General features: G+C 36.7%; 3 protein-coding genes and 1 non-coding gene across 9 annotated transcripts; 3 read left to right on the top strand and 1 right to left on the bottom strand.

Annotated features, from left to right (window-relative positions):
• Positions 1-18,105: 18,105 nt before the first annotated feature.
• LOC147525261 (Ribonuclease P protein subunit P38-like protein) lies at positions 18,106-23,970 on the top strand. Of its 6 annotated transcripts, none has more exons than XR_015221163.1 (5): positions 18,112-18,903; positions 21,266-21,324; positions 21,419-21,611; positions 22,810-23,296; positions 23,405-23,970. XR_015221163.1 is itself a non-coding variant. In XM_086605829.1 (4 exons), exons 1-4 carry the CDS (start codon positions 18,217-18,219, stop codon positions 23,161-23,163), a joined length of 1,290 nt encoding a protein of 429 aa, XP_086461955.1. In that variant the 5' UTR covers positions 18,106-18,216; the 3' UTR covers positions 23,164-23,970. The 6 variants fall into 6 exon arrangements, 4 of the variants coding, with proteins under 4 accessions (XP_086461955.1, XP_086461961.1, XP_086461943.1 ...); XR_015221168.1 differs by having other exon boundaries at positions 21,269-21,324; XM_086605829.1 differs by having other exon boundaries at positions 18,106-18,903; positions 21,422-21,611; positions 22,810-23,970.
• A 413-nt stretch (positions 23,971-24,383) lies between these two features.
• LOC147525262 (uncharacterized) lies at positions 24,384-29,788 on the top strand. The gene is made up of 5 exons (XM_086605843.1): positions 24,384-24,486; positions 24,615-24,645; positions 28,482-28,851; positions 28,928-29,063; positions 29,150-29,788. Exons 3-5 carry the CDS (start codon positions 28,483-28,485, stop codon positions 29,578-29,580), a joined length of 936 nt encoding a protein of 311 aa, XP_086461969.1. The 5' UTR covers positions 24,384-24,486; positions 24,615-24,645; position 28,482; the 3' UTR covers positions 29,581-29,788.
• Positions 29,789-34,073: 4,285 nt separating this feature from the next.
• Positions 34,074-38,674, bottom strand: ACBP6 (acyl-CoA-binding protein 6). Its single transcript, XM_086605848.1, has 4 exons — positions 38,461-38,674; positions 34,694-34,811; positions 34,452-34,514; positions 34,074-34,362 (listed from the first exon to the last, which is right to left on the bottom strand). The coding sequence occupies exons 1-4, from the start codon at positions 38,470-38,472 to the stop codon at positions 34,283-34,285; spliced, it is 273 nt and encodes a 90-aa protein (XP_086461974.1). The 5' UTR covers positions 38,473-38,674; the 3' UTR covers positions 34,074-34,282.
• Positions 38,675-64,610: 25,936 nt separating this feature from the next.
• LOC147525264 (small nucleolar RNA R71) lies at positions 64,611-64,717 on the top strand. Its single transcript, XR_015206181.1, has one exon. It is a non-coding gene; the product is annotated as a small nucleolar RNA R71 (small nucleolar RNA).
• The last annotated feature ends 7,372 nt before the right edge of the window (positions 64,718-72,089 follow it).

A 72,089-nucleotide genomic window follows, 5' to 3' on the forward strand; every position in this document is an offset into this window, starting at 1 on the left:
CGCTTCTCCCAAGTCCTTCATATCAAATTGCTTTGATAACCATACCCTTATGTCTGACAACACTTTCACATTATTTCCAATGAGTAAGATGTCATCTACATAAAGCACAAGAAATACCACTACGTTTCCATTCAATTTCTTGTACACACAAGATTCGTCTGGGCTTTGATCGAATCCATAAGATTGGATTACCTCATCAAAACGAATGTTCCATGATCTAGAAGCTTGTTTAAGTCCATAAATGGATCTTTTAAGCTTACAAGCAAGATGCTCTTGACCTTTTTCAATGAATCCTTGTGGTTGCTTCATATGGATGGTTTCCTCAAGACTTCCATTAAGGAAAGCTGTCTTGATATCCATTTGCCAAATTTCATAATCGAAATGAGCTACGATAGATAAAAGAATCCGGGTAGACTTAAGCATGGCTACTGGTGAAAAGGTCTCCTCATAATCGATACCTTCTCTCTGAGTAAAGCCCTTTGCCACCAGCCTTGCTTTAAAGGTTTCAACCTTACCGTCTGCCCCTCTTTTTCTTTTATAGACCCACTTGCATACAATGGTTTTAACACCATTGGGTGGCTCTACAAGCTCCCATACCTGATTAGAATCCATAGATTCTATCTCAGAAATCATTGCCTTTTGCCAAGATTCTACATCTTTATCTTGGAGTGCTTCATTATAGGTCCAGGGATCAGGATCTTGGTTATCAGTGGTTATGTCTGAAGACATTCCCAAACCAATCCACCTGTCAGGTTGTCTAACAACCCTCCCACTACGACGAAGCACATCTTGTTCTTGTACATCATAATTGACATGTTGTGGTTCCAGTTCTTGTACAATTGGTACTGAAGTAGTTGGTGTCTCTCCTCTTAATTCTTCTAGAATAATACTACTTGGGGTTTTGTGGTTCATCACATAGTCTTCTTCTAAGAATCGAGCATTGGTGCTAACAATGATCTTCTGATCCTTAGGACTATAAAATAAACCACCCTTCGTTCCTCTAGGATAGCCTACAAACAAACGTACTTCTATACGAGATCCAAACTTATCAGCATCTCCCAACACATGTGCTGGGGTACCCTAAATCCGAATGTGTTTCATACTAGGCTCACACCCGGTCCACAATTCTGTTGGGGTCTTAGGTACTGATTTAGAAGGTACCAAGTTCAGAATGTAAGCTGCCGTTTCCAAGGCATATCCCCAAAACGAAATTGGTAAATCTGAATAACTCATCATCGATCTAACCATTTCCATAAGAGTCATGTTTCTCCTCTCTACTACACCATTCTGTTGGGGAGTCCTAGGTGCGGACATTTGGGATGTAATCCCAACCTCTGATAAATAATCCCTAAACTCTCCTAAGAGGTATTCACCACCACGATCTAATTGTAGTGACTTGATACATTTTCCATAACGTTTCTCCGTCTCAGCCTTGTACATTTTGAATTTTTCAAAATACTCAGACTTACGGTGCATCAAATAAATGTACCTATATCTTGAATAATCGTCAATGAAAGTGACAAAGTATTCAAAACCACCTCTAGCTTAGACTGTCATGGGTCCACATAAATCAGAATGAACCAGTTCCAACACATCTTTGGCTCTATACCCCTTGGCCGTGAAAGGCCTTTTCGTCATCTTACCTTCCAAGCAGGATTCACAGATAGGAAAAGTTTCCACTTTCAATGAACCCAAAGGTCCATCGGCTACCAATCTCTGAATCCTCCTCAAGTTGATATGACCTAACCGTAGATGCTAGAGATGTGTTTGGTTCATTTGAGAAGGTTCCTTTCTCTTATTTGAATTAGAAGATGTGTTATTAATTTCCATTTGATGACCGTGGGTGGAATATGATTAATGATGTATAAATTGCCTTCTAATGTGCGAGAAGGATAAAATGTTTACTTTTCTTAATGGCGCCTTGTCATTAAAAGAAAGAATATCCATCCTTAATTGCCATAGAAACCTGAAATTAAATTCTTTCTAATATTAGGCACATAAAGGCAATTCTTTAACACCATAGTCTTATTTCTACCAAAAGATAAACAAATATCTCCCACTGTAACAGCCACTACTTTCGTAGCATCCCCCAAAGATATGGTAATCTCTCCAAAGACTTAGTTTTTACGGTTTCCTAGAACCCTTGCATCGAAATGCATACATGGTCAGTGGCTCCTGTATCTACACACCAGGTATTGGTAGATAACACCGCTAAACATGTTTCAATAACTAGTGCATGAGACATACCTTCATTATTCTCTGGTTTGAGAAGAGGACCATCTTCCTTCCAGTCTATGTTATAAGGGACAATAAGTTTGTTTTCCTTAAGAATAGTTGCTAGTGGGTTGAAAGTAACCATTTTGAAAACCTGAGAATCACATAAAATTACTATTATATAAGGCAAAAACTTCTTGAGTTAATAACAAAAATTAATTAATTAATCAACCCATCACTTGCACCCTCCACACCGAGAAGTAGTAAGCCACGATAGTGTGGACATTTACCATTCTACATTCGTGGAAATACTTTTGGAGTTAACTTAAAAATCAATTAATTAACCCATCAGCACCCTACATACCGAGATGTAGTAAGCCACGATAGTGTGGACGTTTACCATATCTTCATTCGTGTAGAGAGGTTTTTCCTATTAGTTATACTTCTCGTCTACTTAACAGCACACCACTCGTTAGAGTGGACACATGCCATCTAGACAAGTAAAACTAAAATGCTGACCTTCTTTGGTCCTACAAATAATAGCAGTGACTCCGATGGGGAGGATACCATTACTTGCATCTAAGTGTATACTATTGCTCAACTTCTTAGTCCATTATTTGTAATGAATCCCTTCAGATGGAGAAGTGAATCCATACATTAATAACTTCATATAGTTGTCCTTTAGAAGTTTGTTCTGGTGATCCGTAATTAGACTCATCTGATATGGAGGAAGGCATTAAAACCGACGCGCAAGTATAATTACATCACCAACAAACCAGTAATGGAGACCGTGGGATTTATACGAAACTAAATTCTCACTCCCACTTAGTTATTTAGAACTGAGGATCTTTCTGTTTACTGGTCAGGTCTATGTCCATGTTATCTATTATTCATGTGGGCTTAGTTTTTAACAATCATCCACAAATAAAAACATGCATGTAAAATAAGCAAATATGAACAATAAAATGGAAAATAAATTCGCAACTGTTATGGCCCATATTCATTGCTCCATCCTGTTCGCCGAACTCTTTTAGTTGCCTTCACAAAAATGGAAATTTGCAAGAAATCGTGGCCTGTTTCCTTCATTGGAAACCTCACGAAATCAACCGCATAGACCCCCAAATAGTAAGCAAATTTCCCTCATTCTGGCGTTAAAGGCGCGACCCGCGCCCCATTTATGCCTGTATAGGGCGCGTGGCGCGTTCATACCTTCAATGACTTCCAAGCGCATCAATGTGACCCGCGCTCCATTTTTGTTCTGTCAAATATGGCGTTGCGCTCACTTCAGAGGCTTCAACGCGACCAGCTCCGAGAAAAACTTCGGATCGGATCTTTAACACTACAAGAAAAAAGGTTTTATATCACTGTTAAAAATAGTGACAAAAAGTCTTTTGTCACTGTTTTTTATTTCCAAAATTGTGACGGAGTGGGGGTCATTTATTTTTTTCCAAAAACCGTCACAAATATTTGTTCCAAACTAGCCTCTCTTTACCATAAAAAACGGTAACAACTGCTCAAAAACCATCACAACAAATTATATCATTTGTGACGGTTTTTAAATAAACAGTTATGCATTCATCCTTTTTAACCGTCATAAAACCATAAAAAAATGGTAACAACTGCTCAAAAACCGTCACAACAAATCATATCATTTGTGACGGTTTTAAATAAATTGTTATGCATTCATTCTTTTGAACAGTCATAAAAAGTATCATTAGTCATGATGGTTTGGGTAAAACCGTGATATGTATTTTTTTTTTATTATAAAAAAACGTGAATATATATATATATGAAAACTCACAAAATTGGGGACCTGCAATAAACTACACACCTGAATAAACTACATACCTAAATATGATCCATTAAATTTCAAATAACACTCATATATATTGTTAATTTCATTGAAACATTCCAATCCCCTTGGATAACTAATATATATTTGTACTTAATCGTAAAATGTAATGAAGTAAATAACACATTTTCCATCTAATTCATATAAATATAATCAGCCTAATCCAAATCCAAATGAAAAAATAATATAATCTCGTCAAAGTCGATCACCCACATATGAACAAATTAGACAAATCCACAGCGCTTTCCCAACTAGTATATTCATTCCTCCAAGGGAACCCCAAAATCCTATCTCACATCTTTTAACACACTAGCCCACTTGAATCCTGCAATTGAAAAGAGGTGGTGACACTCAATATAACTTGATATAAAATAGCCAGTAAATGCACCGATATACAAGGTAACCAAGTAATCTAGGCATGCACAAATTATATATAAGATATTTCTTAAGGATTTAAAGTAAATCATTAGTAGGTATGATAGTTGAATGCAAAATAGTTAACTCAAGATCATAAATACCTATGTGAATAAGCAAAATTTCAACTGTTAATATATCTAAGGGGTAAGGTCGACCGAAACTATTTGAAACAAGCTACAAGTCATTATAAGCATCTTATAAGAAACCCTGATATCACAAACAAACAATATGTCCATTGTTAACTTAAACCAAGATAGACTTAGGTCTAATACCCATTAATTATTCTTAGGGAACACATGTACAACTCAAACCCTTTGTGAATAACTCAAACACTTACAACCAAGTACAAAGCACCTATATATAAATAAATAAACATATTACCAATGCTTTAGCCTACCCCCAAGGAGTTGAAAAAGAATGTATATGTACACTTTAATTATTCTTAGGGAACACATGTACAACTCAAACCCTTTGTGAATAACTCAAACACTTACAACCAAGTACAATGCACCTAAAACTACAAGCAACATAAGTAGATTCCTTCTTTACAAAGTGATGATCCTTCTTTACAAAATTTCATAAATAACTACCGATTACTGCATGTAGAGTGATGATCCTTCACAAACCTCGAGATCCATAACACTGATTGCCAACAACCTTACCATAGACTAAAGACTTCAAGTGGTAGTTGTGTGGCCAACAGAAAATGGAAAAAACAAAACAAAGTCGAGTACGACTATGGAGCACAAAGTAAAGAGGTGGATAGCAAAGCGAGAAAGAAGCCATTAAAAACATCTCCCCTCTTCTGAATATTGCCAAGAAAGCATGCACCATGTTGGATCAGCAAAGTTTCTCTTGTAACCATGTGAATATTCTGTTAAAGGAATTCCTTAGTTATGTGAAAGACAAATTAAGTCGTAACTAGTAAGTTTTGAGACGAGATCTTGCCAATTGTGTCTTATGATTGGTCCCTGTCCTCCTAAACTTATGTTAATTTTTCTGATTTGACCAAAATAAATTTCTTCGCAAAAAGGAAGAACATTTAAGACATAGTAAAGCATAGAAGTAAGGGAGATACCATGACTGGTATGATTCATTCAAACTAGATATAAGATATTCACTCATTGAAATAAGGGTTGGACCCAATCTCGGTCCTACCACTTCAACAGCATCTGCTAGTGCCTTCTCCGAATCTGGAAATTCATATGATCACGGCTCAGCTCTCTGGATCCAGCCTCCCTCTACATAATGTGAAACCTGCATGATGAAAGCTTTCAGTTGGAAATTGCATGTCATGAAGTAGAGAAGAACAATAGTACATGGCACGATTCAGAATAAATATGAAACTATGGAAGAATGATGTAAAAAAAAAAAAAACACGTACTGCTGCTGAAATTGGCCATGATAAATTGAAAGGAACCAGACCACCACCACCTCCACCTTGTAAAAGAGGATTAAACTCTGATGTTGTTAAGGTCACAGACAACTGATCAGGATGGGGCTTAAGCTTGAGGAAAAGAAGACCAAAGAACAAGAACACAACTGGGATCACAAGCTGGAAAGCATTCGGTCCCTACGAGCAGATATTGCCCTCTTTATAAGAAGAGCTTTAAAATGTTCCCAGAATGTAGACCTTGGGATGATACAACTACAACAGGGCCCCTGTACAAAACCTAATAAACTGAAAACCATGGTGAAAATCAAATAGAAAGATCTTTTCACTATGGTGAACACTGCCCTAAGAACTTTCCTATAATATCCACAGAGTATTTTGGTATACGAAGCCTTTATCTGAGAATAATGCTGAACATCAGAATCAAGAGAATTAGTTAAACAAGATCCTTATCCGGTTCCATATGTTCAATTTCTTCTACTTCGCATCTTGCAACTCTTAGAAAAACCTCCTCCAATGTTGTGACTGAGATTCCATAACTTTCAATACCAAAACATACACCGTTGTTACGACTTGAGGTGATTTAATAATTGGTGGTGGAGGCGAGAAGAAAGGGCAGTTCAGTGGGGGAGAGAGTGCGATAGTGAGTAGTAGTAGCCTAGGGTTTTTTTTTTCTTTTTTTCTTTTTCTTTTCTTTTAATGGGCGAGAGATAACCTGAAATTTTGAGCGGGTTGGAAAGCTTTTGGAAACAAAAATTGTTACAGTGAAATTACAAATTCACACCATTTTATGAGTGAGAGTGAACGTGGCTGTGTCGTGTTTTGAATTAGGAATTGTGGGCACTGGACCAAAAACTAGTTGGGTCAAATATTGGGTCAAACGATCACTTATGGTCGGATAATACGTAACTATTTTAGTAAAATAGTCACAAATAGTTCTCCACACATATACACCTTATTTAGAAAAAAAAACCATTTGTGACCGTTCCGAAAATGCATGTCACTAAAAACTTTTTAAAACAGTCACAAAAACCCACCCTTTTCTACTATTTGTGACCATTTTGAATAAAACAGTCACAAATAATATTTTAAAACAGTCACAAAAAGCCTTTTTTCTACTAGTGTAACCAATCCAATTCTTGATCTTTTGATCTTTTGATCTTTACATATGATTATATCATGCATAAAAAACAATAACACGATACATACCGTGATTTAAATTACATCCACCAACAATCAAAAACTATAAAACCGATCAAATTTTCATAAAATCAAAAATCAATCCATTTCTTTTCAGAAATCATTCTGACCATAACAGTTGCTATAGATGCCTGCAAAACCATGTTAGAACAGTTCTACATCTACCAACAAATCTACATGCTCTGATACAAATTGCAGGAACCGTTATTTTTAGAATGAATATTTTACAAAGCGCGAAAACCCACACACAGCGGAATTAATGGGGTTCACGGTTTTGGATAGAAAATCATAACTTTAGATCAACTTCTTGATATCTCTAAGAATCCAATAGCTATGAATCCGAATCAACAATCAATCCCTTGATCTTCTGTTGTATTCCTTTAGAATAGATTGGACGTTGTGTGGGCAACGATCTACCAACCCCCTTCTTTCTCACAAAGCTAGATCCAATTTTGGATCTATCTTTCCTTGCCTCTCTTTTCAATCTAGTAAATAGTAATTTCGGCCAAGAGAAAAAGAATTTTATTTATAAACCACAAAAGGGACTATGAGGAGAAATTAGGGTTGGGCCTCCTGACAGGCTTGGGCTTCCCATGTTCGCCCAGAACACACGGCTCAAGTCCGTCAACAAATGACTTATTCCACTAAAGGCCATTGTTGCACTACCGCCATAATCCCAAATTACGTGTCAACGTTAATGGCTCCATATTATATGCTCGTTGATCTCCCCATATTTAAGATATCGAATGTTTGTTCATTAAGTTAAGTTATTGACAACAACATCAATCAACTTCTTATGTCTTTGAGTAGTACCACTCAACCTCATTGTTATGTCAGATCAAATCCACCTGTAGGGTTTACATGACAATCCTTATAAGCTCTTCAAGGGGACATCATTAGCCCGACTTCTTGTGGGACACGGATTCCTTCTATAATCAACATCACACCTTACATACAATGTCATTACTCAATCCATCAAGTTTGTTGATTCACAAATGAATCTCACTCATTGATGATTTAAAGCAATGTATAATGCACGTAATCCGTTATTATATCCGGATTAAGAGGACAAGCATCCATAATAACAAAGGCGTTTGTTCTCTTATATAGTCAGTATAAAGAGAAACAACCTCACTTGGTCCTGTTCAATACACACAAAGTATACTAGTGTAATTCTATAGTCAAGATAGACTAATACCAGATTATACTACAACCGTATCAATGGTTTGTCCAAATCCATCTAGGTTGTGAACGATTACTTAAACTCTATAAGGTACTAATGATATGATCTTCTGTGTATCCACACCATATCATCTACAACATAAAGTATTAGACACATGCATATAACTAATAACATATATAATATGCATAACATTTGCCCATATGATTCTCATTCAAAATATAAACAATTAGAGTTAATACAAAAGTAATGTTTTTAGTATATAACCCTATCAATCTCCCACTTATACTCAAAGCATTGCTTTTTAGTATACTACTAACAAATTTCCCACTTATACTTAAAGCTATGCTGCCAAGCATCTGATTTCCATCCCCTCAACATGCCTGTCAAAAGACTTAGCTAGTAAACTCTTTGTAAAGGGGTCAGCCAAGTTATCTTCTGATGTTATCTTGGTAACAGTGACATCTCCTCTCTTTACGATTGATCGTATTATCGGTGGTACTTGCGCTCAATGTATTTACTTGCTTTATGGGCTCGTGGTTCCTTCGAGTTAGATACCGCACCAGTGTTATCACAATAAAGTGTGATACTTTTAGGTAAACCAGGTACCACTGTCAAGTCTAATAAGAAGTTCCGGAGCCAAACTGCCTCTTTGGCTGCCTTAGTGGCTGCCACATATTCAGCTTCCATGGTGGAGTCAGACACGCATTTCTGCTTGACACTCATCCATACTATGGCTCCACCTCCCAAGGTAAACACACAAACTGAGGTAGACTTACTCTTGTCCCTATCTGACTGAAAATCATAATATGTATACCCTAAGGGAACCAAACTATCTGCATGGTATACTAACATATAATCCTTAGTCCTTTTCAGGTACTTCAGAATATGTTTTACCGCAGTCCAGTGCCCTTGTCATGGGTTCTTATGATATCTGCTAACCATGCCTACGGCAAAGCAGATGTCTGGCCTCGTGCATAGCATGGCGTACATTAAGCTTCTTACAGCCGAAACATAAGGAACCGCTTTCATCTCCTCTATCTCTTTTGGTGTTTTTGGGACACATATCCTTTGATAGAGGAAATCCATGCCTGAAAGGCAAGAAACCTTTCTTGGAGTTTTGCATGCTAAAACGAGTCAACACAGTATCAATATAGGTAGCCTGAGATAAGCACAACATTCTTTCCTTGCGATCTCTTATAATTTTGATCCCAAGGACGTGACCCGCTTCTCCCAAGTCCTTCATATCAAATTGCTTTGATAACCATACCCTTATGTCTGACAACACTTTCACATTATTTCCAATGAGTAAGATGTCATTTACATAAAGCACAAGAAATACCACTACGTTTCCATTAAATTTCTTGTACACACAAGATTTGTCTGGGCTTTGATCGAATCCATAAGATTGGATTATCTCATCAAAACGAATGTTCCATGATCTAGAAGCTTGTTTAAGTCCATAAATGGATCTTTTAAGCTTACAAGCAAGATGTTCTTGACCTTTTTCAATGAATCCTTCTGGTTGCTTCATATAGATGGTTTCCTCAAGACTTCCATTAAGGAAAGCTGTCTTGATATCCATTTGCCAAATTTCATAATCGAAATGAGCTACGATAGATAAAAGAATCCGGACAGATTTAAGCATGGCCACTGGTGAAAAGGTCTCCTCATAATCGATACCTTCTCCGAAAGTAAAGCCCTTTGCCACCGACTTTTGCTTTAAAGGTTTCAACCTTATCGTCGCCCCTCTTTTTCTTTTATAGACCCACTTGCATACAATGGTTTTAACACCATTGGGTGGCTCTACAAGCTCCCATACCGATTAGAATCCATAGATTCTATCTCGAAATCATTGCCTTTTGCCAAGATTCTACATCTTTATCTTGGAGTGCTTCATTATAGGTCCAGGGATCAGGATCTTGGTTATCAGTGGTTATGTCTGAAGATATTCCCAAACCAATCCACCTGTCAGGTTGTCTAACAACCCTCCCACTACGACGAAGCACATCTTGTTCTTGTACATCATAATTGACACGTTGTGGTTCTAGTTCTTGTACAATTGGTACTTAAATAGTTGGTGTCTCTCCTCTTAATTCTTCTAGAATAATACTACTTGGGGTTTTGTGGTTCATCACATAGTCTTCTTCTAAGAATCGAGCATTGGTGCTAACAATGATCTTCTGATCCTTAGGACTATAAAATAAACCACCCTTCGTTCCTCTAGGATAGCCTACAAACAAACGTACTTCTATACGAGATCCGAACTTATCAGCATCTCCCAACACATGTGCTGGGGTACCCTAAATCCGAATGTGTTTCATATTAGGCTCACGCCCGGTCCACAATTCTGTTGGGGTCTTAGGTACTGATTTAGAAGGTACCAAGTTCAGAATGTAATTTCTTTGTTTCCAAGGCATATTCCCAAAACGAAATTGGTAAATCTGTATAACTCATCATCTATCTAACCATTTCCATAAGAGTCCTGTTTCTCCTCTCTACTACACCATTCTGTTGGGGAGTCCTAGGTGCAGACATTTAGGATGTAATTCCAACCTCTGATAAATAATCCCTAAACTCTCCTAAGAGGTATTCACCACCACGATCTGATCGTAGTGACTTGATACATTTTCCATGACGTTTCTCCGTCTCAGCCTTGTACATTTTGAATTTTTCAAAATACTCAGACTTACGGTGCATCAAATAAATGTACCTATATCTTGAATAATCGTCAATGAAAGTGACAAAGTATTCAAAACCACCTCTAGCCTAGACTGTCATGGGTCCACATAAATCAGAATGAACCAGTTCCAACACATCTTTGGCTCTATACCCCTTGGCCATGAAAGGCCTTTTCATCATCTTACCTTCCAAGCAGGATTCACAGATAGGAAAAGTTTCCACTTTCAATGAACCCAAAGGTCTATCGGCTACCAATCTCTGAATCCTCCTCAAGTTGATATGACCTAATCGTAGATGCTAGAGATGTGTTTGGTTCATTTGAGAAGGTTCCTTTCTCTTATTTGAATTAGAAGATGTGTTATTAATTTCCATTTGATGCACTGTGGGTGGAATATAATTAATGATGTATAAATTGCCTTCTAATGTACCAGAACAAATAAAATGTTTACTTTTCTTAATGACTACCTTGTCATTAAAAGAAACAGAATATCCATCTTTAATTGCCATAGAAACTGAAATTAAATTCTTTCTAAAATTAGGCACATAAAGGCAATTCTTTAACACCATAGTCTTATTTCTACCAAAAGATAAACAAACATCTCCCACTATAACAGCCACTACTTTAGTAGCATCCCCCAAAGATATGGTAATCTCTCCAGCACTTAGTTTTCTGGTTTCCTGGAACCCTTGCATCGAAATGCATACATGGTCAGTGGCTCCTGTATCTACACACCAGGTATTGGTAGATAACACCGCTAAACATGTTTCAACAACTAGTGCATGAGACATACCTTCATTATTCTCTTGTTTGAGAAGAGGACCATCTTCTTTCCAGTCTATGTTATAAGGGACAATAAGTTTGTTTTCCTTAAGAATAGTTGCTAGTGGGTTGAAAGTAACCATTTTGAAAACTTGAGAATCACATAAAATTACTATTATGTAGGGCAAAAACTTCTTGAGTTAATAACAAAAATTAATTAATTAATCAACCCATCACTTGCACCCTCCACACCGAAAAGTAGTAAGCCACGATAGTGTGGACGTTTACCATTCTACATTCGTGGAAATACTTTTGGAGTTAACTTAAAAATCAATTAATTAACCCATCAGCGCCCTACACACCGAGATGTAGTAAGCCACGATAGTGTGGACGTTTACCATATCTTCATTCGTGTAGAGAGGTTTTTCCTATTAGTTCTACTTCTCGTCTACTTAACAACACACCACTCGTTAGAGTGGACACATGCCATCTAGACAAGTAAAACTAAAATGCTAACCTTCTTTGGTCCTACAAATAATAGCAGTGACTCCGATGGGGAGGATACCATTAGTTGCATCTAAGTGTATACCAATACTCAACTTCTTAGTCCATTATTTGTAATGAATCCCTTCAGATGGAGAAGTGAATTCATACATTAATAACTTCATATAGTTGTCCTTTAGAAGTTTGTTCTGGTGATCCGTAATTAGACTCAGCCGATATGGAGGAAGGCACTAAAACTGACGCGCAAGTATAATTACATCACTAACAAACCAGTAATAGAAACCGTGGGATTTATACGAAACTAAATTCTCGCTCCCACTTAGTTATTTAGAACTGAGGATCTTTCTGTTTACTGGTCAGGTCTATGTCCATGTTATCTATTATTCATGTGGGCTTAGTTTTTAACAAACATCCACAAATAAAAACATGCATATAGAATAAGCAAATATGAACAATAACATGGAGAATAAATTCACAACTGTTATGGCCTATATTCATTGCTCCATCTTGTTCGCCGAACTCTTTTAGTTGCCTTCGCAAAAATGGAAATTTGCAAGAAATCGTGGCCTGTTTCCTTCACTAGAAACCTCACGAAATCAACCGCATACACCCCGAGCGATAAAGCAGATTTCCCTCATTCGAGTTCACGGCGTGACCCATCTCCCCATTTATACACCAGATAGGGCGCGTGGTAGCTCATACCTTCAGTGACTTCCAGGCGCATTAGTGCGACCCGCGCTCCATTTTTGTTTGTCCAAGGCGTGTGGCGCGCTCACTTCCAGGCGCTTCAGCACGACCCGTGCTCCACCCGCGCTCCACGAGAAAAAACTCAGATCCAAATCTTTAACCAATCCAATTCTTGATCTTTTGATCTTTTGATCTTTACATATGATTACATCATGGATAAAAAAAATGACACGATACATACTATGATTTAAATTACATCCACCAATAATCAAAAACTATAAAAACCGATCAATTTTTCATAAAATCAAAAATCGATCCATTTCTTTTCAGAAATCATTCTGACAATAACAGTTGGTCTAGATGCATACAAAACCATGTTAGAACAGTTCTACATCTACCAACAAATCTACATGCTCTGATACCAATTGTAGGAACTGTTATTTTTAGAATGAATATTTTACAAACCGCGAAAATCCACACGCAGCCGAATTTATGTGGTTCACGGTTCTGGATAGAAAATCATACATTTAGATCAGCTTCTTGATATCTCTGAGATTCCAATAGCTATGAATCCGAATCAACAATCAACCCCTTGATCTTCTGTTGTATTCTTTTAGAATATATTGGACGTTATGTGGGCAACGATCTACCAACCCCCTTCTTTCTCACAAGGCTAGATCCAATTTTGGATCTATCTTTCCTTGACTCTCTTTTCAATCTAGTGAATAGTAATTTTGGCCAAGAGAAAAATGATTCTATTTATAGGCTACAACAGGGACCATGAGGAGAAATTAAGGTTGGGCCTCCTGACGGGCTTGGGCTTCCCATGTTCTCCCAGAACACACGGCCCAAGTCCGTCAACAAATGGCTTATTCCACTAAAGGTCATTGTTGCACTACCGCCCTAATCCCAAATTACGTGTCAGCGTTTATGGGCTCCATATTATATGCTCGTTGATCTCCCCATGTTTAAGATATCAAATGTCCGTTGATTAAGTCAAGTTACTAACAACAACATCAATCAACTTCTTATATCCTTGAGTAGTACCACTCAACCTCATTGTCATGTCGGATCAAATCCACCTGTAGGGTTTACATGACAATCCTTATGACCTCCTCAAGGGGATATCATCAGCCCGACTTCTTGCGGGACACGGATACCTTCTATAATCAACAACACACCTTACATACAATGTCATTACCCAATCCATCGAGTTTGTTGATTCACAAATGAATCTCACTCATTGATGATTTAAAGTAATGTACAATGCACGTAAGTGTCCGTTATTATATCCGGATTAAGAGGATAAGCATCTATAATAACAGAGGCATTTGTTTTCTTATATAGTCAGTATAAAGAGAAACAACCTCACTTGGTCATGTTCAATACACATAAAGTGTACTAGTGTAATCCTATAGTCAAGATAGACTAATACCAGATTATACTACAACCGTACCAATAGTTTGTCCAAATCCATCTAGGTTGTGAACGATTACTTATACTTTATAAGATACTGATGATATGATCTTCTGTGTGTCCACACCATATCATCTATAACATAAAGTATTAGACACATGCATATAACTAATAACATATATAATATGCATGACATTTGCCCATATGATTCTCATTCAAAATATAAAGAATTAGAGTTAATACAAAAGTAATGCTTTTAGTATATAACCCTATCAGTCTGGACCTGTGTCAGCATAACTATGCTGAAGAAAACTCCGCCACTCTTGACTTAGTCAACAGTGTCATCCTTGATTGGTTAAGCCTTTAGGAAAAATGACCACACTATCTATTCAATAAATTGTATGCCATTTGACTTGGAACCAGAGATAATGTTCTTAGGGACCTAAGCTATATGCCAGTTCCTTGCGTTCCCATGACATCACCACCGTGGTTGCTAGGAAGATTTGGGTTGGATCGAAATCCTAGCACACAATCACTGGCCTGGACTTATGTCGGCATGTTTGTGCCGAGGAAGACTCCCCCACTAATGTTCTAGCAATAACATATTTATTTTTTAAATAAACAGGACCTATCGTATTGAACACAATGTCGTGCTCAAGGCACCGAGATGCCATCGAATAAAGATCCCAATTTCTCTCCTACGATCGTGATCTCCACTATGGTTAAACACCACTATGGTTAAACATGATAGCTCTCATGATATCCTTATCAGATTCTAGTTATGTCTCTATTTTACCAGTTCAGCCTTTTAGGGTTACCTATATTGTTCCAAATAAACTTTGGGGGCATCAAAGGTAGAATATATATATTAGTCCATGTTATGTCATATAAATTCCTTTGGTTTAAGACACTGGTTTTGTGATGACACTCAACTCTATGGTTAATATAATTGGTGGTCAAATCAGTTCATGAGATGCACCTACATTACTAAGATAGATTACTTTTGCCTATGGTTACTCTCTTTTGATGATGTACCGGTCTCATGAACTGATCCGGTAGAGGTTTCTACACGACTAGGGTAGAACACATGTGGAGTCGCGAGTGTATCCCAAAATAAGCTGTTTAACAGTTTAGTCTGAGCATGGACACTAAGTTATGGGCAACTTCAGAGAACTTCTCGCTTAAAGAGTTAGAGCTCAATCCATGAGTGGATTGCAGTTCACCTCATCTGAGCACTAGAAGTGTTAGTAACACTTATTCACTCGGAAATCAGACTAGTTATTGTTGGAGATCAAGATAACATGGATCTAAGCCAATCAAAGTAAAGTTCTGAGGTGAAACACAAAATTCACATAAGATCTCCTACCAAGAGTCACACCTCAGTGGTGTCAGCTGACACTTGACAGGAGAGGGGGCATCTGTAGGGGTAATATTCCGTCCCTAAAGACACGTGGCAGAGTGAGATTACACCAAAGGATTGTTATCAGAAGGGGAATGGAGCATAAGATAATGACTCCAGAGCTGATGTGGTCAGTTCTGGACAATTCCTATGAGTTCAGGACAGTTTTTCTAGTTTGACTAGTCAGTTCTGTGAAGTAGTTCGGGAACTAGATAGGTCAATTCCTGAATTGGTCAAGAACTGGATGACGACCTTGTACAACTGTATTTCAGTATTAGAAGGACTCTTGGATGTGTTTAGAATAGGTGTTCCATTTATAGAAGACTTCTAGGTCTAAAGGCTTATTATGGAAACCTAGTCCAACTATGTCTCCTTCTATGTGATACCTTCTATTCTGATGTTGATCATATCTTGACAAGAAAAGAGGAAACCCTAGCGAGAGGATGGTTTCTTGGTAGCCAAGGAAACCTTATTCTAGGGCCTTCCATAAGTTACTATATAGGAAGTAGCAGTATGGGAATGGATGACGGATCCCTAATGGCCAAGATATAGAGGCGGCTCTCTGGAGGCCGATTTCTGGTCATCTCTTCTTGCCCACTTAGTATGTTATTCAGCCCCATAAAGAACTACGACAAACTTGATTCCTAAAAGAGAATACGTAGGCAGCCACTTCGTGGTTCAGTCCATATTATCAAACACTTCTATTGGTTTCGGTAGATACGCTTTGAACTAGAACACGGTGTGAAGACATCAGCAGAAGATTGTGGGATACTCAGAAAATCACCTACAACCATCATCATATAATTCAAAAAGACTTTGATATGCTTTAGTGACAATGGCTGAAACAAAAACCCAAAACACATCTATATAAGTTCACTTTACAAAGCGTACTACAGTTTAACTAAACTAAACATGATCATATTAAGACATCTTATCTTCTATTTACGACACTATATAAGTCCACTTTAGACAGTGAACTACAATTTACCTAAATTGAACAAGATCATATTAGGACATCTTATCTCCCAAGTAAGACACTATATTAACCTATTTTAGACAACGTACTACTGTTTACCTGAACTAAACTTGATCATATCAAGACATCTTATCTCCCAAGTACAACACTATATAAGTCCATTTTAGACAGTGTATTATAGTTTACCTGAACTGAACATGATAATATTAAGACATCTTATCTCCCAAGTACGACACTATATCAATTCACTTTTGAGAGTTTAATACAATTTACCTAAACTAAACATGATCATATTAAGACATCTTATCTCATATGTACTCCACTATGTAAGTTCACTTTAGAGAGCGTACTATAGTTTAACTGAACTAAATATGATCATAGTAAGACATCTTATCTCAAATGTACAACAAAATATGGTGCTATAAAATTTGTATTTAGATAACCTGAAAATACACGCTTAATACGGTTTTCATCCCTATTTTGCTTTACTTTTACAACATGTGGAAAAAATCCAATGATCAAAGTGACTTGGGACATTTAGGATGTTACTATTAAACTAACATTTAACTCGAATGTAACAGAATCATTTATAAGCGTAATCAACTTAAATGTAAACAATTAATTTTAGTCTATTATCAAGCACACGGTTATCTGCAGTGCTTCTCCAAATGAATTTTTTAGATGAAGAACTCTAGAATGAAAGATAATGTATCTTATCAGAGTAGAAATGGAAGGGAAAAAAAAAGAGAGGAAGGAAATTGGGCGGGAAAAAATAAAGTTTTCATTGGAGATTGTGTACTCAGGAGTGAATGTTGTTGAGAGAGAAGAAGAGACATCCAGTTTGGATAGGAATAGGAGAGAGAAAATAACTTCTGATGTAAGAGATGTGACTAGAGGGAAGTTGATATTCAAGGGTTTATATGTAAATTTATATTATGTTAATTTTATTTTTTTTCAAATAAAAATAACTAATCCGTGAGCGGAGCGAACATTTTGGGAGAAGGGGGGGTTATGCAGACAAAAACCAATTTGATTGGTTTATGTCTGTCTGTCCTCATCTCTTCCTTTCTGTTTTTTCTCTTCGTCTTTCTCACTCTCTCTTTTCCACTCCCTCTCCAGACACTCTAAATCTCCACTCTTCCTTCTCTATCTCCACTCCTCCATCTTCCTCTCCCACTCCGCTCACCCCCGTATACTAGTATGTAGAAAGTATTAAGGGTATTTCACACTATTTTTAAGTGGGGCCACATTCTGCAGTGGAATAAAACTTGTCGGTAGATATAACGGCTGTCTGTCCTCATTTCTAGGTCAACGTCCGATCATTTTCCGATGAATAAATTTGCAAGAAAAAAAATCAATCAGCGAAAAGTCTGTCACGACTTCGGTACCCCACAGGCCACAGGCCCACACCACACAAAGGTCAATTTCGTAAATTACCCATCACAGATTACGAGAAACCACAACAACCAAAATTAAAAAGATGTCAGCAAACTACTTCACTTCTCACTTTCACTACTTTCACACTTCTCAATAATAATGGCCGCACCAGAAAGTCCTCCTCAACACGAACTACTTCTTCCAAAAACAGTTTCATCCTACGTCGGACTAAGTTTCGCCGTATTTCTCGGACTTATCCCACGATCTATAATAAAACTCCAGTCACAAAACAGAGCACTAACTTTAAAACTAAGTGAAGCCGAGGAGCAACTAAAACAAATGAAGTCAAGAAGAAAAGAAGACTCAAAAGCAAATGCTAGAGTCGTTGAAATATTTGCTAGTCATAGGAACGGGTGGCAGTTAGAGGAAAAAAAGTTGGTGCATCAGATCGAGAGTTGTAATGAGGAGATGGGAAAGTTGAGAGGGAGAGTTGAGGAGTTGGAGAAATGTGTGGACAGGTTGGAGAGAGAAGTTGAGGAGAGAGAAGAAATGATTAATTTTATGTCTAGGCAAGTTAATAATGAGTATGATGATGATGATGATGATGATGACGTGGAGGAGGGGGATGAGAAGGTGGAAGTGAAGAAGGAGGAGTTTTATGGTGAGGAAGAGAGTGGTGGGCTGGAATATATGTCGAGATTTGGTGTGGATAGAGTTTTAGGGGAAGAGTGTTTTCTGCAGGAGGGAGAGGAACAGCAGTTTCTTTATGGGATGGGAAATGGGTTTAGTAGTGATTTTGTGTCTTCAGCTTCTAAAGTTTGGGCGGAGCGAGCTGGCGATTGGCAGGTACTAGTCTTATTAGATGCTATTTTATATTTCATGAGTTTCTAGTTATTATCCGTAGCTACTGTGTGCTATATTATGATGAATGTGTTTGTTTGAAAGGTTATAAGTCGAGGAATTGTTTAAAAGAATATTAGTCAAGGAATTGGTAGTCTCAATTTGAGTATGTTCAGCTGATATATTGTTATGATTACCACATAATGTAAAAGAGTATGTCGGTATTTAAGTGGGACTGGATAAATGCTACTGACAATGTAAACCAAATAAGATGGGAAATAACGAATCGGAGGTTTGTAATGAATATATGGATTATTGGATCCCTTAAATTATTCTGTGCATTCAGGATTGATGTTTTCAGTGACTTTTTGTATCAAACCCTAAACACAAAATCCCTAGAACTTGCTTAATTGGTCCCTGATCAGCAAAATTGTAACTACATACAACAATTTGCTATTTGGCTCCTCCTGGCAATTCGGTATATCAGGCGAAATTTGGCGGTTATAATAGAACCAAAACTAGGTGATTAACAACTTTTGGTGATCTTTGTGGTCGGTCCCATGGCCAGAATGGTCTTTATTAGAGATTTTGGTTGGGGCAGCTACCAAAAGAATTAAAGCCCTTAAACCATCGCAGTTAAAGTTCTATTGTGAGTTGTGACCAACAAATGTCACTAAATCGCTAGGGATAGCACACGGAGCCTTAATTATGGTTTCCTCTGAATAAACTCTTTCTAAGTCCCACTCCAATGCTTCTGTTGAAGTCCACCTGCCTATGTATGTGGATAAGGATGGAGGGAAACTCAATTTGTGGAATGAGACTCCACTTCAAGTACCGCCTGAGTGGTTATCCTGAATAAACCAACAAGAAAGTCAAGTGTCTAAGAACTCAACTCTAGTATGTTCAGTAGAGGGTTCTTATGTCCTTAAATGTGAACCATTACCACAAGATGTAAAAGATAATGTCCCTATTTAGAGGGGACAAGTTAAATTCTGATGCGGTAATGCCAACCATATAGTCTGCAAAACAAAATCACAAATCAGAGGCTTGTTCTGATTATATGGCTCCCTCAATTTATTTTGTGCATTCTTGATCAGTGGTTTCAATGATTCTTCGTATCAAACACTAAACGCAAAATACCTAGAACGTGCTAAATAGGGCCCGATTAGCAAAGCTGTTACTATCAACAACAATTTACCATTTTGGCTCCTCTTGGCAATCCTGCATATTAGGAAAAAATTGGCGGTTATAATAGATCCAAAACTAGGTGATTACGACTTTCGTGATCTTTGTGGTTGGTCCCTGGCCAAAATCTTCTTTGTTAGAGATTTTGGCATTGGGGGCGACTACCAAAAGAATATAAACATCTGTTGTGACCGACAAATGTTGCCAAAGCTGTATGGGATACCATCCAGAGCCTTAATTATACTTTCACAGAATAAATTCTTTCTAAGTCCAACTCTAGTGTTATTCGTAAGATCCTCCTGCTTATGTATCAAAAAATAGGAGATAAGAATAGAGGGAACCCCAATTTGTGGAGTGAGACGCAACTTCCAGTGGTGCCCAAGTTCTTTTGCTCAATAAAGCAACAAGAAAGTCAAGAGTCGCGTCTGAAGCTGGTATTTTTTATACAAAGATAAAAATAAGAAGGAATGATTGGACACCACTAGGAATGACGTCCAGTATTAGATGCCAATGGCAATGGTGCCTGAGCCCTGTGCCAAACCAGCTGAATATATAAGAGGAAATATTAAATTTTTTGTGAAATTCATACAGGGTAGAAATGTGGGGAACAGTTGGACCTTGATTGTACTTTTTTGTGTGTTTAAGGGACCATTGGAGTTGGTCTATGAAGAGTAATTCAGTACATTAATGCTAAGTTCTTTGAGTTGAAACTCAGAAGCATAGCTTGATTACATTACCAGCTTATGAGTTATGATATACTCCTTTCAGCTTTCTCCAAACGATATGGTAATGAATACAAACCACTCCCCTCTGTGTTTTATTGAAGAACACCCATCAGAAGAGCTTAAATAGTGAATCCTTCTTTTTTATTGTTATTCGTATAAAGGAATCTTATATGTAATCATTTAATTAGTTATAGGAAGTGTAATTTTGTAGGTACATAATTGAGGTATATGCTTTCATTTTATTAATAGAAAGGTTACAAATTGTAATTCGTTCTACTCATACCAAATGTGATGCATTAAAAAATCTAGGCTATCAGTTTAACATCCTTTTGAGATACTTAAGTAAGGTTCTTGAATATTTCTATTTGTTGCTTAACCTTTTTATCATTTTAAGGTATTGCAAAGATCTGTAAATAGTCAAACCACTGAACTAGACATTATTAATGCATCTGTTGTAGCAGGATGAACGGTGTGATTCTGTAGTGTCATCGTATCAGGCAAAACATTTTGTAGCAAGGTAATTCATACAGCTGTTGCTTATATACCTTCGAAAGTAAAATTTCTTGACTGCTCTCAAAATTACATGAAAATGGAAAGTGTTTTTTATTCAGAAGAGAGTCCCCTTGGAAGCTAGATGGTGAATCAACAGGAGTTCCCTCCAAATTGAAATTACTTGAGCAAGAATTACTAAATTTGGAAAAGATTGATAAAGGTGAACTCTCAAAGATTCCATCTTTGTTGAGGAAGCAAGCCAAGCGGTATCAAGCGCTTGCAATAAAGATTGATGACCTATGCGGAAAAATGGTAAGCCATGTAAAACCTATTTTTTTGTGCCTCCTATATAATTATGTGGCTAAAGAAGGAAAGTATTGTCAATATTAAATTTAGCTATGCTGCATAGGTTGACTTAGTAAGCTAACTCATAAAACATGGTATCCACTTATAACTCAGTAGATTATGTTATCTGTAACCACTACTGAGACTAACTTTTGTTTGGAAGTGCTGACTACTGCTAGATTTTGAAAATATGGTTAAAGAAAAATTGTACGACTCTTCTATTAAGCTTCTCCGTTGATACTAACCATTAATATCAATGATATCAGTGTTCTATTTTTGCAACTTCCAGCTTATCAGCCATTTACTGTGGTTATACATTACAAATTTTTGAAGACTTCATTGTTCCTGTTCCACATTGTCAAGGATACAAGTCCTGTTAAGGACCTGTTAAAACCTATATCATTGCATGCCAAGGAATTAAAGATAGGGATATACATATAATCTTCTGTTTCAATATCCCGGTGAAGGGCCCTTGCGTTAAAACTTAAAAGCAATAAGATGTAGTCAAACTGTTCCCACATTTTAGCGGCCACTAAAATTTTATTCTATTTGTGTTTAAGAATGAAATCAGATTTTGCATTGTTATAATTTATGTGCCGTTCTCTATACTGTTTGATCGCATAATCTTCCAATAGTTGATGAAAAGCATTTCAGATAACCCATCGAAGGGATGTCTGGTGTATGGGGATATGCATTTGGAAGTGATGCCAGAATTTGCTCTTGGGTATCATAAAGCTATTTCAGCCTGCAATTTTTGCGCTGACCAAAGCTAAAGTTGAAGCAAACCGTATCTTGTGGGGGATCTGTTTTAACTATAAAAGTTATTTCCTATAACATGCCCGCTATTTTTTCAACCGCATATCATGTCCCATGCTTAACTATCTTCTCTATTTTATTTTGGTTCGCTTGAATTTTGACCTTGACCCCAATTAGTAGCCCAGTGATGTGATCACGCTTTCATCTAATCTCTTGCTAATAATGAAATGCCAACTTCTCAGTGATTTACTCTGCAATGGGAAGATGTGACGTTAAACATAAAAAAGTCATATGTTTGCAATCTCACAGTCAACCTGTTATTTATTAGTTTTTCATTGTTTTCATGGTGTGTTATAATTGGATGCTGGATGGTAACTAACTTTTCGCTGTCTCTTCTCTCATTTCACAGCGGGTGAACGATCCTTCTGACCCAACTCTTAACTCAGAGTGTCGAACCCGACGTCAAACAGAGTTCTTAATCGAAGCATATCGTCTTCAACAGCGTGCAATTGAGACTGGACAAAAGTTAATGAAATTACAAACTGAAACTGCAAAGAGCAATTTTAGCAATGAACTTGGGAGCCATGGAAAACTTACCACAAGAAGGTCCATGGATTCTATTAGAAACAACTTGAAAGAAATCCAGAGAAATTTGGAAGTTTGGCTAGCTAGAATTATGGGCGATCTTGAAGGCATTCTTGCTATGGATGGAGCTTCACGCGTAAGGGAATATTACATGTCTAGATATCCTTTCGTTCGGTAATCTCCTGTCTGTCCTAACTCCTAACCAGTGCTTATCCAGCACATCTGTTTTGGTACCTCCCCCACTAGTTCAATGCAGATGCAACAAGTACTGATTTCATGGAATGGACTTTGTTCACTGCTCTTGATCCGCCGTCAGTGTTTGACTCTTAGATTCATTTTGTTCGGCTGTCAGTGCTTGCTACAGGTAAAGGAAGTCGGTGTACATCCTGATCTAATTTGGGGAAAATGTTTTGAAGCAGGTGGCCATTCTAAAGAACCCACAGAGGCTGTCTCTTCGGTAGCGAGTGTTTGCCACGACATCTTCCAACTACGCAGACCTTTGCGAATATGGATATCCCTTTAGCGTTTGAATTAATCTTGTGGAAAGAGTGCAAGCTGTTCCTGAATATTGATGTGTGATCTGTTGGTTGCACGTGCTGGCTAACCACAAATTATAGTAGGTTTACCGTTTATGCCCTCCTTGTGGGGCCAACCGAACTAGAGATAGTTCAGGACTTCAGATACATTTGTGGTTGAAGTGACTGCTAAGAGGCATCATCCTTTTACGTCAGGTTAGGAAGGGGTAGGGCCGTAGGGGACCTTGATGATTTGATTGGCTTTCCACCTTCAGTACTATTATTGCTTAAAACGTCAAAGTTGCCTTTTCCAGAACATGGAAAAAATTGAAATTATTGTATTCGAAGTCACATGTGTATCTCTAGAATCAGATAGGTGGATCTGCCTCTACTGATAAGGACTGCACTGCCATGTTTTTGTCTATTTCTGTATGCTCATGTCTTTAAAGTTCATCTACGAAGTTCAACAATCTTGGCAAGGGCCCCGGGGGGGAGGAGGGTTATATGCGTTTACAGTAATTATTCTGATCGTGAGTTCTGTTATATGTACGAAAACTGTAGTTCTACGTAAACTGTAAATGGTTCTTTATGTTGTCCTGCTAGCACTCTGGCAGCCTGTTTTGTCTTGTCTCTTCCTAAAATAGAAACAGCGTTTGCAGAACTGAACGAACACGTGACTTCTTGCACGACCGTTAAGGGTGTGTTTGTTTAGTGGCAAATGGGGGTGGCAAATAAAATTTTCCCACTAGATGCACTATTTGCCAGTGTTTGGCTGCATTTAAGGGTAGTGGCAAACACTATTTGTTATTTGCCGGCAAATGAAATTTTCCCACTAGAAGTGGGAAAATAGAATCCAGCTCCCCCCTAAACTCTTTTGCCACCCCTTATTTTTCCACTAGGGCAATAAAAATTTGCCACCATCTCTCCTCTTTCTCTTTCCGCGGTTGAACACTTCGCTCTCCATCTCTCAAGCTCGAACTCAAAAGGTAATTTGTCGCTCTCCTCTCATCTCTCTCTCTTCATCTCTCCTCTCTCACTTCTCTCTTCATCTCTCTATCTCTCCTTCATTAAAATTTTACGTTTCTCTCTGCGTTTTTTTTATTGGTAACTTCAGAAATTGAAGAAGATTGAAGAAATTGCGTCAGGTACAAATTTGATTGCTTTAGATATGTTGGTTTTTTTTTAGAACTATGTTGGACTGTTGGGCTGTTGTGTGAATCATTGTAGAGTTGGCTAAATATTTAAGAAAAACAAGTGTATGAACTGAAATTTTTTGACTTGACCGATCAGGAAGAACAAGTGTTTTGGTTGTAACTTTTACTTTCAGTTTGCTCTGGCTAGTATCCAACACAGCTTGGCATATAAACATTGCTAGGAATCTAGGAATGTGTGGAGTTCAGTGTACTATGTTTTTAGTTTTATGAAAAGTGGAGTTCAGTATACTATGTTACACTGAAAGGTTTCTTGATCAAAAACTTCAAAGTTTCTTGATCCATTCATACACAAAGCAAGCCTGTCAGTGGTTCCAACGTCTAACCCTTCAGCTTGAGAGTGTGTCGGACTATTTAGCGAATACATGTTGCCTCCCTTACGACTTATGATAACTACCGAGTGTACTTATTACAACAGTTAGTTTTAACTCTTTACAAATATGACTAACCCGCAACATATATTCTAAGAAAATATTCTACTTTGTCAGAGTATATATTATACACATTCAAGATGTAATCAGTAATTCAATATAACGTGCTCTGAAACTTAACTGTCATTTATGGCTCTGTTATCATTGTTGTTAGTAATGGCTCATTTGAGTCATTTCCCAAACTAGCTATAACTAGAATCATTAAGCTTGAAAGTATCTTGTCATTGGTCCAAATTACATTCTCAATCATCTCAACATCGCCAGGTGAAAATAAATTCTGAATTAGAAACACTATCACATGCCGATTGAAAGGAAATATAAACTTTGAACACAACATCTTCCTTCTCAATCATCTCAAACACACTTTTATAGTTGATCATTGCATTTAATAAAACTAAATATAAAAAACCTAGTTGATCATTGCGTTATATTTTAGTTTATTTATTTCCTAACGGATATTTTAGTTTGACTTTACTGATTGGATGATGATTGAGTATGCTTTAGTTGATCATCAAATGGTATGTTTACTTTTTTTTATTGTTATTATAATTTTGAGTACCGTTCAGTTATTGTTAGTAGATAAGAATGCTTATGATTCAAAGTTTTCGATGTCGTGGAGGGTTTAACTTATAGGGCCTATGTTTATAAATCTTGCAATTAATTATGTTGCTTTAGATATGTTGGTTTTTATTCGATTTTAAGGCTCGATAGTTGAAATTATGAACTTGGGTATTTGTATTTACATTTGTTTTGGTAACTGTTATGAACTGTTTTGGGTATTTGTATTTGTATTCGATTTTATTCCACAATACATCTCCCATTGATGGCCTATCAACACCATAATCCGCCAAACACTTTTCAGCCGCTTCAACAAACTTCTTTAGCGACCCCGAGTTTATACCTTCATATCTGATGAGGGTCCATTACCTTTTCAAGCATGCCTTTCCTATGCCACTGTAATGCATGAAAATTAGATTTTTAGTTCAATTATGCATGAAAATTACCAAATATTAAGAACACAAATGCCTCGAATATTAGATTTGTTTTAGAGGGTTTTATGTGTCATTCACCGCATAAATGCCTCGAATATTATTTGTTTTAAACTAGGTATGGCAAGTGGTGGTGTTAATTCAATGCGTGGTAATTCCCGAGTTACATGGAATGCCAATATGGAAGCGATCTTGATTGAGGTGTTGTTGGAGGAGGCTTCTAGTGGGAGAAGGAACAGTTATATTGCCATTAATGGGTGGACGACAGCGAGCTTGAATCGAATTGCTAATGAAATAAATCGACGACTAAATATGACTCTTGTATCTGCCAATGTCCGATCAAAGTTAAAAATAATGAAGAAAGATGGGACACTTGACCAAAGCGGGGGTTGTGAGGCTTTGGTCTATCTTGGGGTGGTCATGTTTTGAAAATAAAACTTATTTGTGCTAATTTATTTTAGATATTACTATCTTGGGTGCAAGTTGATGGTACCGTGTTATGAACTTATGAACTTATGAACTTATGAACTCTGTCTCTTGTGTTTTGGGATTTGTGTTCATTATGAACTCGTTACTTCTATCTCTTTTGAAATTATTTTGAATTTGTTTGTGTGTGCTAGTGGAGGTCTTTGAGTGTCTTTGAAATTAAATGTCTTTAATTGTTAATAATCATGCCAAATATTTTCATAGATCATCTTGTGAAATCTATATAACTTTAAGAACATTGATATATGATTTTGTATATGTGGATATTGGACACACAATTAATAATTTGTATACCTTATTAATTTTTATTTTTGAGGTATTGTAGAATGATGACCTAACGTGAGTGGCGTAGGTTAGTGGCATTTCTAATTATAATTATGGGTGCCCATATGATGATGACATGGTGGTATAGGAGAAGGTATATGGGGAGGTATAGGCCTAGGGCGTGGGGCTCCACCAACTCTTACTAGAGCTCCTCGCATCAATTATGATCAAGTCGCGGAGAATTGTTTTGCGTAGGATGTATACAACCATCGACCGATTTCGCCATGAGCAGTTGAGGATGAGACGGATCGTTGTTTTGTCGACAGCAATCGTTTGCGTGGTCATGGCCTAGCCAATAGCGGACATGTTACGGTGGAAGAGCAAGTGGCCCTATTTCTTTAATGTTGGGCATGATATGCTTAATCGAATGAAACATTTCAATTCTTCCGTTCGGGAGAAACAGTACACCGTTATTTCCATGTTGTGTTGGCTGCAATTCTTCGTCTATTCAGAGAGTTAGTAACAAATGCTACCGCTGAGAACTCTCCTCGCGAGTGTTCCAACACGCATCATTGGCATTGCTATTTTAAGGTGAGTCAACTTTTGGAAAATTTGTTAGGATCATCGTTTGGTAGTTTAGTCAATATTAATCAAGTTTTTTTATGTTAGGATGCGGTGGGTGCGGTTGATGGTACACACTTTCAAATTAATTTGCCATTGGCGCAACAGGCTAGGTATCGTAATAGGAAAGGTCAAGTCACCCAAAATGTGTTGGTAGCTTGCACATTTGACATGAGATTCACATACGTGCTTGCGAGGGTGGGAGGGATCCCGCCTGCGCGATGGAAGGTTATTAAGAGTGCGTGTCTCGTCCGGGCATAAACTTACTATTCCAAATGGTAAGTACTATCTTGGATCTTTGGGTTCGCTTTAGTGCCGGGGTTTTCACGCCTTTACCGTGGGTGTCGCGGTATCATCTTAGAGAGATAGGTGAAGTTCAACCCGAAAATCATAAAGAACAATATAACTTTCATCATTCGTTCTTTAACCGTTGTTGAAAGGACAATCGGTATCTTGAAGAAGCGATTTGCTTATCTAAGGCATCCATCCTTTCCACGACCCCCACACACACAAAGGTAATCCTTGCATGTTGTGCATTGCACAATTTTTCGCGAGAAGAAGATCCTAGCGAGTACTTTGAGTGATGAGGAGCTCGATGATGAGGAGGAAGAGGATGACAACACTCTTAATGATCCAAATATGAATATTGATATGCAACCAACCACTAGGTGGACTAATTTTAGGGATGAGTTGTCAATTGCAATGTGGGAAGATAACGATGTGGAGTAATCGTGGTTGAGATTGTGTAATAAACATTATGATTTTAGTAGGGTGTTTTTGTAATAGACATTATGACTTTATTATGGTGTTCTTGTTTTATTGGATAATGGTTTAACTACTTATAATATTTTATTGTCTCGGCCTTCTTCTACGGCTTTGTACTTTGATTGATATGTAATATTGTTTATTGGTTATGTTTATTTGCTATTTGATATGTTTGTTTGCTATGTTCATCGTTGGTTCATTGCTTCAAACTAAGTATGGTAGGTGGTGTGAGTACTCCCTTGAATGGTGTTAGCAATAGAAAACGGAAGAGATCATCCCAAATTAGATGGTTTCCTAACATGGAAACCATTTTGGTAGAGGTATTGTTAGAGGAGTTAGCTAATGGGGGCAGGAGGGCTGATAATGGGTGGAGGAAAGAAAGCTTGAAGCGTACTGCTGATGAAATCAATTCACGACTTGGCATGAATCTTGTATCTGACAATGTAAGATCAAGGTTGAAAACAATGAAGGCTGCTTGGTTAGTTGCCAAACATGCAGTCGATGCTAGTGGGTTTGGTTTAGCTTTCAACAAAGAGACCAAGAGAATTGATGCGGATGATAATGCATGGGAGAGTTACATAAAGGTAAAAAAATATTCTATATATATTTTCTTTGTAAATTTTTGGGGTGTCATATTGATTGATATATTGTGGGATATAGGCTCATCCTGGGGCAAGTAGTCCTAAGCAGAAGATGTTTCCCTTCTATGATGAATGTTGTATTCTTTTTGGGAATGACCATGCAACTGGAGAAGGGGGTAATACTGGGTTCGATGATATGGAAACAGATTCGGGAGGTTAGCTGATTTTGAAGTAAATAGAGTTGATTTTTGTGCATCTAACTTGTTATGAAATTAACTTTATGTTTCTATAACTTGTTTAGATAATATTGAGGAAACCCAAGGAGGTGGGGGTGATGCACCCGAAGTTGCTGAGAGCGAAGCTGATGGTGCTGCTACTTCTCAAACTGAGAATGCTCAGAATACCTCTACACCTACTGCCAAGAAATATAGGAAGTCTCGGTTCTTTGAGGATATACCCGAACCCCCTTCGTTTAAGGTGTTCACTGATGCGGTAGTTGAATTAGTCAAGGCCTTGAAACCACCAGAACCTGTACCAATAGTAGTTGTCCCAAAGCCAATAGAATTGTTGAAGGATGCTTTGCATTCTCTTCCGGATATGAATCCGGAACTTTACCTAAGGTCACTTGACTTGCTGGCAGTTGATTTGCCACTAATGGAGGTATTCTTGGGCCTTGAAGAGGATATCAAGGCTGCTTGGTTGTTTAGGAAGCTACACCAAGCAGGTCTTTGAGCAGAAGATGTTTCTAAGGTTTTATGTTGGCAAGTTGCAACTTTAATAAGTTTTTATTTATGACCTACATGCATCTATTTGATTTGTAAGGCCAAGTGTGAGTTTAGCTGGATATTTTGTATTGAGGTACAAGTGTTGGATTATTGGATTTAATTCTCCTTACTACTTAGTGGTATGATTATATATGACATCTATTTTGGCACTTTCTCTTATTTTGCAGCTTTACATTTATGGATTTTGTTTCTAGTTCTTGTTTTCAACAACTACTTTATTTCACTTGAATTTGGCGTGTCAGTTTAGTAGTTGTCAATTGCTGCTGGTGCTGGCGGTGGTGGCTGAGTGTTGAGTGTTGAGTGTGCTGAGTGCACAGTGTTGAGTGCACAGTGTGTTGTGGTGGCAGTGGTGGTGGCTGTGTGCAGAGTGTGCTGTGTGCTGTGTGCTGAGTGCAGAGTGTTGAGTGCAGAGTGTGTTGTGTGCTGTGGTGGTGGCTGTGTGCAGAGTGCTGATTGTTGAGACTGCAGAGTGCTGTGTGCAGAGTGTGCAGTTGTGGCTGTGTGCAGAGTGCAGAATGCACAGTGTTGAGTGTTGAGTGTGCTGTGTGCAGAGTGTGGTGCTGCTGTGTGCGTGTGTGTTGCAGTGTGTGTGTGGTGTGTTGCAGGTGGTGCTGCTGTGTGTGTGTGGTGTGTTGTAGGTGGTGCTGTTGTGTACGTGTGTGTTGCAGTGTGTGGTGTGTTGCAGGTGGTGCTGCTTTCAGAGTACGAGTACATCCCAGGTGTTTCTATAGACCCCTAATAGTAATGTAAGATTGATATCTGGAGGGTTTTGAATGTTTTCAAGTAGAAAAAGAGATGCAAAGATGTACAAAGCAAAAAGATTTTGAAGCTTGTCAGACAACCGCCATTTCAATTAAGAGCTGCCCCGGTGTTTTTAAGTGACACAGTGTATGCTGAGTGACTGCTTGCAAAATGATTGCGTGCACTTACTGCTTCTTTCATGAATTGTTTTCTTTCTTTGCATCTTGTTACTGCTTCATCGTTTTCGATTTTTGATTGTGTGCACCCCATAGAGATTTGCAGAAGGGAGAGAGAGAGAGAGAGTGTGGCTTTGGTTCGGTTTTTGTTGACTTTTGGAATTTTTGGAGGTAAATGATGAGGAAATGAGAGTTATTAGGACGGTACAATTTAACTGTTGTTTTGGCCTTTGGGAAAGTACTATATTCAGGAGTCGGCTAAATTTGGGCCTACTGCTTCTGCTGTAAAGTTATAAATTTCGGCACCCATATACTGATTGGCCAAACAGCCCAAACTCCAATCATGCAGCTTCTTGTGCATAGCACAAAATTGAAAACATCAAATTTAACCAATGTTCAGAATCAGATTTAAACCCGTCTTAAGGTTCCATCGATGTGTTGCCTCCTACCTTATTTACAACCCATGCTAATAACGTTATGAATTAGCATTCATTTCCTTATTTAGATGTCACAAAGAAGGGCCTCATGAGTAGCAAGTTGTAAAATGTTAGCTCATCGGGAAATGTAGGAACAATTTAGATATGTAGTAAAAGTGTGATCTATTACTTAAAAAGATTTCCAAGTCGAGTTAATTGATTACGCTAATAAAAAATGGATATGTATGTGGTTTTTTTTTTTTTTTTTTTTAAGTGAGCTGCTGTGTGCATGTGTGTGTGTGTGGTGTGTGTTGCAGTGTGTGTGGTGTTTAATGGACAAAAGTTAAAGGAAAACATTGGCTGATAGATAGAGCACAAATAAAAGTCATTAATGCAACTTAGAAATAAATACACTTGAACTTAAGTGTGTAGATATATAATTGTTGCTGCCTATGCATGTGGCCTGCATTATTATATATATATATATAATTGTTTTCTATGGCCATTTTGTATGTTGTAAAATTAATTGTATGTTTTATGGCCATTTTGTATGTCGTAAAAATAATTGTATGTTCTATGGCCATTTTCTAATATGATGACAGGAATATGGGAAAACCTATGTGTTACGTAGTACTCGAGGGAAAGAATCGCGGAGTGTACACAAATTGGGATGACTGTAAAGCCCAGGTGAATGGTCATAGTAACGCAGATTACTATGGATGTAAGTCCATAGAAGATTTGAACATAGATTGGTCACTCACACCTTCAGTAAGAGGTCTTGAATCCATTATTAAGTAGGTGCACACCGACCTCCCCAAGTGCTAGCTTCTCACGTTCCACATGCACCTCATATAGAAGTTCCATATGCACCCATCGAAGAGACCAATTTGACAAATTCACTACCTCCCCAAGTGCTAGCTTCTCACGTTCCGCATGCACCTCACATAGAAGTTTCATATGCACCTCACATAGAAAATATGAGAGGTCATGTAGCTGAGCAACGCGACAATTGGGTCTACATCCGCTACTTGGTCATGGTGTTTTTAGCTATTTTAATTGCTGTAATGATCAAATTACTATTCGTCTTGTAGTTGTACTAATCTGATATGTCTGTGGAATCTTCTAATTAAATTTATGTTTATGTGGTTGTAACGACATTTGGACCAAGTTTGTTTTACTAATTATCCTAATGCACTTTCTTAACTTGTCATTGTTTTAAGTATATTAACTAAATTTGCATGCTTATTAATTAGATATGGCAATGCGATGGACAACTGAGATGGACAATGTTCTTATCGGTATATTCCATAACGAGCTATTTCTAGGTCATAAGAATGAGAACGGATTTCTTCCAATATCAAAAGAGCGTGCAAGAGAAACACTCCAAAACACATTTACATTTGGTATCGACTTGACTATTAGTCATGTAACTCAGCGAGTGAAGACTTTACAATGGATAGCACGCGATATTGCTAGTGTAACAATGCAGGGGGTTTGAATGGAGTTATGAAGAACAAAAGATCATAGCTATAAACGAGGTTTGGGATCAAAGCCATAGCACGTGATCAGTATGAGAAAGTATAGAAATAAAATTTATCCAAGGCACAATGACATTTTATATGTGTTTGGATAACAATGGTTGTTAAAGGGTATTGCACTTTGACTTTATTTTATGGTTGTTTCAAAGACACTATTACTATTAATGTTGAGTTGTATTGTTTTAATTATCTTTATTTTGTATTTTATTTTTAGTTTTTTAGACTATTGAGTTTGAAAACAAAAAAATATATATTTCCAAAAAGTTGAAAAATTATTTGCCATAAGAAAAAAAACCATGTAAACAAACACTGGCAAAACTGGCAAATCCCATATTTTCCCACTAGAAATTTTTGCAAACAAACACTGGCAAACTGAAATTTTCCCACTACAAATTAGCCTGGCAAAACTCTAGTGGGAAAATGCTGGCAAATCTAATATTTTCCCACTACAGATTTGCCACTAAACAAACACACCCTAAATTACTTGTTCAATTACTAGTGAGTGAGAAAGCGAGCTGGTGCGCTTGACATGAACATAACTCAGGTACACTATTTTCCTGCTGAAATTGTCGGAATTTGGATAAAACTTTTAGACATATGGTGAACTTAACGGATTCTTTTCCATCTGTATTTTCAAATTAATTGTAGATCCGCTTTATTAGCACACTGAAGCATTACTTAGCCTAATTGCTAATTTAAGTGTGTAGATACTAAAAAATTAACTGAAGGTCTGAAGTGAATTACAAGTACGATAAATTCACTAGGAAACATGGGAAAAAGGAAATCTAATGAAAAGGGAGAAAAACATTCTGGCCCCTTGGCCATCTAGGCCCTTACCCAGTTAGGCCCGGCCAGGGCAAAGATGCTAAATGCTGTTGGATATTGGGTTTAAGTTTGTACTATAGCCCGATGACCAGATCCAATACACTGAAAATATTTTAGGATTGGGCTCGGCCCTGACTCGTAGGGGGTTGGTAAATGAGCCCAGAGCAACTTTGCTCGAGCTCATTTTGGATGCTCACTTTCTCAAGCACCATGAGGCAAGCTTTAAGAATGCGCAAGCACGAACATACTACAGCTCGGGTGCGCCCTAGTGCCCCTACGATATAAAGAATCAATCTCCAATGTCAAATTAACTAAGCTAGTCAAACTCTGCTAGCTTCTTACCTCGTATTGCAATATGAGCGGATTCGTTTATATAACTAAACTAAGGCTCGACTCTGATCGAGTTCAGCTCATCGTCACCACAAATCACGCTCCCACGCAACCCTTTTTCAAAGGATTAACTGCAAATTACAGAAAAATAAAGTAACGGGGGGGAGGGGATTCAAATGTTTATAAATGTCAATAGCCCATTGGTAGGTGCATCCGTGGTTTAGAGGTCCTTCCAGTCGTCTAGCAGTCAATTTCATCGATCGAAAAGTGGTAATCCTTTCATGTTAAAAAGGAACATTGGAAGCCTGGAAATAACCTTACTCTAATCAAATTGGGTATACAGATGCATTTGGCGTACCTGAGGTATATCCCGTTTCAAATTATATTCCAAACAAAAGGCACGATGCAATGATATACAATGAAGACCATTCACCATTCAGTCAATTCCATATCCAATATACTGATTGAAACATCATCATTCAGCAATATTAAGAAAGTGCATACCAGGCAAACATCCACCACATTATGAAAGTACAGGTGCTAGTACTCACCCTAAAATTTTCAGCCACAAGTATGACATAAATTTTTAAAATTTCAACTTAAAGAACAAGGGAAAAGAGATATCAAGCAGAGGCACCTGCTTCTTCCAGTAACTGCTTCACTTTAGTGATATAGTCATTCATTGCTTCCTCCTTGGATTTTCCTGCAAACAGAAACGTGTTTCAGCGAACAAATAAACACAGCCATCCAGAAATAAAAACAGACAAGCAACATTGATGTTTTGACTTGAACCTTCAACTGCCTTCCAAGCATCCCACTTTGCTCTGTCCCTCATATTGAAAATCCCCGGTCGGCCTGCAAGAGAAAACAATCAAAAAATTGAGAGAAGTGATCCCCTGGCACAACAAAATTATAACCAGCTTCTAAGGAAAACTATTAATACAAGAACCATGTGCTAACAGCTTCAAACTTCAGTCAGGAAGACAAATAATTCAAATTGATAATTAATATATGGTTATGGATTAAAAACATACTGGTGTTCACTGGTCCAACAGTTGCTTGTTTAAAGAGTCCATATAGGATAAGCTTGCTCTCATTGGTAGTCGATTCAGGCAAGCTCTTGGCTTTCTCAGCATGCTCATCAAAATCCTCCTACAAAAACGAGAAGACAGAGTTTGCAAAAACACTTAAAGAACTTGATATTACTTAAGAGTTTCTTCAAGCTACTCCATACATTAGTCTCTAGTACGAGGGAAGGGAACTTCCTAGTTCCAAAACCAAACATACAAGGAAAAAATGATATAATATTAAGTAGTGACAACAAATTGCCTGAAAAAGTAAAAATCTTTATTCATCATTCGTTAGTCTACTACAGAAAAGACAAAGTGAGAACGTTCTTCCAAAATGCTTATCAATGACTAATAAACAAAAAAACTAAGAGAAAATATTATATGAAATCAACAATACTAGCATTGCTTAATAGAGAAAACTGCTAAAAGATTCACAGAAAAATCTTTGGAAAATCAGCATGACTCAGCATGGCTGAGGTGAAGCTTTACAGGGATTTTGAACATGCAACAGAGAGGCTAGTGATGGCATCTATAGATCTAGCATTTAGTTTCTCTGCAAGTAACTAGCGCCTTAGCCCGTATCATTTGAGATACACCTGTATTAACTGTTTACCTTAAAGCAGTATTGAAACCCTGAATCAATGTTGTCTTTGTCCACACCATGTTCCTCACGAATCATTTGAGAAGTCTACAAGCTTTTAGTAGTATCTTCAACGAACAATATATCTTGGTATTTTATTTGTCAAAAAACATATCCCATGGTTTTCATCTTTTCCGTGTGCAGATGCTTCCTTGCACCAAATTGTTCCTTTATCACTACTAGGCGTCCCTATTACTTTTGATGTTACCAAGCTTGAACCTTATATTTAGTAAAACACACAATGGAACCACAAAACAGGTAAGATCGCTCAAACTTAGTCCTAATCAGCAAATTTACGAGTTTGGCTGACAAGTCTTCGGCATTATCAGGCCAGTAGACAAGAAGTTCAAACTGATCTATAACCAAATCTAATGATTACTTAACTGTTTAATACGTAAATAAAAAGGCTACATTCATGTGAAAGTAGAGATCAATGAAAGGCAACCATGGTCGGAGCCTCTGCGGCATTAAGACAAGATATAAGTACACTGCAGTGTTAAGATGAGATATAAGTACACTTGTGTTGTCCAAATGACAAAGCTTAAGGTAAAACCTATATGGAGGAACATGTTTCTTTCAACCTGCCCCTAACAATTTTTCAAAAACTTCGGGATAATCCTTCCACATACATCTGAATAAGGCTATTTCTGTTGTTGATTTCATGTATGTCACAAACAAGGCAACAACTACAAGAATGTCTACAGTTTCTGAAATTAGGTGCTTTCATACATGAACGGTTTTCTTTTGTGCTTAGACAAGATAAAATCATTAAGTGTGCAATGTGTCGTACTCTTTCAAAGGAGATTTTCTTTGAGTTGAGGTGGGTGCATTGACATTACAGATTCCTTTGCACAAAAAAGACCTTCACAGAAAAACCAGATATCCGTTCAAATAGATATGCTCACTCCCTAGAACAAAATCTTGAACCTAAAAGTTTAATATTCTTCTAATTCGAGCCAAATCTCATAAGAAAAGTTTAGCATTATGTTAGATAATACAACTTCACAAGATACACATTCAAAATAAATCAACACAGATAACCATAACGAGATCGCCAAATGCCATTTGTGGCATGAAAATGGGACTATAATATGGTAAACAAAAGAAATTTCAAGGAACCACCTCTTTAATTGTTAAACAATCCACAATGCCCCCCCTTCCCTCTAAAAGTCGGTTATAAAATTATTTTAAATGGGACGTCCATAAGTGGCCAACCCATGTCACATACTTAAGGAGTATTTGATCATCATACCTAGATAATATGGTCTGTGTTTGATTGGTAGGTCTCAATCAAACAAAACACATCTTAGGTAAAAAGCTAACGAAACTCAACTATGATCTTGTGATTGTATAAAAGAAGTGTAAATAACAAACTCTATTATTCTAATAGCTTTGGTAAACCCTCTGAAGAGATCTAAAGTGTGAAGCACGAACTCCATCGCTCTAATAGCTTTGGGGACGACAACGTGAAGGCGGTTTTCGTTCTTTAGAAGAAACTTGTTCTCAGGGATATTAACTCTAGATGTAAATTTTATGCTTTGTTTTATATTGGTATCAAAGTTGCCTAGGTAAGTTTAATTGCCTTTAAGCAATGCATTGATAAAAACTTATTTTTTGAGATTCATATGGTGTGGTTTTTCAAAAACATCATAACAAACACTATTGAAACAACATATGAAGAACGAAAAATCGCAGTGTTCATTAATTATTTTCGAAGAGAACACTCAAACAAATAAGTATTTATCAATGCATGGGTTAAAGACAGTTAACTTAACCTAGATAGCTCCAATATCAATGTAAATTAAAAACACAAAACTTATGTGTCTAAGTTGAATATCTCAGTGGAATAGTAAGCTTTCACAAAAATTGCATTCATGTTGTTGTCTCCAAAGCTACTAGACTAATAGAGTTTGTTCTTCATAATTTAGATTACATGAAGGCAGGTTTATGAAAGAGGAAAAGGTGGAGAGAAAAGGAATAGAAGTCGCTCACGTTTCAGGTAGGGTTTCTCGAAATATTAATGTCCTTTTTATGCAAAGACAAAGTATATAGTTGTGCTTCTATCAAACTCGTTAGAGATGTATTTGTTGTGATTAAGACTTATCAGTCAAACACAAACCATATCTAGATACGATGATCAACTCCTAGAGTATTTGACTTGGGTAGTCCACCTATGGTTTATTAACATCTCCCACTTGTCCAATGTGGAACATCAAGACTTCCCCAATCATTATGTCTCCTTTCTTGAAAAGGACAAAAAGCCCCCCCTCACCCCGCAAACACACACACCATCTTTTTCTAAAGACAAGGATTTTAAGGATTAACGAATATGGAAATTTCCAAGAGGAACAAATTTAAAGAGATTAAATTTTTGAGGGGGCTCCTCTATATTCCCAAAGAACCGGAAATAGGCACAAAACCATCAGCTCTGGTTCTACGTTTGTTCAAATAAAATGCTTAGCTAATTCCACACGTCTAACCAAAAAATCCATTCTTCTTCCAATTTTTCTACATATAAGATTACAAGGGAATATAAGATCGGCGGTTTAGATTAAAAGTACGGGTTGTTAGTTGTTATATCGCTAAATTTAAAAAGGAAAGAAAGTTCTCGAAGTTTCCTATTTGTAACAACTACAGAGTCTTAATTGAATCCTGAAACCGGAGTTTGTACATCAGCACCTAGCACTCTACAAGTTTGGTTAGCAAGTCAAAATAAGTTTACTAATCAGCTTGAAAGTGACCTGTGATTTGTCGATTTCTTATGCCAATACAGATTTTTTAAAATTTGTTTCTTTTTACTAAATTTGGCAAAATTGCGCTCAAAAGTAAGAAACAAATTTGGCCAGATTACCAAAATAAGATTAGAGAGGAAAAAAAAAAAAATCTAATTGTTTACGGTTTTTGCATGTTCAACGTAAACAATCATCAGATCTAGAGGAATATAAAAATAAATCACACTGAACAAAAGCAGATAAAGATTTATAAATCTACGTTCAAATAGGAGCAGTACATAAGATAAAACTTAAAAACTCATTGAACATAATATAATCAAAGAAATCTTCAGTTGAACAAGTAATAAGGAGGAGGATACCTGCAGACCCATTCTCAGATTGTTTCTCTCTAGATCTCGGCTGGTGTTTTTTCCCTTCTCAGATTGTAGATGGCACTTGTTGTGCCGGTATGTTTCTTTGTTCTTAAATAGATTCGGTGTCAACCGTCACGTTTATACCTTTATTATCTATTGTGTACGGGTGGCAGTGGGTCCTGTATTATTTTTCGTTATTATTAAGTATCATACGCCCACCGAATTAACGAATTAGATTGGGCCAGCCCAACCCCAACAACCAATTCCAAAACAATACCCCGCACCTAGGGATGTCCAAAATGCATGACCCGGCCCAACCCGATTTTCGGGTTTTAACCCGGTATTCATCCTCTTGCCCACCAAAAACCAAAAAAAACATTTCGAGTTTGGTATTTGTTGGCCATTGTGACCAAAAACCACAAACTATTTCCTCTCTTGCTCTCATCTAATTTGAGTTTAGAAAACCCGAATTTTATATGAAATAAAAAAATCTTATGCTCTCTTCATCGGGAACGCCGTTTTTTGTTATTAGATCTCAAGAAAAACCCTTTTTCATCTAATTAATTATTCCCATATGTACTTTTATTGGTTTTTGATCTATTTTATTAATTTTAATTCATTCAAAGATTCAAAACACATTTAGGATTGTTTTTGAAAAGATTGCATTGAAAAGTAGTGTTGAAATCAATTAGAAATAAGTTCAGTAAGTTTGATGGTTGTTTCGAGTGATTGTGGTATTTGAATGTTTGTTGATTTATTCAATTATTGATGGCTTTTGGGAGTTTTGTATTTTGTGGTGGTGTGAATCCAATTTGATTTGTAATTTAGGTGAAATTTAGAAAAATATTTGAGGAATTTAGCAAATTTTGGAAATGTGAATCTGAATAAGTGTTATCAAAATATCTCTTTATCATGAGCGTGTGATTGGTTTGTCTTGTTCTTTAAAGTCATTGGAGGGAATGTTAAGAATAGTAGGGGGAACCGTAATTTTCTTGAAGGCAATGTATTTAGTAATGAAAGCAAAATGGTAAAAGTTTGTTGAAGATAAATAGATAATTTGAAAATATAGTTTTGGGAATTATGGTATTTGGTTGGGTTCGGGTTTTGGTGGGCATTTTTACCCTATATAACCTGGGTTTTGGGTTGGGTTCGGTGCGGATATGGTTTGGGCTTTTTTAACTCTTTTAAGGGTTTAGGTTCAAATTTGTCTTGAAACATGGTAATTTAGGTTTAGATAGTATGACCAAACCCGACCCTATGTATTCGATTGGGTTAGGGTTCGGGTTTTTTCGGGCTAAGTTAGGGAGGAAATAGCAAACTTTTTTTTTTTGTTTTTTTCCGGGTAAAGGTGAAATTGGACATCCCTACCCAAATAAAATGCAAGGAACAACATTTTCTCACCGTTCTAACCCGGTATCATCACTCTTGCCCACCAAAAACCAAAAAAAAAAACATGGACTAAATTTGGGCAAAAGCCATTGTTGTTAAAAAGCAAACTTAACTAAAATTCATCTAATTTGAGTTTGGACAACCGCCATTTTTAAGAAAGTGAAATTTTCTCTCTTATGCTCTCATCTCTCACCAACACGCCATTGTTAAGAAAGCGAACCATTCTCAACACGTCATTGTTATTCCCATTGTACTACATATTTGTTTTCTATCTATTTTATTAATTTTAATTCATTTTATTCAATTTCATTTAGAATGTTTATGGGTAGATTGCATTGAGTACGTGTTGAAATCAATTAAAAATAGAGTTGAGTGTTTGTAGTGTTTGTAGTGTTTGTAGTATTTGAGTGTTTGTGTTATTCAACTATCCGTCTTAGAGTGTTTGTATTTTGTAGCACTTGTAATGTCAAAAGAATTGTAATTTAGCTCGAAATGTAGAAAATATTGTAATTTAGCTGGAAATGTAGAAAGAATTGTGTTATAAAATACTAGTTTATCTGGCATACTTTGGCCAAGTTTATCGTCTTTAAAGTCATTAAGAATGTTAACATTGTATGGGAACCGATTTACGGGCAATGTATTTGGTTGAATACGCTGGAATGGTAAATATATGGAAGCTTAGTTTGTTGGTTAGTTTTAGAATCTACGATTATTTGATTTGTCGAGAAATGAGTTTTATGGAAGTATACCTGGTGCATTGTTCAAGCATTGTTTTAAGACTAGGTTCATTTGTCTTGAACATGGTAATTTATCTGGTTCTATTCCATTATATATTGGAAATTGTTTGAATTTAATGGGGTTTAATTTTTCTTTTAATAATCTTAGTGGTAGTTTTTGTTCACAGATTTGTGGTATACCAGGTATGGCATTTAATTTGTTTGGTTGCGAAGTAATTCTTTAGTTGGAAATGTTACGGAACAAGTTTTAGTATGTTAAAGTTTCGAAGTTTTGGAACAGATGCATGCATCTGGCTGCCCTGTATTCAAGTAGTGACTCAAAAAATCATGAGTGGGACTTTCAACTAAAACAGATTAATAAGGAAATGTAATAGTAGTGTTAAAAATTATGATACGAATTATCCAATTTGATTTAGATTTGATTAAATTTATTATAGTTACTAATACTTTTTTTTCTTTGTAGCAATGGGTCCTTGATCAAATAATGTAGCGAAATCTACATTCAAGGGTGTGCAAAAGTTGTTTTGGTGGCGGTTCCTCTTCAGATCGCGGTGATGTGCCTAAGCCTGATAAAAAGAGAGTTAGGGGTCGATTACATCGACTTCAATCCGTAGAGGCGATAGAAAAGCGGATGATGTTGATCCTAATAATGTAGGTGATGTAGATTTAGGAGAGAAGAAGAGAAGAAGGGGAGTGATATGGTACACATTTTTCCACGTTTTGGTTTTCAGTTACTTATTTTCTTAAGTCCGAGGTCCACCGTCCAAAGTCCGAAGTCCAAAGACCTAAGTCCAAAGTCCAAAGTCCAAAGTCCAAAGCCCAACGTCCGTATAGTCGTACGTTTTAGTCAAGTTACCTTACTCACGTGGGTTTGGTAGGATAGGTCGAGTAAGGGATCGTCCAAACCTTAGGGCTCGGATAGGTTCACAACTGGAATTACAACTTTTGGTGAGTAGGATTTTTAGGGTTCTTTTTAGTTGGTTTTAATTAAATTAACGGTAATGCAAATAATGTAAATTACTACGGCGATTATATGTAGGTAAATAAAAATAGAGAAACAAGGAGAGAGTTATTCATACTCATGCGAGAATCATTTTTCAACAGTTTATATTACCACATCACTACATCTCTAATTCGTCTCGTTTTCGGAGACGACGTCGAGTATTGATCCCTAGTGCATGCCCACATCTCTAGGTCGCATTTCACTAACATAAGGAGTTTCAATAATATCTCATATCGGTATATTATTTCACTCACGGCTCGATTTCACATTTGGGCCGAATTGGAGAGTCATGTCGACACCGAGAGAGTCGCGCTTGAGACATTTTGGAGCATCAGGCTGGCTCTGGAGCATTTATCTGATCTCGATCATTTTGGGACCGGATATCAATTCTAAGCCTAATTCCTAAGTAGTGACTCTAGAATATTAAAAGAGTCAATCCGGTTTTTACACGGCGGCATAATAACCTCCCCGAGGGGGATTAGCTCATGGTCATAGAAGGAATAATAAAACTTGCTGTATACATTAAGTAAATAAATGCAGGACAGAAATTAAACTAGAAAAGAAATTACTGTTATTAAGGGTAAATAACTTACAGTATTTAAACTGCTGGAATGGAAATGACAGAATGTAAGTACTGAAAAAATAAACTAACTAGGCGGAAGCTAAAACATGAATATGCTGAAGGGGAAATAATGAAGGCGACCCCCTCATATATATAGGTTGGATGGCTTGTGAACCATTTAATTGAGTTTTGTTCGGTAGCTAATTGATTTCTTCAAAACTTTGAGGGGTTTTGTTTTGATCTGTTTTAATTTTTTGTCTTTTTGCTTTTTAAGTTTTTGTTTTGTAGCTCATTTCAATTCAAACCACCTGGTTTGAATTAGTGCGATGTCTTCTCTCTTGCCGAGGTGGTACCAAATTGAAACCATCCTTTGCCCACTTGCCTATCTCGACTTCGTCATGCCTTACGGGCCCGCAGAGTGGATCCACTTAGTGTGTCCGATGGGCTGCGGCGATTTTGGCGTTTTACGACTTTTTTGTCCTTCTAGAGAGTTAATCGCCGCCGTCGCTATGGCGGCTTCACTAGCCAACGTCGGCACCTAGATTTATCCGATTTGAGCCGGAAGTTTCTGTCGCTTCTTTATATGTGGACTGTTACTCCTTTGGTTTTGTTCTTTTGAAAACTTCGCTCTAGTCGGGCTTTGTTGGGCTTCACGCGGGGGTTGAGTGGGAAACTTCAAATATTCCAGTATTCTCGTACTTCGATGCATGTTTTATCATTATATTCATTTTAATTGCGGAAACCTACAAAAGTATGAAAATATAATTATTATATGATTATTAAACACATAATCGACCAAAATGCTATGTCTCTCGGGGTTTAATATTACAGTTTTTGGTGCTTATCAGGGAGCGGGCACCTCGACATCAATGCGTAGAGGGGACCACAAAGAGGTTACTGAAGTTCGAGTAATGTAGGTGGTAGTGGTAGTGATAGTGACGTTGAGAGTGAGAGTCAGAGTGGGGGTGATATGATATTAATGTAGATTTAGATGAAGATGTAGATATAGATGTACATGTACATATGGATCGTGGGAAGAGTATAGTTGAAAGTGATGGGGATGGGGATGGGGATGGTGATGGGGAAGACTCAGGTGAGGAGGGAGATGATGGGGAAAAGTCTGGTGTTGAGGAGGGTGATGAAGAGGATGACGACGATGAGAAAGATGATGATTTGGAAGAATTGGTGGAAGCTGATCGAAGCACCGGTGAAAGTCAAAGCACCTCTAGTGGGAGATTATGTGAGAAAATCCAAGGATGATTTGGAGTACACACGACGTGTATATGGTGGTGTCCCTAATGAGTCAGAGCTTATGTATGACTATGTGGTGCATGTGGCTCGCAATGTTTGGGAAAAGAAGGTAATATTATAGACCTAGTATCTTGATTTTCCTTTGCCTTTACAAAACCTTTTGCTTCTTGATAACTAATGTTTTGATAGTTGTAAAAACAGTGTTTCTACAGTACTAAAACATGATTATCAATATATTATAATACTCTCAATACATGTTGATATATGGGAGTAGTCGTGTTCGATCCACTCTTGCTTGCACGTACTTAAAACAAATCTAGACTAAACAAACTAATTCACTAATGAGAGAGTAATATTTTAGACTATGAAAACAGTAAATAAATATGATAAAACAGTGATTTATAAGATGATAAAAGATATAGAGAAGGTAAATCCACCACGCAATTTGATTGACCATTAGGTTAGTTATCGAATTGCTTGTTTGATCCCTAGTGAACACCAAGTCACCTCGGATCAAGGTCCACTAGCATGAGAGTTTAACTCCACCACAAATATCTTTGATGGTGGCTCTAAAATCTAGTTTAACTCTTATGATTTTTATTTCTAAACAATCATAAGGATCAAACTTGAAACGCTATTTACTAAACAACAACCAAACTACTAACAATCATCCTCACGTGGTTTCATAAACCCCCTCTAATGGAGGTTTAGCCTTGTGTCATTGGAATCATACTAACTAAATAATATTAAGAAGACATAATAAAGTAAAGACAATAATTGAAATTAACTAAAAGCTTTTATTAAATAATGTTTAATGGAGGCTACACTACAAATTAATTAATTAACCCTAAACTAAACTAAACTAAAGAGGGAGAGAGAGAGAGAGAACCCTAATTACAACTAAACTAAAGTGGGAGTAGCCAAGTTTTGTTTAGTCTTAACCCTCTTTATATAGGAGAGGGTTAGGGTTACATTTTTGTGCATGAGCTAAAAAGGGAGACTTTAGGCCTCTAAAGTGAGCCTAAAGTCCATTAGGTTAAGTCTAAAAGGGCCAATTCTACTGGAAATTACTTCAGTGCCCTTTTTGTCCACTTTTACAGCTCTGATTGGGGCAAAGGTGGGTCCATTGGAACGCTTATTCCGAGCCGGTTGTTTTGACATAAAGTAGGCCCGAGTCCAAAGATACGCCCATTTGAAATTCTGTTGACTTTTCTATTTTTTTTTCTACCCGAATTGACTTTGACTGGGCTTGAAAAGGCTTTTTTTTTTCTTGATTCTTGGGCTTTAAACATAGAACTCTTCTAGTAATCATCTAGACTTGTTTTCCATGTAAAATAACGTCTTTAAGCACATAAACAGCTTCAAGACCTGAAATACACAAAAGCACGTAAACTATACTAACTCTTATTTATTATAAACATAATTGGCCTAAATGTAATACTATTAAGGGGTTTAAACTATACTTTTGGGTGTTTATCACTTCTCCTCATTGAGTCTTTGTTGTTTTAGCCGGAGTGCGGAGTGTTGAAGTGTGTTCCACATCTATCCAAGTTAAGCCAATGGGATGTCATGAATGAGTTAAAAAACTCTCCCAGATTTGAAAGAAAACTTAAGAGGATTGGGTTTTATGATCCGTATTTGGGTATTACAAGCATCGCAATCCGCCGTTGGTCTTTGTGTTTGTGGAAAGGTGGCATCCAAAACCAACACCTTCCATATGTCGTTTGGAGAGATGACTATGACTTTGGATGATGTCTCCCAAATCCTAGGCGTCACAATTAGAGGTAGAGCAGTGTGAGGAAACACGGAGTTGAGCCGTAAACAATCGGAGAATCTCCTACACCGTGCTCTGGGTATCCCGCTGCCTCTGATTAAGGCGAAGATGGAAGTGAACCAGTTTATTTCAAAGGTAAGGTTAGAATTCCCACGGAGCTAGTTTGATGGGGAAGGTCCACGATAAGGATAAACGTAACCAAGGTGGGAAGCTAAAGGGGAAGGTGTTGACTTTGACGGAGGTACAACGGGCTATAAGAGCTTATCTATTGTTTATCTTTTGATGTACCATCTTCACCGACAAGTTTGGGACTGGAGTGCCTGTTTATTATTTGAGGTTGTTGTTGAAATTCAGTGATATTAGAGACTATGCGTATGGTGCAGCAATTTTGGCCTTTTTGTATAGAGGACTTAGGACTGCCACGTGTGCGAAGGTGAAAGGTGTCTTAGGTTTCTTGACTCTTCTACAGGTAAAACTTAAGTATTTTACGGATTCTTTTTAACGTTAATTATATTATTCTATTAGTATGTTAACTGTGTGTGTATATATCTATGCGTGGATCTATGAGTACTTTTCGTTATTCAGGCCAATCCCAAACTTGGAGTATAACTTGTCTGAGTCACGTGTTCTTAGACACACAGTTATTGCTCTGCACTATGAGGACACATGTCATGCATTGCAGTATTATCGAGTGATACTTGATGATATGACGGTGTTCAATGTAAGTATTTCAATTTGTTTCTATTTTTTTTTAGTAATTGATAATTAAAGTATGTGATTAATGACACATTTTATTTTGTTTAAGGTTAAATGGCATCCATACAATAATGTCAGAGCTACACACCCGGTCGATGACATTGCCTTTTTTGAGGGATTGATATGGTTTTTTAACATTGTGGAGGTTTACGTTGTTGCAAGGGTCGTGCGTCAGTTGGGCCATGTGTAGTTTATTATACCTGCAACTCCTCCAACACCAAATTGGATGATCAGGACTATAGCCGGACTTGGGTATGACGTGAGATGGACGACTATTAGGCCTGTATGTTGGGAGTCATGACAGAATCATATGATCTAACCCAACATGTGAGGACCTATCTCTACTTATACATGGGAGTGTTATCCAAACTACATGAAGTGGTATGTGAGGCATTCTCACATTCGATTGGTAAATCCTGAGTGGCTTCCTATCTATTTCTCCCTACAGACACTTCCCAATTTTACACTGATTGTGAGTATTGTGATTTTCTAATTATGTTTTGCTTACACTATTTTAAAATGGTAATTAATAATTGTTTTGCATTCTTATTTCGATAGAACAACGTCATTGATGAAACTAGTCGCTTGTTAGAGAGAGGTCTGCAATTGGGTGGGAATAATATTCTCGATGAAGCAAGGTCCGAGTTCTAGGAGGCGTACAACTTAACTAGGTGCAAGTACATTAGTAGGTATTACAATAGTCGAAGTTGATTTTTGAATTTGATGTATATTGATTGAGCTATAGATGACACTTGTTTAATTGTGAAATTTGATGTATTTTTAAGTAGAATTTGATGTTTCTTTGATGTAATTGAAAGTGGATATGAAAGTATTGGTATATGAATTTGATGTTTGGCATATGAAATATGAAAATGGAATTTGTTTATGTTTAGGATATGAAAGTGTTATAAAAACAAAATGAAATTCTAATTTTTTTTTGTCCAAGCGACCCAGCCATGTCCGTCCACGTGAGTGCCCAAACGACCCAGCCATGTCGGTTTGGAGACTGTCCAAACGACCCACTTAGATCATTCCATGAAACAGCCTGAGAGCTCTGTCTCAAACAACATGTTCAGAACGCTTGGTTCAAAGCTCAAATGACATCACCATATTGCTTTGGGTCCTGAACAACCCATGCAGATCATTCCATGAAACAACCCGAGAGCGCGCTCTGTCTCAAACGACACTTGCAGACCGCTTGGTTCGAAGCTGAAACAACTTCACCATATCGTTTTGGGTCCCAAACAACCCAGATGAACCGATTGAGTCTACACACCAACAACATCCTCAGACCATTCAATGAAAAAACCCGAGAGCTTTGTCTTAAACAACCTTTGAAAACCGCTTGGTTTGAAGCGTAAACTACTTGACCATGTCGTTTGGGGTAAAAAAATGCCTTATAATATCAAAATAAATTAAAATTACAGTTGTTCCAGATTACATCAAAATAACATGCCAAAAATTATTTCTAAATAACATCAAATCAAATCAAATTACATTTGTTCCAAATAACATGAAAATAGCATGAAACAATTTAGCCAATAACATGTACTATTAGATCTTCAATGGGCTCGTCTTCCCATATTAGATTGGGAATGTTCAATGTCATAAATTATATTTGCCTTGCTGTGAATGCCAAATTCCAACTTTCAGCAATGTCATATCGAGCTCTAAGCTATTAACGCATTACTAGAGGAACCGGACAATCTTCAACAAGTTCAAAATGGACAAAATGATTTCTACCAACATATGCACTACCCAACACTTTTTTCACTCTCTCAGAATTTGCTTAGGTTCTCAGCGGCATGATAAGGAAGCACTGATGACGTCATAAATGCAAGAGGACAACATCAAATCTTGAAGCAAATAGGCATCCAACAAAAGGCATGCTCATCCACTTATTTAAGGGTGCGTAACCTTCTTCATGTGAGATTGTTTTCTTCACAAAAACAACCTCATTTTGACTGTACAAAGTACAATAAAGGGGGAGGGTCAATAAGCTCTTGGTACAACTCCTTTCTCATCTGCGCCCAATTAATCTTCTTGACTTCTTCTTATTGCAATACACATAGCTCTATACCCGCAGTTGCCATCGCCAATAGGGTCATTGGCTTTAACAATGTATTTGTGTATTGCTTCAGGAATATCTAACCCATAATATTTAGAACCACTCGGGATACCAAAGTCTACCCTATCTCTCACATTTTGTGGTGTGGTTGTTTTTTGAGAAGTCTTATTTCTTGGTGTGGTTGTTTTTGGTGTTTTTGGAGAAGTCTTCTTTCTTGGTGTGGTGTTGGTGTTTTGGGTAGGTGTTTTTGGAGAAACTTTATTTCTTGGTATGGTGTGGGTGTTTTGGGAGAAGCTTTATTTCTTGGTGTGGTGTGGGCATTTTGGGTGGGCGTAGCATTTTTTCGTGGTGTGGGTGTTTTGGGTGAACTTAAAGACTTCAACATACATTCTAATTGTTGTGACGAGACCCACTCCTCATGGTCACATTGATAATGTTCAAAATAAGATGGATCTCGCTTTGAAGAGTTCTCATCTCCAGTTGGAAGCTTTCTCTTGCAGCTACCTTTTGACCGACCTTTGGTTTTTTCTTCCTCACGAGGCGGTACTAGCTATGTACTTTCTGGTATGACAATCTCCATAAGCTTCCTAATAATAACCATCTGCTCTTCTTCAGAAACCACCGCAATCCTTTTCATGAACAAGTTCATCGAAAGTCTAACATCGGAACCAACACCGACTAACACATTGGGATAAACATATAATATTTTCCAAAAGGGGTCGATAGCAGTCAAAGGGATGGACCGCTCTTGCTCTTCAAACTAGCACATGGCAGTCTATGGCTCATGCGCAAATAGCACTGGTGATGATCTCTCCATCTTTAACACGTTTTATGTGGGTATCTATTTCTTTAGAAAGTAAGTCCAAACATTTGCATGAGACAAGGCCTCTGAGTTCACAAAATAACAGAATCTGGTAGTGGTGTTAAGTTACAATCATACTCTTCTTGAAGGTAGCTCTAATCTAGGACATTTGGATCTCTAAAATCGGGTGGATTAAACTAAATATACTCAAAAAATCATGACAGTTTGCATTTCATCCTAATACATGTTTCACCTGAGCATAAAACCCTTCAACTCTATTGGTCGGTGTACTCCCAAAGTGAATGTGTTGGTTAGTCCAACAACATACAAATTGATCCCTGTGAGGAAACTAAGTCTCTCGTAAATAACTAACAAAATTGGAGTACTCAACTCTATAATATTTTTCCAAAACATCCCATTTACCCTAGAAAATAACCTCTGTCTTTGATTTGACTACAATGTTCTACGAGAACTAGGCCTTCTCTACAAGTTATATGCTTGGAAAAATATTGTAACATTTTGAAAGGACGCACGTAGTGATATGCCATCTACATAGATGCTTGTGTGTGTTAGGAAAAACTTTATCAATGACACTCATTAGGGCCAAGTCCCTGTCAGACATGATCATGGATGGACTTTTGTCACCAAGCAAGCCACCAAACTAATGCAGGTCCCACTCATAGTCGATTGTTGTTTCGAACAGAAGCAACACCTGACACATGGTGAAAGACTTCCATATTGAACTCACTCCAACAAATTGTGCGAGAGGCCTGATAAACGATTAATTTTTGTTTTAGATTTATACTTAAGTCCGAGGTCCACAGTCCGAAGACCAAAGTCCAAAGTCCAAAGTCCGTTAGTCGTCCGTTTAGTCAAGTTACCTTACTCACATGGGTTTGGTAGGATAGGTCTAGTAAGAGATCGTCCATACCTTAGGGCTCGGCAAGGTTTACAACTAGATTTACAACTGTTGGTGAGTATGATTTTAGGTTATTTAGTTGGTTTAAATAAATTAACGGTAATGCAAATAATGTAAATTAATAACGATGATTTCAACGTAAATAAATAGAGATAGAGAAATAGGGAAAGGGTTAATTGTACTCATGCAATAATCATTTTTCAACAGTTTATATTACCACATCACTACAGCTTTAATTCGTCTTGAGTTCATAGACAAACCCGAGACGACGTCGAGTATCGATCCCTAGCGAAATGCACGCATCTCTGAGCGCATCTCACTAGCATAGGGGGTTGAACTAATATTTTATCTCTGGAATATCATTTCAACTCCTAGTTCGATTCTACATTAAATTTGGACAAATCGAGAGAGCCGCTTCGGGACACCATAGAGTCGTAGAACATTTTTGGGTCTCTCATGAGGCTGATTCGAGCAACAACACTCCAAACTTGTACAGTCTCAATCATTTTGGGACCAGATGTATAATCTACACCTAATTCCTAAGTAGTGATTCTAGAACATTAGAGTGTCAATCTGGATTCTCACACGGGCATCATAACCCTCCCCCTTCCCCTGAAAGGGGGGGGGGGAGTTTAGCTCATGGTTATTGGATGAATAATTAAACTTGTTGTATACAATAAATAAGTAAATGCAGAATAGGAATTAAACTTGAAAAAAAATGACTTTTATTAAGAAGAAAAACTTACAGTACTGAAGTTGCTGGAAGGGAAAATGGTGGAATGTAAACTACGTACTGGAATGAAAGCTATAGACTATATCTAAAACTAACTAACTAATGAGCAAAAGCTGGAGAAGGTAAGGTCCCCCTTCATATATATAAGCTCCAGACCCTTCACGTGAAGTCCAAACATTAAAATGTTTTGTTTCATTCAATTGCTAAACTCAAAACTTTGTATTTACAAAGTTTTGTCCTATTATATTTTGTTTTGTCCTTTTATGTTTTGTTTTGTCCTTTTGCCCAATTCAATTCAAAACATTGAATTGGTACGTGTCTTTTCCTTTTGCAAGGTGGCACAAATTGTGACCATCACTTACCATCTGTCTATGATGACTCGTCATGCCTTTTGGGCCCGTCGAGTGGGTCCACGTGGTGTGTCCAGTGTCGGCGCCGATTTTGGCATTTTTACAACTTTCTGTTTTTGTGTAGAGTTTGTCGCATTGGTTGGTCTAGCAGTTCACTAGCCGAAGTCGGCGTCCAGGTTTGAAAGATGTGAGCTTCGGAAGTTTGCTGCTTCCTTATATGTGGACCCGTTCTACACTGGTTTTGTTCTTTTGGAAACTTCGGCTCTAGTCAGGCTTTGTTGGGCCTTCACTGGGGTTGAGTGGGAAAACTTCAAGAATTCCAGTATTCCCGTACTTTGATGCATGTTTTATTATCATATTCACGTTAACTGCGGAAACCTGCAAAAGTATGAAAATATAATTATTACATGATTATTAAACACATAATTGACCAAAATGCTAGGTCTTTTGGGGTTTAATATTATAGTTTTTGGTGTTTGTCAAGGCCACTGATACCTGTTAGTTTTGTAAGTGGCGTCTAACATGAAAACTGTTAGAAAAGTTCAAGACAACTTAACACCTTCTGGATGGGCCCATAACAATCCCATTATCTCCTCGGTATTCTCATCATCTCTCAACTCCTCAAAATAATGTTCTTTTGCTAACAACTCGTAATCTCTGCAACTACGTGAGATCGTTCATATCCAATCTCCTCACCTTCTGCCTTGCAGTATAGACTTGGGATATACTAGATATGTTTTCATAATACCTATTCTTGATAGAATCCAAAATTTGTTTAGACTTTATTCCACACTTACTTATATCTGACAAGTACTCGAACTCTGGAATGGTCAGACGAGTAGCAAATGCATGTTTTTTAAGGGTCTTTGCCAATACATGGTTGTGAATACCATTTCTAACTTATATTTTCCAACTATTAACAGTGCCGCGTCGGAAAACACCTTTTAACTTAAATGGGATGACATCCCAATTTCTTGTTTCCCGACTTTCTCTTATTAGCCTTCCCTTCACCTTCCTTCTTTTGTGGCCGATACACACTCGAGCACTTGAAGTAGTGTTAGTGTTAAGTATCTCAATGTTCTTGATGTGGTTCACCATAAATTATTTGGAGCTTGAATGATTGGGAGTTTTGGAAGAAAAGAATATAGTTTTCTTTAGTTTAGGACTTGTATTGGTTAACTCTATTTGTATTGAACAAACTTGAAAAAGTTTAAGTTGTTTGAATGATTGAAAAAACACAAACTTGAAAGAAAAGAAATGAAATGATTGATTGAAAGAAAGAACAACAAATAAGAAATGATTGATTGATTGAAGAACATAAAGTAAATAACAAGATTGAAAATGAAGAACAAAAAGTAAATGACTTGAATGAAAAAATGACTAGAAAATAAATCCTACATGACACTAGAATAAGTCTATATGCATTCTCTCTCCCTAACTTTTAGTTTTTATACCCCTACTTTATGTAAATGATTGATTTGCCCTCTTCCATTACAATTGAGACACCTCACCATTTGCTTTATGCTTTTGCTTTTTTCCTTTTGATTTTTGATTTCTTCTTGATCAAGATCGGTTTTAGAGAAAACCTTCTTTTTTTTGTCAAGGACATCTATCTCTGGTCTTCTGAGTTAAGAACTTGACTTTCAGCTCTTTGGTTCTGAGTCCTTGATCTTTCACCTTTAACTTTGACTTTTTTAGCACTTTTTCATAGCAGTTTTGAGTCTTCATAATAAGCGTAAGTAAGGTTCCTTTGGGTGCTAAGATGCAGCTTTTATGATAAGTGGTATGAATTGCTCTGTAACCTAAAAAAAACAATAAAAGTTATGAGTTGTATTTTCATTATGCGTAAGAATGGCTGTAATGCAGTAATATAAGGGTAATAAAATGCACATTTGGGAGCTGATCACCACCCCCAAATAGTGTCTTGCTTATCCTCAAGCAAGGATGAGAGAAAAAACTAAGATCACAAATATGTGATTTATTATTAATTATACTAATCTCTTTTCGTGGAGTGCGATTATATTGATTGACCATATGTAACAAGGCCTTAAACAACTAGGAATTCCTTAGTGGACAAGCTTTAAGCCTCGTGAGAGTTTTCCAGTGAAGGTACTCACAAATTTCTTCTATCTAGTACAAAGGGTCTTGTTTCCTTATTTATTCTCAGAAGTCTATACATCTCATTAGCGGGGAATAAGGACAAGCTCATTTGAACTTAGAATAATATATGTACAGTAATTTAATCATCTAAAGATAAATGCACAAAACATAAGTAATGAAATGCAAAAGCAGAGTCGTTTCCTAGACTTTTGGAGAGCGTCCTTAAGGTGGGCTCTTATAGGGGTGTGTTGTAATCATAACTCTCTGATAGATTCACTCAAGTTTCGTTCTCTCAAATGCAACGGACATTTATATTCCTCACATACACGAATGACATCTAAAGGAAACCAGGGTCGATTGATCACACTTGCCACTTACTATCACACTATCATATTCCTAATTGAGCTAGAGGTCTTTTATTATAAGTTATGGGGCTAGGGTGATGGTTTAGAAAGAAAAGAAAGGAAAAACAAAAATCTGATAAGTTAAAAAATTGGGTCTTCAAGATACTTGTAACCAAAGAAGAACCTCATTTTGTTCTTTGCTTCCGAATTATGATTCATTAGCCCTTTGGCTTTGTGACTCCATATGATTTTGAAATTTGGGAGTTATAACTTTGCTTTTGTTTCTGATATCATCTCCTTTTGATTTTGAACTTTTTGGGAGATTTGATTTTTGACTCCTTTGATTTTTTTTTTTTTTTATTTGATTTGATTTTTTTTTTTTTGAGTTTTGGTTTTTGATGGGTCTTTCTTTTCGAAGCAACTAACTGATCTATTTTTATACAAGGTCTTCTCTTCTCTTTTTCTGATATCCATCCAATTCTCAACTCGTCAGCTGGGTAAGCTTTTTATTGTGTGTTGTAATGGGCCAAGAATTTATGGCAAAGAATAAAAAGGTTTTTTTAGAAAATGGTGAAGGCTCAAAAGGGGTAACTAGTGAAAAACTATCTTTTTGGGTTTTTGATGTTTATTTGGTTGTATCGATCCAAAAAGGGCCTAAATTCTCTCCTAGGATATGACATGGTGATCAAGCAAGTGGACATGGGGTCTTTCTATCTGGACATCCTTTGTGTCATCACTCAATAATCACTCAGATGAGGCTTTTGGATAGATTCTCACAGGATACAGAACTTAATTGTTTTACCCTTGGTCTCGGAAACTCACTGCTATATACAAACAAATGCTAATGCATGTCATTCATGAAAAAATGCAGAAACTATTGCACGAATATTAGTCTAAGTTTGAAGAACAAATCCTTACTCTATTGCGATAATGAGACTTCTAAACTTTTTATTCATCATAGAAAAAGGAAACATGACTTTTTAATACTAAACAGAAAAATATTTTTGGTCTTTTTCGATTTTTTTTTAAAAGAAAGAAATACACTATTATATATAATATAATAAATGCATAGTTTTTGTAAAATGTTATTATACCACCCCCAAATAGAACTATGATTTGTCTTCAAAGTATGAAGAGATAAGGAAAAAGATTACCATAGACATATGAGCAAAAATGGCAATACACTTGTATTCTGTTCTTCATGATGAAAATATGTCACCCCCAAATAAATTTGGGGCGTGGGTTGTTTGATATAGGACGAGAAATACATGGTTTATTGTACTAAGGATATTTATTCTACTATGAATTTTTTTTGGTTATTTGTATTTTTGGAAACATATGAAATGCATGAAAGAAAAATGGAAAATTTTGGCATGATGTGTTTGTATTACCTTCTACTCATATACCAAATTCCACAATAAAAATAACTAAAACAAGTAGATAAATTTACACTACTAGTTATAATTATACATAAGTGCGGAAAAAAAACAAATATCAAACTAAAGATAAAACATAAACTATAAACTATCTATACAGACACTACGCATGACTCGTCATGACGTCGAGAAGATCCTTCTTCTTGATGACGTCGGGTCCTAGCGTGTCTATCACTACGTGGGAGCGCATCTTTAATGCTCTGCAGTGTTCTAGTGACACTGTGCTGAAAACGTCGTTGCTCTAGCTGGAAAGTCTGCTGCTCCTCTCTGAGGGTCTGTTGTGCCGCTATAATGACTCCCTGTGTTTGCTTGAGTTAGCAGATGTGTTGGTGCAGAATCCTCTAGTTCCATGGAGAAAGTGAATTCCGTCCATGGGCTGAGTGAACTGTCGAGTGGCACCTTCAGTGAAGTAGTCCACTTGCTCGGTAGGGCATGCTTGCTTGGCGGCTCTGGCGGTAGGTGGATACCAGAATTATCACAAATATTGCTCGGTAGGGCGTGCTTGCTCGGGGGCTTTGGACGCAGTGGGCATAAATAGGACCCGTGGTAACGTTCTTGACCTCCACTAAGGCGTCTGTAGCATCAAACCATCAGTGTTGCATGATCTTAGTGACCAGCACTGGTAGAGGAGCGGTGGACTTCTTGAGTTTGCAGAGTTGCTCCCAAACGAAGGAGACGATGCAGAAGCTGTCTTTTGCTCTTGAAAAATCCATAGAATATGGAGCATCGCCTTTCCAATATCAGAAGGCTTGACTAAGCCTACCAGGTTGAAGGCTGTCCATTGAGATACCGCCAACTGATTCCTTCGCAGCGAACTCTAAAACGCGTAGTGTGACTTGGGTTTTTTCACCCCTTTGAGAAGAGTCTCGGCCATCATCACATTGATGGTCTTGTGGTCTGGGGACTGTTTCGTTTGAGCATAGACCTTCAGAGGAATCCCCAGAACCTCAGTCACCACCTCCTTAATGAGCTCAAGCGTGTGATAACCCGTAAAAACAAGACTAGATTACTCTAACCTTATTCTTACGGTATCAATTATTTATTTCCTACTCCCACATATAGATTTATGCAATATATAGAGTACGGAATTGTTCCACTCCTAAACTACCAAGATATATAAAGAAATCAATTAATCAACACAAGGGAACAATGGTGAGAGTAATATTTATAGAGGTGAATTTATACTATGAAACTAAATATATGAATTTAACTTATACTACTACTTTAACTAAGCAATTGAATATGAATTGAATAAAATATAGAGAAGAATATGGAGAAGAGATTAGGGGGATTTGATTTCACTTAAATAAATTCCTAATATGCTAGTGTAGATTATTGCAATCATAACTAATTAAGATTAATTGTGATCCCTAATTATTCATGGCAATCTCTGTCAACTAATAATTAGCATGTGAGGAAGTTCAACCCATTCTCATGGCGAATCAACTAACCTACTAGAGTGAACTCTTAAATGCAATAATTCTAACTAACACATCAAGTCTTCATCCAAGCTTCATCAAACCCCTCTAATGGAGGTTTAGCTAGAATTCATTAGACTATCATTTCTAACACAAGAACAGTAAAAACAAGTCATTATTGAATAACTAATTAAACTTTTTTAATCTAAATTAACAATAGTCTAAGATTCAAACATGGATTACAATTGAAATTTAAACTAATTTAGAACTAAGATTATGAATACTAATTATCAATTTAAAACAACTAAATCTATGAATGAAAGATTGAATTCGAATTTAAATATTGAAATATAACTAAGTAATTTATTCTAAAATTCAAAACTTGTTCTCACAACTAATAAAATTGACAACTAACTATATTAATCTATATAAACTAATTTAATCAATTAAAACTAATTCTATATTACAAAACTAAATTTTATGAACTAGAACTAGGTTTAGATCTAGATAGCTTAAGAGCTAAGCTTTTATCTCTTGATATAGAAGAGCTAGATCCGCAAATTCGTGCATGGGCTAAGGAGTCATGTTTTGGGCAAAAAAATCGAGCCCAAAACCGAATTTGTTGAATCCAAGACTTCCCATTCTGGTCGTGTTACTGTAGCTCGAGTTTTCACCAACTTATACTACTCTTATCGAGTCAAGGTCTGGACCATTGGAAAGTGCTTTCTGAGCCGGTCATTTTGATATAAATGGGCCCAAATCCGAGGTCTGAGTCAAAAGATATGGCCTTTTGAAGTTCTGTTGACTTTTATTCAGCTTTCTAATCCGGTTTGACTTTAACTTAACAACTTTGACTGGGGCTTTTTAAGGGCTTTTTCTCCATGAAACTTGGGCTTTCTTCATAGAACTTTCATAGCAATCCTTTTAGCTCCTTTTAGCACCTAATTAGTAACGAATTTACATTTATTCAACTCCAAAGCCTGAAATACTCAAAAGCACGTAATTAGTGATAAACCTATATTATTAATCACATAATTGGTCTAACAGCAATATTGTTAAAGGGTTCAAACTACAGTTTTGGGCTCTTATCAAACCACCCCCAAACAACATTTTGCTTGTCTTCAAGAAAATATGAGAAATTAGAATAAGTGAAAAAAATGGAGTTCGAACTAGTCTCGTTTCACCGAGTGTGATTGCATTGACCATATGCAACAAGGCCTTAAACCACTAGGAATTCTCTAGTGGACGAGTTATAGGATCGTGAGAGTTTTCCAGTGAAGGCACTCACAAACTTCATCTATACTACGATGACTAAGAAATTAAACTATTGTTTCCTTATTTATGTTTAAATTATCTATACATCTCACTAGCAATGGATACATAATAATTAAGTTGAAACCTAAGCTAATATATGCATAATAATCAATCATCTACGAATAAACATATGTACAATGAGTAATACTATGAAATGCACTAGCAGGTCCGTTTCTAAAAACTCGGAATAGCGTCCTTAAGTAGCTCCTCACATAAATGTCAAGACAAAAACCACTCTGATTTTTCCGGTCAAGTTTTGCTACTCCAGTGTGCAGTGGGCACACTTTACCTTACGATCTCAATGATACACAAGGAAGCCGGAGTCGATCAAACACATCTACCACTTACTATCACACTAACCTATTCCTAATTGAGCTAGAGGTCTTTATTAGGTGTTGCGGGGATTAGGAGATGGTTTAAAAATGAAGAAAATGGATATTCAAAAAGGACAAGTATGAGATAATAGAGTCTTCATATTATGTAACTAGAGAAAACCTTGTTCTTTACTTTTGCTTCTACACTTTGTTTCCATCCTTAGCCATATTTTTCTTTTTCTTTGGCTTTTGACTCCTTTGATTCTATTTTTGGAGTTCTAACTCTTTATTTTATTTATTTTTTTTATTTGGATGGAAACTTTCTTTTCTTATTTGAAGCGACTAACAAATTCTTAATTTCAAAGGTCTTTCTCTTTTCTATTCTTCATCTCTATTCTCAGACTCATTCAAAGAATGGGTAAGCTGATTTTTATTTTTATTTTGTTTTGTAATAGGGTAAAGGATTTGTGGTTTATGAAAGGCTAAAGAAAGGCTAGAGGGGCGACTAGCGGAAAATAATTTCATAAGGTTTGAATTTCTTGCTATATCGATCCAAAGAGGGCTTAAATTCTCGCTTAGGAGATGGTATAGTGATCAAGCAAGTGGACGTGTGATTTCTCTATCCGGATTTTACTTATCCCTTGTGTCATTTCTCAAATGTTTCACTCATATAAGGCTTTAGGCTATATTCTCACAGGATTTGTAGAATAAATACTCTAGCCTAGATTTCAGAAACTTATTACCAAACAATCATAGATACTCGTGTAATATATTTATTGATAGATGCAAAGATTATTACCTATATATTAACCTAAGTTTCTAAAACTATTCTAATACAAAAGCTACGTGAGACTTCTAGATTATTAAGAGCATCGAGAAAGAAAACAATACCAATATTCCTAAGTGTATAGCATAACTTTTTATTTATATTTTAAAATTTTTCAAATTTTTACTAGAAAACAAGTGCATATTATACATATCTATATCCTAACATATGCCTTAATTACACGTGTTTCTATGCCCATCCCCAAACAAGAAACATGTTTTGTCCTCAAAGTATTTAAATAAAAAGGGTAGAAAAATACCATGGAAACGCGTGAAATTCAGGAATATCTGCAAAACAAGGTTATAACATACTAATATAGCAAATAAAACTGACGCAACTCTATAAGAGTTCCCCGTTATGGGCTTAATAAGAAATAAATTGCTTGGGACATAAGCAGACACTAACTAAAACTAAAAACTTACCTTATCTTCCGCTTAATCGTTCTCCTCATCCTCTCCTTCTATAAAGAATTGAGGTTCCTTCGCGTCCTGCCATGCCATGATAATTTGCTAGGCTTGACGCCATTTATCATCTACATATGCTAATCTGTTAAGCGCCACTTGGTCGGATGGGGTGTAAGGTGCAACCTGATGAGGTTGTATCCTCCACCCTTGCCAAGTCATTGCACGGAAAGATCAAATAATACAATTGGTGGGTCTCACAATGTCGACCCCAACCCAATCCGTGAAACGGGTACAAAAAACAGGGAAGAAACATAGCATAATACGGCAAACTAAAATAGGCATAAGAAAGTGCTTATGCCTCATGCTATGGGCTCATGCTAAACTAGAAACTAAGGTTCGGGGAAGGTCATAAAACATACGTCCCGTGGCTAAAGCAAGGAAAACGCTGCAAGTGGCATCATTCACAGACGAAAAACGTCATTCCTCTAATATGTTTAGCATGATCCAAAACATAACAGTGCCCACGTTCATGGACAGGCTACCAAGGGCGACGTTGTATTCTCCTTGGTCATCGATATGGAAAATTCCTACCCTATAAGCCTCATGCAAAAACTCATAGGTGTTGACATACATATTATCTATCCAATAGCCCCATGGGTCTTGTATTTCAGCGGGCATAACAAGTCCAATAACAAATGCTAGCAAGAACCTGGTAATTTCCATTGGTTCATCCTCAATGTTGATGGAGAACACTTGTTCTCCATCTGGTCTATCAAAGAACATGCAATTATCATAAAAATAAGATGTAAGTGCTGGAGAATAATGTTCATCAGGTCTTACCATTAGCGGTTCCCAGTCTACGTGTATGATCACCTCGCGAAACCAAGAACCATAGGTGGTGCTTTGGAACAAATCTTTGAAAGACTGTTTCGGTATGACTGTAGAATATGTCATCTCAAAACTACCCTCTGGAACAGCTGCAAACGATCTTGGAACAACCCACAAAAAAACGAAATTTTTCGTGCCCACGGGGGTCAGGGTGTGGGGTGCGCTCAACTGAAGCCTTGTATGGGCGCGGGTTGCACTCCAGAGAATTTGGACTTATAGTGTTTTGGGCGCAGGTCGCGCTCAACCTAGGCCTGGGTAGAAATTTGGGGAATTGCGTGCGAATTCGGTGAATTTGGACTAAAGTGTTTTGGAAGCGGGTCGCAGGGTGGTAAGCTGGTGGCGGTGTTATGGGCACAAGTGGCTCCACCGAAGCCTTGGCGTGCTCGAGGTCTTTGAAATGCTTTGAAGTGAGTAGGAAAAAGAAGGAAAACTTGGGAGTGAAAGGTAAGAGATGAAAGTGAGAGATGTGAGTTGTGTGTGGAGAATGAATGAAGTTTATATAGGTTTTTAGTTTCCAAAACGAATCGGGAAGTTGCCAAAAAGTTTTAAGGCAATTGCCAAAAACAAAAATTTCCAAAACCGAAAATGGAAACAACCCATATTCTTGATTCTAAAACAAACCTAATATCTTTTAGGTTGAATTTAGGGTAGTTACTGCCTAACTTATTGAGATTTCATCCTACCACAATATTTACTCATAGCCATACCAATATCAACAACATTCCCAACAATCATCGCAAAATTACATAATAAATTGTGGATCATATAAAAACCATGTTAAAAGAAATAATACCACCCCCAAACAATTCGGGAAGGTGGGATTAACACTAAAATCAACGCGTGCTAAAAGAAATAATACCATGCTAATCTCAGCCTTAAAGTGCACTTCAAATAGATCGGAATTGAAGAGGTTTTGAAAATTTTGCTCTGGCACAATTTTTAGAACTCGTGCCATTTAGAGTAGGGATTGATGAAATTGGGTTTTCTGGTTAGAATGGGGGTTGAAAATGGAGCAGGCTATAAAAAATTTAGGTGGTGGTGTGTATGACTGAGCAGGCGGTCGCGTGCTTATGAGGGGCGGACATGCGCGCGATTAGGTATGGCTAGGGTTGGGGATTTTGGGGAAGATGAAGATAGTTGGGCGGTCGCGTGGCTTATAAAGGATTTGATGGCACGTGCCTCTTTAGTTGTTTCAAAATTTTGGCCCAAGCCCAAATGAAATTAGGTAATTCCAATCTTGTCCTCAGTACCTTGCCAACTTCAAAAGCCGATCTGCGCTTTGTTACTCGTCTGATCTTGACCCGTGAGATACCAAAACAATCAACATTGAAAATTCCATGCAAAGATATAGGGTACACTCACATCTAATGGTGGATAAAAGATAGGCGAGGGAAAGAAACAAAATAAAAAACTGTAGGGAATATATACAAATAAAAAAAGGAAAATTTTAATTAATTTTTTTTTGGATTTTTTAATATGAACTGAAATTTTAAAATGGTGGGTCATTTTAAGTAAGATTCTCAAGACTTTAAAGTTTTTGAAAACTTGAGTCAATCCCAACCAGATGGTTGGATTACTCTCTTCATCTGTCCTCGATGAACAGTGGTGGCACATGAAAGCCTTGAAAACTGAATTTTCACTATGAGGTTGAAAGCTGGGACAAGTTGGTGTTTGATAGTTCGAGCACTAGCTTTCTTTCATAGCTCGTCTTTTACGTGCGTTTGAACTTTTACCTAAACCAGGAATAATTTTTGGTATATGTGTTCATATTTTCTGCTACAGTTCTCTAGGAAGTGCTTGCACACGATCATTGAAACTTATCCATCTAGTCTTGCTAGGTAGAGGGTTTTTGTTCGTAACAGAAGACATTTTTGACAGTTTTTGAAAGTTTTTTTTTTAGAAAGGGAGAGATTGTGAAGGGGAAAGATTTTTAGAAGAAAGGGAATTTTTTTGAAAATTTTGTACAAATTTAAGTCTTTTTTAACGTCAAATTCTCGAGACAAATAGAGAGGTGGAGGCAAGCGTGCAACAAGCTACGCTGCAAGTTTTTTCTAAATGGCAAATCATATCCTCCTAAATACAAACTCGTTAGAACTAGCTGTCATTATGTTACTGTTCATAACTTTCTACAACCTCTTAAGGAGCTCAACAGACTGTTGTGCCAAAAAACTGAAAGTGTCAAAACTGAACGGAACGAAACAATACTGGTTAGCCCTACATACAAGCATCCTCGTGTTTCTCAATCTTTCTTGCCGCTGCTCTATTAGCTGCGGCAGGAAAAGATATCTCTAACCATATAGAGGTTTTGACAAGAAGATAAAATTATATGTGATTCCGGTATCATTTTGGTTACTCCACGGTGTATAATTTTTATTTTTATTTCATCTAGTTTTGAAAACTATGGAGAGATGTTTTAAAAAACTCATACTCAAAAGTTGTAATGCTAATTTTTTAAAAAACAAACCATAACAGATATTCTTAGGCAACTTTCACGTCAGCTCTGGGGCGAACCCAATCTAGACAGACAGAGCTTCGGCTACACTAGTTGGGAGATTTACTGTGCAAGACATGGAATGTCCTGACTCGGCGAATAGATCGGTGATATAGGTGACCCTTAGTAAGCAGAACTAATCTCAAACCGCCCTTAGATTGCGTTATTCTAGGAGTTGGACTGTGCAAAATCCATTGTCCATTTTGTTTTTGGAAAAATCACATAACTATTGATGTATCGAGAATCTTACATTACAGAACAGAGAAAACAACTATTTTTTTTAAAATAAAGAAATGTAAAATAAAGAAAAAAAAATGTATACTCGCTCCACGGGTTCACACTTATTCAAACAACAAGTAAAAAGTGTTTTACAAAGAATATGCGAGATATACGTGGAGTAAGGATCCGGCACTTTCAACCACACACTCCAAGTGGAGTGGTCCGGTTACCTTATTGATGTATTCCTTTTAAAGCAAAAGGTGGAATGGAATGGAGAAGGAATACATCAAGGAAAAGAGGATTTAATCCTCCTAGATGGGATGATTATGAAAAAGTTTTTTGCACTCTAGCTTTGTTCACATCACTTGTTGCTTCAAAAGGTTGTGTTTGTTGGTTTAGGATTTGAAATAGCTTGACCTAGGAACACACCTTTTTGGGTTTTGTCTTAGGCTAACAAGTTCAGAGATTGTTGCATGGATGCTAGGATTTGGGTTTGTTGTTGCATGACAGATAGCATTATTTCGGTGGGCTTATCTGTTTGGACACTAGTTTATAGTGTAATGGGAACTAGGTCTATTTGGTTGTTGATAGGTGGATTTTGGTAGTTTTTGTTAAAATGGGATGGAACCAATGCTCTATTCTGATTGTTATTAGTGCCTTGTCCTTGTCTGAATGCATTTGGTGGTTTATTGAAAACTGGAGGAGGATGGGTTTGTGGATTATTGGTCCATGCGAAGTTTGGGTGTTGTCTCCATGGTGCATTTGGCACATTGAAAGCACACACTTTTTCTTGTTGAAGTGATGATAGGTTTGTGATCAAGGGATAGATGACATCTATATGATTTAAGCTTAAACAGAAATTGCATGGTGAGGTATTTATGTTCATGACAGGATGGGGGGTTTGGTCTTTTGGTTTGGTTGTGAGGGCATCCATATTTCTTGTGAAGGTTTCGATAAAAGTTTTGATCTTTGGATCTGATTTCACCTTAAAAATACCACTAGCCATAGATGTACTGGGTTGAGCTATTATAAAATTGTTTATGTCTCCTCGATGGTGTAAGAACCATTATGGTTGCATGTCATCGACTACTAACCATGAAAACCCATGCGCAGCGGAATAAAGGGTGTTCACGATTTTGATTAGAAATCATACCTTTTTTATCAGCTGTGATTTCTCTGAGAATCCAAGCTCTACGAATCAGCAACCTCTTGATATTCTATTGTATTCCTATCCTTAGAATGGACATTATGTTGGATTAAATCCACCTGTAGGGTTTACATGATAATCCTTATAAGCTCCTTAAGGGGACATCATCAACTCGACTTCCTGTGGGTCACGGATTCCTTCTATAATCAACAGCACACCTTAAATACAATGTCATTACCCAATACATCGAGTTTGTTGATTCACAAATGAATCTCACTCATTGATGATTTAAAGCAATGTACAATGCACATAAGTGCCTGTTATTATATTCAAATTAAGAGGACAAGCATCCATAATAACAGAGGTGTTTGTTCTCTTATATAGTCAGTGTAAAGAGAAACAACCTCACTTGGTCCTGTTCAATACACACAAAGTGTACTAGTGTAATCATGTAGTCAAGATAGACTAATACCAGATTATACTACAACCATACCAATGGTTTGTCCAAATCCATCTAAGTTGTGAACGTTTACTTATACTTTATAAGGTACTAATGATATGATCTTTCGTGTGTCACCACACACCATATCATCTACAATATAAAGTATTAGACTCATATCATCTACAATATAAAGTATTAGACTCATGCATATAACTAATAACATATATAATATATATAACATTTGCCCATATGATTCTCATTCAAAATATAAAGAATTAGAGTTAATACAAAAGTAATATTTTTAGCATATAACCCTATCAGATGGGTACTCTTTTCAGCTTGGTTTTCAAGAAAGGTTAAAGCTTCGGTTGCACCTCTATCCAAAAAATTACCATTACTCATGATGTCGAGGGTTACTTTGTGTTCTTGGAGAAGACATTTGAAGAAACATGTAAGTGTGGATTTTTCTAGTTTATGGTGAGGGCATGAATGGAGTAGGTCAGAGAATCTATCACATGCTTCAAAAAATGTCTCACTCGGACTCTGTCTGAAGAACTGTATCTTGCTTCTTATATCTTCTATTTTCTTCAGCGAGAAAGTACTTCTTTATGAAGGAGAACATAGCCTTTTCCCATGTATCGAAAGAATCAGGCTTCTGAGAAAGAAGCCATGCGTGACTTTACAGCTAGAGTGAAAAGAAACACTCATAGCTTTACTTGATTGTCGGTGATGCTCAGATGGTGGAAAGTATTGCATACTTCATGTATCCAGCAAAGATGTTCATACAGTAACTCATGTTCTAACTCGTGGAATATGGGTAAAAGATTGAACACGTTTGGTGGAATGCAAAAGTCGCTCATGAGCGGTGTGAGTCGTATACAAGATGGAGGTCCATCTTGCAACGGTGTGTAGAAGTTGGAAAGAGGCTCTTCAGCTTGCACTACTTCGTCGGCCATCTTAGTAGGTGGAGGACGAGAAATTAGAGATTGTCTAGGACAACGTGCTCTCCTACGTGAGTAAGTTTTATTCTCACTAATACTTATAGTGCCTGAACTCAGTATCATGCACTTTTAGCAAGAGAGCAAAACTTGCCTAACATGCGCAAACAATGCAATGTATGCTCAGGCAATCGAAATTCATTTTTTCCAAGTTAGGAGTTTTGAAAACTTTGCTTGGTCTATAATTTACTATGCCCTATTAAGAGGAACAATTGGGCTCGTTTACTCTAAATCCTCGTGGCTATATTTTAATCCTTTTCTAGAGGATTGTGACTACTTTAGGATCTAGTTGATTGATTTTAATTTAGTTGTTCGGTCTAGGGCTTCAAGAATCAAGCATCATCCGATTTATCTACATTGGGGAATGATTTCACAATGGTTGTTATGTGGCTCGGGTTCAGCTTCATGAGTGAATGTAAATTGCAGTGCGAAAATTAAAATTCAAACAATCACGTAAGCATGCTTGAACACACAAGGTATCCTCTTACATGGGCTTTGAGAAGGTTTAAAATTTAATGCTCAAGTCGTGCTTACACGTTGCTTGAGGAGAAGGCAACGTTGGTTGGCGCGTGATCTGAGAATCAGGCCCAACCGTTCGAGTTTTTCCTTGTTTTATGTTACAAAAAAGATCCACTTAAAAAGTGGCCGGATTGTGGGATTTTTAATAATTAAACTGATAGGGTTATATACTAAAAGCATTACTTTTGTATTAACTCTAATTCTTTATATTTTAAATGAGAATCATATGGGAAAATGTTATGCATATTATATATGTTATTAGTTATATGCATGTGTCTAATACTTTATGTTGTAGATGATATGGTGTGTGGTGACACACAGAAGATCATATCATCATTACCTTATAAAGTATACGTAAACGTTCACAACCTAAATGGATTTGGACAAACCATTGGTACTGTTGTAGTATAATCTGGTATTAGTCTGTCTTGACTATAGGATTACACTAGTACACTTTGTGTGTATTGAACAGGACCAAGTGAGGTTGTTTCTCTTTATACTGACTATATAAGATAACAAACACCTCTGTTATTATGGATGCTTGTCCTCTTAATCTGGATATAATAACGGGCACTTACGTGCATTGTACATTGCTTTAAATTATCAATGAGTGAGATTCATTTGTGAATCAACAAATTCGATGGATTGGATAATGACATTGTATGTAAAGTGTGTTGTTGAGTATAGAAGGAATCCGTGACCCACAGGAAGTCGGGTTAATGATGTCCCCTTGAGGAGCTCATAAGGATTGTCATGTAAACCTTGTAGGTGGATTTAATCCGATATGACAATGAAGTTGAGTGGTACTACTCAAGGACATAAGAAGTTGATTAATATAGTTGTCAGTAACTTGACTTAATCAACTGACATTCGATATCTTAAACACGGGGAGATCAACGAGCATATAATATGGAGCCTATAAACGTAACACGTAATTTAGGATTAGGGCAGTAGTGCAACAATGGCCTTTAGTGGAATAAACCATTTGTTGACGGACTTGGGTCGTGTGTTCTGGGGAACATGGGAAGCCCAAGCCCGTCAGGAGGCTCAACCCTAATTTCTCCTCATGGTCCATGTTGTAGCCTATAAATAGAAACCCTTCTCTCCTGGCCGAATTCACTATTCATCTAGATTGAAAAGAGAGGCAAGAAAAGATAGATCCAAAATCAGTTCTAGCTTTGTGAGAAAGAAGGGGGGGATCGTTGCCCACACAACGTCCAATCTATTGAAAGGAATACAACAGAAGATCAAGAGGTGGTTGTTGATTTCATAGCTATTGGATTCTCAGAGATATCAAGAAGTTGATCTAAAAGGTAAATTTCTAACCAAACCGTGACACCCCTTATTCCGCTGCGCGTGGGTGTTTCGCGGTTCGTAGTAAATCATTCGGCGAAACCATAACGGGTCCTACATAAACAACTTTGCCTTCAAGGGCCCAAAATATAAAAGCAAACTAATACTAAAACTAATCTAATAGATTAACTAGTTTAGATTGATGATCTAGATTAACTAGAGCTAAACTTAGTTAGAGTGTTAATTACCAAGTTGATTCAAAGTGTGCGAGCGTATTATTCACGACTCACCTCGCACACTTGAACTTCTCAAGGCAATAAAAACACTAATCTCTTGGTAAGTTTAGAACTTCAATTCAACCAAGTGTTCACTCATGTTCATCCACCTAATCAATCAAAAATTCATTTTTTTTTGTTTGTTTGTTTTTTTGTTTGTTTGTTTGTTTGTTTTTTTTTTTTTTTTTTTTTTTTTTTTATATCTTTATCTATACAAACAAGGTCCACTGATTTATACTACTCTATTGAAAAATCTAGATCTGTGGATCAACTAAACATTACAAAACAACTGAATGTGAAAAACTAGGATGCTAGTCTGCTGAGGTGGCTGGGCGATCACGCTCAAGGGATGGCGCGGTCACCCGTCCGGTTCAGACCAAGTTCGATCGGCTTCCGTCAGCAGCTTCAGTTCATCTCCATTTGTTCAATCTTGAACCTGAATTTGCAAAAAAGTAAGTCAGTAATGAAAAATAACGAAATAAATCAACAAAAAAATAAATAAAAAAAACCAAAAAATGAAATGAAATGGTGAGAGTGATCCTTCCCTCCTTAGATGCTCCTCCAATCCATGATGATGACGCCATTTGAAGTAGTGTTAGTGTTAAGTATCTCAAAGTTGTTGATGTAGTTCACTATAAATTGTTTGGAGATTGAATGATTGGGAGTTTTGGAAGAAAAGAATGTAGTTTTCTTTAGTTTAGGACTTGTATTGGCTAACTCTATTTGTATTGAACAAACTTGAAAAAGCTTAAGTTGTTTAAGTGATTGAAAGAACACAAACTTAAAAGAAAAGAAATGAAATGATTGATTGAAAGGAAAAACAACAAATAAGAAATGATTGATTGATTGAAGAACATAAAGTAAATAACAAAATTGAAAATGAAGAACAAAAAGTAAATTACTTGAATGAAAAAATGACTAGAAAATAAATCCTACATGACACTAGAATAAGTTTAGGTGCATTCTCCATCCCTAACTTTTAGTTCTTATACCCCTACTTTATGCAAATGACTGATTTACCCTCTTCCATTATAATTAAGACACCTCACCATTTGCTTTATGTTTTTGCTTTTTCTTTTTGCTTTTTGATTTCTTCTTGATCAAGATAGGTTTTAGAGAAAACCTTCTTTTGTGTGAAGGATATCTATCTCTGGTCTTCGGAGTTAAGGACTTGACTTTCAGCTCTTTGGTTATGAGTCCTTGACCTTTGACCTTTGACTTTAACTTTTTCAGCACTTTTTCATAGAAGCTTCGAGTCTTCATAATAAGCGTAAATAAGGCTTATTTGGGTGCTAAGACATAACTTTTATGATAAGTGATATGAATTGCTCTATAACCTGAAAAATGTAATAAAAATTATGAGTTATCCTTTTCATTATGCGTAAGAAGGGTTTTATGTAATAATGTAAGGGTAATAAAACACACATTTGGGAGTTGATCAGCACTCACAAGCCAAATTCAACCTTGCTACTCGGTTTCCCTTAGCATACTTTGACTTTTCAATTACCACAACCACATTAACTTGTTTTCCTCTAGCGGTTGCCCAACCAATTGCCTCACTATATGTATGAAAGACCTAAACACATTAAAAAAAAACAACTACTACTAATATACTAATAAAATTTTATTTAGAAAATCAAAACAAATGAAATCAATGCTTGCTCCATCATACCTCTTCTGTAGTAAATATTTCTGTTGTATCACTTACAATCAATTGAAAATCATCCACATCATTCGAGTTTGTAGAGGACCGGTTCTTGGATCGTGGCAAAGGACCTATAGAATAAAACAAGGGTCTAAAACAATTTGTGTAATGAGAGATTTCAAAGTCACCAATTTCTTTTTTTGAACTTCTCATTAAATTTAGTCCAAACAACCCAGCCATATCAGCCTATAATGTTCCCAAATGATCTAGGTATATCGGCTAATAAGGTCCCTAAACGACTCAGCCATGTCAACCAATAGAGGATCCAAATGACCCAGCCATGTCGGCTAATAGAGTCCCCTAAACGACCTAGTGGTGTAGTTTGGCCTCGAGTTCTAAATGTTGTTGATACCAAATTGTACTTGCAATATGTTAAATGGAAGTTTGCAACATTAACAATTGTAAATGCATTCAATCAAACAAGAGTTTTGTATTCATTCATTCAATCAATCAAGTGTTTTGAATTCATTATAATCAATGCTCTTTTGTAGATTTATTAATTCAATCAACCAAGTGTTTTGTATTCATTCTAATGTGTTTGTAAATTGTAGTTGTAATGGTTTACCTCAATATTTAGGTTTGGTTGTCTTCGTTGTCGACGATTTCTCGGCATCTCATTTGCTCGACTAGTCGCATCTTCTATTTCTTCACTTTCTATTATAACTTCTTGACATTCAACATTTTTTGCCACTTCTTCACTTTCTATTACAACTTCTCCACCTTCAACATTTTTTCTCATTTCTCCTTTTCTAATTTGTTGTTACACCTCAAGCATTACCTCAAATGTTTCTTTTTCATCTTCATGTTCCATTTAGGATTTTGATTAGGTTTTGATTGAGTATGAAAAGAATAAGGAGTAAATAAGAAACTTGAGTATTTGATTGGGTTTTGATTGAGTATGAAAAGAAGAGTAAAGAATAAATGAGAAACTTGAGTATTCAATGTAAATATATGATGTAGTTTGAAATATATTTCAAAGATGTTTGAAATTTTGATATTGATAAGAGCCCAAAACTGTAGTTTTAACCCCTTAACAATATAGCTGTTAGACCAATTATGTGATTAATCATATAGGTTTATCACTAATTACGTGCTTTTGAATATTTTAGGCTTTGAAGTTGAATAAATATAAATTTGTTACTAATTAGGCGCTAAAAGGAGCTAAAGTGACTACTATGAAAGTTCTATGAAGAAAACCCAAGTTTCATGAAGAAAAAGCCCTTAAAAAGCCTAAGTCAAGCTGTTAAGTGAAAGTCAAACCGGATTAGGAAGCTGAAGAAAAGTCAACAGAACTTCAAAAGGTCATATCTTTGGGCTCAGACCTCAGATTTGGGCCCATTTTATATCAAAATGACTGGCTCAGAAAGCTATTTCCAATGGTTTAGATATTGACTCGATCAGAGCATTATAAGTTGGTAAAATCTCGAGCTATAGTAACATGATCAGAATTGAAAGTCTTGGATTCAACAAATCGAGTTTTGGGCTCTATTTTTTGGCCCAAAACATGGCTCCAAGCCCATGCACGAAATTGGGGATCTCTTTCTCTTCTTCAAGGGAAGAAAGAAGGCATACTCATTAGTTAGACCTAGATTAGAAAATAAATTAGTTAGACTCCATTAATATAGTTTAGAACTTAGTTTTTACTTAGTTAATTAGTTTTAGTTAGTTTTTAATTAGTTTAGATTAAAATAACTTAGTTTAGATCTAGTTTCATTTCATTAAATCATTTTAGCTTTAATTCATAGATTTAGTTAATAATCATTACTAGTTTTTATTCAATCTTGCATGATTAGACTCTTTTCTTTTAGATCAATAAAGTAAATTTATTCATTCAATCATGTTTTGTTCCCATTGTTATTAATCTATGAATGATAGTTTAAAGAATCAAAGCTAAACCTCCATTATATTAGAGTGGTTTGAGAAAGCTTTGATGAAAACTTGATTGTGTAGTGTAGAAATAGTTGTAAAATTCTATTCCACTCTAGAAGGTAGTTGATTCGCCATGAGAATGGGTTGAACTTCCTCACATGCTAGTTATTATTTGGTGGAGCTTGCCATAAATAATTAGGGATTAGAATGACCAAATCTTTATGTGAGAACGTAAAGAATTGGATTACAACAATCTATGCTAAGTAACTGAGTTGAATTCAAGGTGGAATCAAATTCCCCTAATTCTTTATCCATATTTGATTCATCTATATTTAATTACTTTAGTTAATATTAGTATAAGATAAATTGATAGTATTATCTCGTAGTATAAATTCACATCCATAATTATTGCTCTCACCATTGTTCATTGTGTTTGTTCAATTAAATTTGTTTAAGTCTTGAGAGTTAAGAGTAGAACGAATCCGTACTCTATATATATTGCATGAATCTATATGTGAGAGTAGGAAATAAATAATTGATTCACCGTAAGAATAAGGTTAGAGTAATCTAGTTGAGTTTTTACGGGTTATCAAATGGCGCCGCTGCCATCTTTGTCTCGTTCAAGACAAGAATTCAATTGCTTGAATTCAAGGGGAAATCCCCCATTCTCTACCCACCCACCCTTTTCATTTTTCTTTCTTTTTTCTCATATTTTCGTTACTGTTCACTATTTTAAGCACAGAGGGCGCCCGCCCTCCCTTGTGTCTGCGGAATCACAGCGAAGAATACTATGGTAAAGGTATTTCTAAATTTCTGAAAATTCTGAAACTTTTCAGGTATAATATTTAAGGTGTTATTGATTTATTGAAATATTTTTAGAATTTTCTTAATTGTTTTACCTTATGAACAAATACAATCTTTACATTGCTGTATTTCAGTTTTCAAACCATAAGTTCTTGAACAACAGACGAGTAAGATTACTTAGGCAGTTCCAAAAATTCTAAACTTTTTACAAGAGTATCTATCCTAAGTCAGGAGTTTTGGGTAAACATTTGACAAGTTTTTGATTTGTTTTGACCTCCTAACTAGTGGAGTGTTTTCAGTGTGTTTCTGCAGTTTTGCAAACACTTAATTTCTTGAACAACAGCCGATAATGAGGGTTTGTAAAACTCCAATTACTCTAAAATTTTTACAGGAATACCCATGATCTGTCAGGAGTCTCCAGTAAAATTTTGGAGATTTTTGTCTCTGTTTTGATTGGTTAACCTTTCAGTTGTTTGTATTGTGTC

Source organism: Coptis chinensis, chromosome 1 (assembly GCF_015680905.1).
Source record: "Coptis chinensis isolate HL-2020 chromosome 1, ASM1568090v1, whole genome shotgun sequence".
NCBI lineage: Eukaryota > Viridiplantae > Streptophyta > Magnoliopsida > Ranunculales > Ranunculaceae > Coptis > Coptis chinensis.

Excerpts from the sequence above, each read along its gene's own strand:
- LOC147525261 (XM_086605817.1), top strand. The coding sequence starts at position 18,217 with ATGGCCGCACCAGAAAGTCCTCCTCAACACGAACTACTTCTTCCAAAA. Across the intron at positions 18,904-21,265 it reads AGCGAGCTGGCGATTGGCAG|CAGGATGAACGGTGTGATTC; the intron begins GTACTAGTCTTA and ends CATCTGTTGTAG. Across the intron at positions 21,325-21,418 it reads GCAAAACATTTTGTAGCAAG|AAGAGAGTCCCCTTGGAAGC; the intron begins GTAATTCATACA and ends TTTTTTATTCAG.
- LOC147525262 (XM_086605843.1), top strand. The coding sequence starts at position 28,483 with ATGGTAGGTGGTGTGAGTACTCCCTTGAATGGTGTTAGCAATAGAAAA. Across the intron at positions 28,852-28,927 it reads CATGGGAGAGTTACATAAAG|GCTCATCCTGGGGCAAGTAG; the intron begins GTAAAAAAATAT and ends TGTGGGATATAG. Across the intron at positions 29,064-29,149 it reads TATGGAAACAGATTCGGGAG|ATAATATTGAGGAAACCCAA; the intron begins GTTAGCTGATTT and ends TAACTTGTTTAG.
- ACBP6 (XM_086605848.1), bottom strand. Across the intron at positions 34,515-34,693 it reads TGTTGGACCAGTGAACACCA|GCCGACCGGGGATTTTCAAT; the intron begins GTATGTTTTTAA and ends TTTCTCTTGCAG. Across the intron at positions 34,363-34,451 it reads TGCTTGGAAGGCAGTTGAAG|GAAAATCCAAGGAGGAAGCA; the intron begins GTTCAAGTCAAA and ends TTCTGTTTGCAG.